Below are 72,089 nucleotides of genomic sequence, written 5' to 3'. Positions count from 1 at the left end.
GAATATTAAATAATTCCACGTACAAAAATTCATCGAATAATAAGTTGCGAGAAAAGAAATAATGAAGTAGAGGTGTAAAATCTTGGCAAGAAAACTCTATTGATAGTGAGCCCGGACTAGCGACGCGCGAGGGTAGAGCGCTAACCGATGGGCCGTGACTCCTTTTAACAAATAGACTATACTAAGTTTTGTCCACTTTTGACCGCTGATACTGGACAAACTATAAGAGCTAGGGAAAAATGGCAAGAGACAATTTTGCTCCTTTGATCAAGCTTAGCAACATGTTTCATTTTGAAAAAAATTTGTCTAAAGCCAAATCCCATAGAAGAAGTGCGATGTCCTTTGTTTTATCTAGAATCCAAATATTGCGATTCGGTCTAGCATCTATATTCTGATTTTGAATAAAAACGTTTTATTTAATTATCATGTATTTGGATTCAATGGATTCTTTTTTTCGGTGAGAAAATGAGAATAGTTAAGTAAAATTTTATTTCTTTTAATTACCTAAAATTTACAAAACTTTGATCCCCCGTAGAAATACTCACCCAAAAAGAGAAACAATAACAAAAAAAAATTATATCTGGAGGGTTCTTGTCTTTGAAAAAAAATAGCCTTTTTTTCAACACTGGGGGAAGACTTGGAGTTTTATCGGTTCGCCCCCCCCCCCTGAAATAAAAACCTTCCTACGCCCCTGCCGGGATCTCCCATTCTTGCGAAAGGTACTTTTTTCTGATGCTGAATTATCCCTCGACGGACAGTGAGGAAAGAATCTAGCATGTTCCTATTCTGGTACGTCTCCTGATTCCCAGTCTCCTAAGATTCCATGACACTTGTAACATCGTACTTCATCGCCCCGTTGAATATAGTAGAATCCGGCCTCTGCTAGGTTTTCTTTAGCAACATGTGGATTTCTCCAGTGACGAAAAGTTTCAAGTCGATACGCTTCGATGTCCATACTGTAAACTGATAGTTTCTATAAGCTATTGCCGACATTCTTAAGCCTGATTGGTTAAGCCTAAATTTCAATAAATTATGTTTTTCTATTTATTTTGGTTAGACTCTAAGACTATTTGGCTAGAATCTAAGTCTATTTACTTCAAATACGCTACATTTTCAATTTAAACAAGGCCTAATTTCCCTCTACAGTAAAATAATAAAGTCAATTACTTTTACGGAAATCCTTAAGCCTTTGCCTGTAAATAGAGTCGAGAGGTCGGCGTACGGAGCGCGAAAATCTACGTGTCTCTTCTCGAGGGGGTCCAGGAACTAAAAGAACGCTGTGTCGTATATATAGAGATCATATAACACTCGAAAATACAAGTAAATCCTGATTTTTCCTTGGTTGAAACAAATTGACGTCACTGGAGATTGTAAAACATAACCAAAAATAGAAGTTACTGCTTAGCGGCTGGCGATAAAAAATTCATCACGTGCTAAATTAGGCAAATTAGAATAGCTGAAAATACATGGCGCTTACTTCGCCCTAATTTACTTCTGATACAACTTTGATAAAAATTAATCCTGTTTCAGGGGCTCCCACTAGAGGAAATCTCAGAGACTATTAACTCGGCAGAATACACTATTTTAGCAAATGCATATAATCCTGGATATTGTAAAGGTTGATTTATACTGAAATGATTATTGTTGGACAGGAAAATAAAAGATTCGTGATAAAAGTTAATTTTTTTTATTCTATAATGGGAAGCGATAGTAGAATTCTACTACTATGTATAGTAGTGCTGTCGTCCCAGTACAATTGGTGTTCCACGAATTGTAGAACTAACTGAGATCCTTCCTCGTCCTCTCTCTCCTCAAGGCTAACAGAACAATACATAAAATTTTAACATTAAGACGTACAGTATAAATAATTCGTGAAATTTAATTTATTACCTTATTCTAAGCTCAAATTTTATGGAATTTGTTCTAATTTTTTACCCCGTTTTTATACCTTTCTCCCACCCCACCAATTCCTACCCCCTATATCCGATCTCCTTCTTTCCCTTGATGAAATCTAAGTTAGAGAGTGTGGAATCTATTCAGTGTGTAAATAAGTGGGTAAAGTCGGTAAATTTTCCCATGGGTTAAATAGTGTTCGTAGATAATTAATTTCGCGAGACTGGGGATTTCCACCATCTTCCTTTTAGCGTACGTCACGATAAGATGCTTTAGGTTCGTGCAAAGTCTAACAAATTTACAGATAAGAGTCCGCATTGCAGTACGTTCTTGCAGAGAACTGGTTGACTTAACGAAATTCTGGAAAAAAGGGGTAAGTGTTGTTCAATAATGTGTCTTATTTTTTACATTTTAAAGTATTTATTAAGAGTGAAAAAAGTTACATAGGAAAAATTGATTACAATTGTTTTTTCGCGTACATTAGTTTATATTATTAAATAAAATGGCCGAGTCAAATTTCAATCTTTTTTTATCATTACAAGGCCCAAAGCTAACTAAATCTCAGTTAATTTATCTAAGGCAATGTTTTTTTCACCAATCTTATTTTGCGTGTACTAAAGATATTTTGCTAATGACAGGTAGAAAACATCTTTCAATGGTTCAAGACGGTAACAGATTTCAATGACTTTAAGAAATAACTTTAAATAGAACGTGCGGGAATAATGCAATAATATATTTCTACCAATGTTTTGTTTTCATGCTAGATTGCGTAAACCACCCCGTTGTCCTAACTATTATACCAATACTTTCTGATTCTATTTTAATTTTTTTGTTTTTGGATGGTTTATTTTATTCGAAAGTAAATGGTTTGGCGCTCGTAGAAGCGCTAGCATGTTTTCGAGAGAGGTCGGGTCATATCTCTAAAAGATACCAGATGGCGTGGGAATATATTGTTTTATCCTCTGGAACTGGATTTTTTCCAGTCAGTCACCATACCTCTCTCTCTAGCTAATGGAATCGCCAAATTCGATGTGATGATTTTTCTAGCATGATTTGCGAAAGATAAAAATATCTTGTGGTCGTTTTTTCCCCAATTTTTGGAAAACGTTTGGTAGTACGTTTTTGTACTCTGTCCTTTAGTTCTATGCAAAATATACATTACGCAATATTCACCGCAAACGTTACTAGTTAGTCCTTGCAATCGTCTTTTACTAAATGTCCACGTCTAACACATTGAATTTAAATATTTTCTGATTGGTGGTAAAAATGGGGGAAGCCCCATTGAATCAAAGTAGAATCCTCGTTTTCGGCCATCGACGTAGAGGCAAATCCAATGAGAACCTGTTTCACCCCTTTTATTAAAATTAATGATAAGCGATTGTGGGTATTTTGCGACGGGTTTTAAATTATCGGAAGAAAAAACGCCTAAAAAGTTCGGTGTTTTATACAGTGCCTGAGATAAGTCAACGTTTGTCGTAGTCATTTTAATAGTCTCGAATAATGTTCCTATTTTTATCTATCTGTAAACAAAATTGAAATTCGGCGTACACGATAACGACCGTAGAGTCTTTTAAAGGGGTACCAAATCCTAAATCTAAACGTAGTTGCCCTCTCTTTACGGGGTTCCAAAACGTGACGTCACTGGCCGAATTATCACCGGTTAAATCAAAAGCATATAAGGCAAAGCCTAGAGGATAGTGAGCTAACGCGATGTGATTTCCCTCGTCTTTGTAGTGTATCCCGGTTCCCGAGAATAGCGAATGATAAGCTAGCGTAAATTGTTTACTATTAAAATTTGGGGTCAACGCTTTCGAAGGGATTTGTTCGTTATCGACGTATAGAGCCAAATAATTTAGGTCGAAATTTTCAAAATCATAAGGATTAGACTTAACAGAACCCTTATACGCTTTGTTGGTGGCTAAACCAATAATGACTCTGTTGGGCATTGGACCTAAGAATATATTGTCAAAACTATCGTTCTGAATCAACTAGCCAATGTTTTAGCTTTAATTTCGGTACGAGTAAAGGGATATTTGGAATTACTACGTAATAATCCTTGCTGATGGGCTAATAAAATTTTAGGCATAATTTTAACTTTACGTACAATTAAAGCAGCGTCTATAAATTTGACTTTATACGCGTTGACAGTGTCGCTAAAAAGGGTAAAATTATCGCTATTTCTAGATAGTGAAACCTTAAGTTGTACGCCATTAATTAAATATTTGTCAAAATTAAAAATGTCACAAAAATGTTCCCGTAAAGTTCAATTTCTTTCGAATTCGCGGCGAGGGCTTGACACTTCGTGAATCCGGTGTTCGTTAGGAGGTCCATACTTCCGGCCGTGTCATTGTGCCATCCAGATGTCGCTAGGTGAGTGTTTTTCGCATCGTTCCCAAAGTTGAGCAAGGTTTCGATATAGGCCCGATAGGGGTAATTCGCGGCCGATGGTGAAACCGCCGTATCATTGAGTTTCACTTCGCATTGTTTGAATAGCGAATGCAAAGAATTGTTCACGAGCGAAACGTTAGACCCGGCATCCAAGTTGTCACCGTTGGTCTTGACGATTTTGACTTTACAATATATCATTGTCATTGCCAAATCTGTGTAAGAGTCTCCCGTACCCGGTACCACGAATTCGATGATAGAACTGCTGTCGATAGATGAAATTGGCTTACACCATACCGTTTGACCTTTTTCAACGCTGAGTTGAGTTGGTAGTTCCTTGAAAATATTTAATTCGCTTTTAAGTACTTCCATTTTTAGAGAGCAAAAATATCGCGAACCGTACGCGTGAACTTGCGGCATTTAACTGAACTCTTTTTCTTAGATTGGGGCTTCTTGAATGCTTTCTTAGTAGTTTTTCTTCTCTTGCGACGACCCGAACCTTCTTGCCCAGCCATTTCGTCCACAGTTTCTGTCATTCGTTTATGGGCTGACGTTTTTAAGTCCTGACCTTGCAAGACGTCTCCGAGTACTTTCTTTCCTGTAGGAAGAGCCCTTTTCCCCACGTATTTGGCAGACTGTTTTAGGAATGGGAATACAAACCTAGCTAGCCCTGAAAAAAAGCTACCAATTCCGTGTCCTTTTTGTCCCGCAAACCCAGAGAAATAAGGTAAATCTACTCCTCCCCCCGCCTGATTTAAATAATATTGCATGTAGGGATAATTTCTATCAACGTACATATAAGCCATTTTTGACGGAGCTCGTCGTAAATGTACTTTACAAGTGACTGTACCAAACTGATATGGCACGAATTCACCTAAACTAGTTCTTATATTAATGTCAATACTGTCAAAATAATTTCTACTCAGTTAAAGGTAATGCGGAGAATCGAAAGTTTTTGAAACGGTAGTTCCGTGAGAAGGATTTTGGTCTACAACAATTGTCCGTAAAAGTGGTGCTAACGTATCCCCCACCATTTCATTTCCTACCAAATTGGAATACACGAACATAAGATCGGGGACGAATAAGTTTAATTGCATAGGGGTATCTGATCTGATTGCTAGCGTAGGTGAAATATTAGTAACATTATCTCTAAATCCTAAAATGTTTTTCAACGCCGACGTTAACTCGAGTTTGCAATAATGTTTACTATAGGAAGTGTATTGTACGTCTCCACTTTCTAAACTATATTCAAATTTTCCTTATGAATCATTATCGCTTTCCTTTAAATCAAGGTTCAAACTTTTAATACTTTCATTAAGTACAGCCAAAAGTTCATGAGGATTTTTGTAGTAGCCCTGAGATATCTCGCGGAAGTCGTACGTATATTTGTAATCTACTACGTGGGTTGGAGGGTTGAATAGTAATTCCTTAATTTCTATTCCGCATCCCATTGGTTCGCTTACGTTATAAAAAGATGAAGGAAAATAATTTCTACCAGGGCAATTTCCCAATCTCCGCGTAAACTATGGGTTTGGCCAACGTTGTAGAATACGAGGCTAGAGTATTTTCAGGGTTGTTTTTATTCTTATCTCTAGTATTACTAGGAAGAGTTATGTAAATCCCAGACGTCATCTTGATTAACCCAACTATTAAACGATGGAGCATATCCTAACCAACTAACGTAGAATTGTTTGACTTCGTTTTAAGTCCTCCTCCGTAAAACCTTATTTAACTTGTACGAACGAGGTGCGCTGACCTTTTGAAGCTCTCTCGAATAGAATGTTCCTTTTATATCGATTTCTGATAGGTTTTTTATTTTATAAACGGGAGGATGTCTTTTAACTAATAACTATAGCTACGACTTTAAATATTTCTTCGGTATACTTAGCTTCGAACCCTTTTTGAAATATAATTTTAGTAGTATTTACTCTAACCAAATCCCCTACTTGGAATTGAGGTTTCATTTTCAATTTCTCGGCACAATATTTAGAGTAAACATTATTGTACACGCGTAAAACGTTAGTTTCCGAAACGTCATTAGGGACCAATTTAATTGCGCTATGGTAAGAGGAATTGTACGCTTCGACCAAATCCGGTAAGACTTCCAAATATCTATTTGTGGAGTGATGGTTAAAATATCTATACATTTTTGTTTTTAACGTTCTATTAAACCTTTCTACGATAGAGGCTTTAATCTCGTCATTTTCGGTACTTAAAAATTTTACTTTATTCTTTTTGAAATATCCTTGTACTTCTTTATTCCTAAATTCCGTGCCCCAGTCCGATTGAAATTTATCCTGAATTCCGTCTTTAAAAACAATTTTTATATTTTCCAAAACCTCTTTCCCGGATTTAGTTTTAAGAGGTATCCCCCACGCTTTTCTACTAAAACGCTTTTCTACTAAAACAGTCTATAATTGTTAAAATGTATTTGAATCCGTCATTATCAGCCTCTAACGAGCGCATATCGTTAATATCCGCCTGGTGTTGTTCCCTTATATTACTAATTACTATTTTATTACGTTTAAACTTTTTATATTTCGGCCTATGCATCGTAAAAGCGTCGATTCCTCTTTACCATTTCCCTACTAAGGCCGTGAGACTTTACGGACTGGAAAAACCTTTCAGTGCCTCCGAAAGACGCTGGATGCTACGGGTCAAAATATAATTTTTCTAAAATAGCTTCTCCCATACTTTCGACTCTCAAGCGCGACTCCTTGTTTGTTTATACGAGTGAGAAGAAGAAGAGTCCCCGTCAGACGTGGAGTGATCTCGGTCGAGGCTACGAGTGGAGCGGGGCTTATCTGTTATACACGCGCGCCCTCTTTCAGGAGGAGGATACTCTCGCTTCACATTTGACTTAACGGGAAAACGTCTGGTTTGTTGTCGGGCGCTCGGAGCTAGCGGGACGGGAAAGCCTGGGATCGCCGGTGAAGAGTTCAATTGGGTTAAATTGGGAATAAACGCGAAATATCCGATAGGTTTTGGGTAGGTTTTAGGATTTAAATACGCTTTGGTAGTTTCGCTAATATTGGAACCTTTAATTGGTCGACCGTTTATTCTTGGTCTGTATCTGATTTCCATTTTTTTCCTTTACATTGCCGAATCGAATTATAAGTAGCTTTCAGTCCAGAATCTGTTTTGTTTTCATTATATTCTCGATGAGCTATAGCTACTACAAGAGCGCGTGCAAAACAGATTTTATCTTGGTTATTTATTCAGGCTCTTTCCATGAGCGCACCCAGAGCGACCTTTGGTGTCGACGCATCTGAACGGTCATGGAAACGGGTTAGTGCGATAAAAGTGGTCGACCTTCTTGGCACGACAAAAGAGGTGTTCCGGGGAGAAAATATCGCTCCTTTTTGTTTCTTAAAAACAGTCATCGCATCGTTCTCACTAGATTTTGGGTGTTTCTCTCCTTATTCCTTCTATGCTCGGTGTGCCTCTTAGCCAATTTCCCAATTGAAAAACCACTGGTAAATCTAGTGCTTCTAATTTCTATCTGAACATATCAATCCGTTATCTTTTTCTCACATGATCAGGTACAATCTGAATTATATATCCAAACTGCTTCAATAATTTCACAATCAAATTTACATTTATATGAACGTATAAATTTGTGGCGTAAGCGTAAGTCAAATTAGTTTGGGTGAAAGTCGAGTTTGGGTGAAAGTCGAGTGTGACTTAATCCACCGCATTGGGCTAGAAAGAAGATATTAGGATAAATGCTCCCAAGTGCCAGTTAGTAGCACTACAAATGGAGCGATCTACTCATCAGTGGGGGTTCGATTCGACAATGGAAACTGGCGGCGATATCGCGTCGCGTAATTTTCATGACCGCTCAGATGCGTCGACACCGAAAGGTCGCTCTGGGTGCGCTCATGGAAAGAGCCTAATTGTTATGGTACATTTTTTATAAAAAGAAAACTCGTTTTCATGGGCGATTCCAAAATCTACTCTTCTTACACCACCCTCGGGTAGCCTGACTCTGTTAAAAGTAACCGTAACGATTCCCTCAAAAAAACTACGGTCGTTCTCGGATCTATAGCTTTTTTCATTGATATACGTCATCAACCAATGCAAATCTAATAAAAACTGACGTGAATTTGAAAGCCAGGGTTACTGACGTTCACGAATGAAACAGAAACCATATCGGAAGACAAACAGTTTTCCAATATTGTTTCCATCAACGTATAAATACCGTTTTTTATATTATTTTCTAGTCTGACATTTAAAGTCCGTCCCAATAGTCCGAAATTTGGGAAATTTTGGACATTACTATTTACTATTTTTACAGAACCTGGTAAGTTGGGAAAGGATGGCGGCGGAATTAAAACGTCAGCTAACCCACCCCCAATTTTATGGGGAAGAGGCGAAGCGGGGACTGCCAAATTTACGTTTTCGGGGTTCGCGTTTTCCTCCGCGTTACTATTTTCCGTAGCCTGAAACAGTGGAGGTGAATACTGCGAAGCTCGCGAGGGGCTTGTGACTGCTATGTGTGTTCATTATTATGCGGCGGGAAAATATTACGAGGGGTCTACTACAAGCCGTACGGGCAGCTAACAACGCTTAAGCTTCCTCGAACATTTCGGCTGCCCTTGCGGCAGCGGCGGCAAGTTCCTCCGCGTCCCGTCGGGCAACTTCAACGTTCTCAGCTAGCCGTTTTATGTTGACCGTATTGGGCGAAGACATGATACAATTATCTTCCGAAGAGAAAGAGTGGCACGTGTCATCTGAAACTAGAAACGGCGACGGAATATGCATAGGCGTATACGACGGCGAATTACGTACTTCGTCAGGTGGAATAGATCTAGATCTTAAAAGGGGTTAATGTAAATTCACGAAAGGGGGCGTACTGATTTGACGGGTTAGCTGATAATCAGACAAATAGTCCATTGCCAATTCCATATATATTAAACGTTCAACCTGCTATCTGTTAAATCTATTACTTCAATTTCTGTAGAATCGGATAAATTTACAATGGGTACTTTCGGGGTCTCGTTATCAGTTATATCAACCATTTCAGGGGAGTCCATGAAAATCATTTCAGGGGTGTCATCTAAAATAATTTCTGCGTACTGTAAACCTTTCATTTTAATGCCAATTTTCTTTGAAAATGAAATCTAATACCAAAAATTATGAAAAAATAATCATAATAAACTTACGTAGAGAGAGATAGCACTTCAATTTTTTTTTACTAGACGCACAAAGAACAACAATAGAGTGACGTTCCCCAGTTCAAGCAACCCCTTATATAGGGCCGAGGGGAAGATAGTAAGCTTATCTCTTTTACTCAAAGAACTTGTATATTTATCGAGAATCTATTCGATTATATTAGGGATAGGCGAAATTTTATACTTATTTACGAAAATATTCCATTAACTTCATTTCAAATATGGACTCTGAATAACAAACATCGGCGATATTCGCCGTCCTGAAACAACCTTCTAACATTATAGCTGTAGTGATTATTTTAATTACAATTTTCTTATTTGAGTTCATTTTGTGGTATTTTGAAAACGTTTCTACCGCAAAATGGTAATTTTTCACTGTAGTTCACAAAATGGTATTAATAGTATACTAATTTAAGTAAATTTCTATTAATTGTATTATTTTCCAGGATATGATTGCATCAAAAGCTCTCGAGAGGAATCTACAATAGGTTTTTTCAAAATATTCAAATGGGTTAAACCTTTCAAGGGTTTATTTTTGTACCTTGATCAATTTAACTCGTACCATAAAATAAAATCTTATTTTGGCTGTTTTAAATCACCCTCGGAAGTACTACAAGATTATAATAACTTACTCGTAGATAATCAATTAACCTGTAAACTTAGCTACTTTAATTTGTTTTCATTGTGTAATGTACAGATAACCTACTAATATGTAAACAAAGTTCTAAAATAAAAAATTCAATTAAAATAACTTGTTCTTTATTGCTTATTATAGACATTAGAAGCGCTTAAGAAATTAAAGGTAACAAGGGGTGAGAGACAATCTACTGATTACGGACTGGGGATTGAGAGCTAACAATTATGGTTAACAAGAGAAAAGCGGAGGGGTTAAAATCCATCCTCCAGAAATCTGCTCGAGGAAAAACAAATTCTGGAGATTATGGTTAACGAGAGGGGGAGCAGAGAGAGATAATCTAGAGATTCTGTAGAATGGGGAAATCAGAGATTCTGGGGATTGCTTTCTGAAGGACGAGATTATATTCTGGAGAATGGGGAGAGGGAGGGGGAAAGCAGAGAGAGATTCTGGGGATTGCTTTCTGAAGGACGAGATTATATTCTGGAGAATGGGGAGAGGGAAGGGGGAAAGCAGAGAGAGATTCTGGGGATTGCTTTCTGAAGGACGAGATTATATTCTGGAAAATGGGGAGAGGGAAGGGGGAATTAAAATTATTAATTAAAATTATTCGTCTAGAAAAATAATATGAACTCCATAATAGCCAACCGTGGTTAATGCTTTTACTAATGTAATGGAATTAAAATGTGAAATATAAAAATCTTTCTCCGTATAAAGCTCGCTTTCAGATCAATAAACATGTTTCAGAAACGACGTTAGAGCATTTTTTTATCAACGGTTGGTCCAAGTTATTTCTTCACCAAATAATCAGGTCAATTAGATAATGGGAAATTTAAAATCGAGCAAGCTAGTTTGAAAGCGATAGAGTCCGAGAAAGAACAGATGGTGAGAATTGAAAAATGAATGGCTCTCAGCCAGATGAAGTGGAAATCAAAGTATGCAATTTCTTCAAAACATTAGCCGACATAACCGCGGAGGAGATGAATCATTTTAAGTTTTAATAGTGTGTAATAATGCAGGAAGTGTTCTGCATTCAATAGTTTGATATTTAAAAGTTCATTTCTTGGACGAGAAGCAATTTGTGAAGTTTATAAGTGTTTAAAGAATTTGAATTGATATTGCGTTATGTTTTTGTTACACTATCAAACATCCGCTATAACTGAAATTTCTGAATTTTACATTTATAATCAATATTTTCTATGCATTCTATAAATATTCGGTAAATAACCATATTTAGACGTAAAAAACACTACTTTATTATTTGTTGATCATTTTTGTAAAATCTGGATGGGGTCTCGAAAGAACATCAGATGGAAAACGGGCTCGTCCTAATGATTAACCTGATCTTGACCCGCACTAGAAAACAATCTGTCGGGCTGTTTTCAAACCTGTCCCTGATCTGCGAATTTGAAAGCCATTTTGGAACGCTTGCAGAGCTTCGAATTCAATTCCAAAACGGTCGTCAGGTAAATGGTGACTAAGCAACAAATGTTGAAATTATATAACTATACACCTACACTGTTGTTAGCTTAATTGATGAAGGGCGTGGTTGTATTGTGTAAACAGGCTCCTTTTGACATAAAGCCTTGCATCGAAACTATTTCACTCTCCTCACTTAATCTTTTATAGCCGTTGATTAAATTAAAATATCTGGATTTCTTTAATTTCTTTCCAGGTTAGTTTATTTCTCGGAAGAGTGATTTTTGGCGTCGTAGCCAACCAACCCATTTAAAAATACGTCTTTTATTCGAAGTAGTTTCAAACCGCTCGTTGAGTGCACAGCGGCCATGGAACCTTAAGCATAGTGTTCACTGGCCATAACGGGCTACAGTTAAAAATAATTGTTTTGAAATGGTTTATTAATGGTCCTTTGATATGCGGAATCTTATAAGAGTTGGATTACTGTACCTTTAAAGTTTAAAACGACATTTCAAGCGACCCACGGTTTTTAAAAATAAAACTCTTATTTTAATTATTGCTTGAAATATATTGAAAGAAAGTTTTGGTTTTAAATTAATATTTTCATTAATTTTCTTAAGCCAATAAAGGATTCCTGCTATTACACAACGTGGTTCAGTGGTGTAAAACAGAAGTGTGTTAAAAAAGTTGACTAAAAATAAATTTTACCACTGAAATTTCTCCAAATACTTTCGCTTCGCTTAAAGCTATTTTTTCAAATACGAGCAACTTTGGTTTGTACCGATGCCTGTCGGTTATAATAGCTTATGCTAAAGAAGAATTTTAATATCCGTTATTAATAAAGGATTTAGAGTTTTTAATAAATGTTAATTTTTAACTTATAATAAATGATAACAAAGATTAATATATGTTCTTGTAAAGAAATTTTGGAGATTGCCAATTTATTCCAACGTCAAAACTCAACGAACGCAATTGATTTCTAGAATTTCACTTTAGATTGCATTATATAAATTAATTATTAATTTTTCTGATAATAGAAGATGTCTGACTAATGTTATAAATAGTACATTGATAATTCCCAAAAGGAGGGACACAGTTGAATGTTAAAATATCTCGCTAAACGTTTGTCTGCGGCAAGCTATCACCGCCTATTGCCAACTTGGAGCGATGATTAAACCTAAATCGGTATTATCGTTGAATGTGGTCAGTGGCTGGTGAGCTCGAAGGGAAATCCAGTGTGAGGCTGTTTTTCAAACATTGTCCACTTAAATATATCGTTTTATGCCCACCTGAGCACGAGTTAATATGTTTTAGAAATTTGTAACCAATAATAACTATCATAAATAATTATCAATGAAGTCCCTATTAATTTTCAAGTATTTTCAATTTCGTATCCATGGTCAAAATTATTTTTTGAAAGCCAACCGTTTTTAGTTTTAAATATTATTATACGAAAGGGAATTGGTTTAGGACATTACAATGACTGGTTTTCTCCTTAGAGCTACCAAGTATTTCATAAACCGCATATAATTATTTAAGGAATAAAGGATTTGGATGTTATAACTACGTTGGCCCAGAATGCCCCCCCCCCAAAAATTGAAACCTTGGCGACGCCACTGATTATTCGTAATTTATTTGAAATGGTTCGAAATTAATTTTCTCTGTTCTCCTTTGTTACTTTTCGCCCTTTGTTTACTGTTGAAAGTATTTTTCGCTGAATGCCTTCACGCGCCTAAAATTTGGAAAAATCTTTATTGGAATTATCGTTGAAATTAAGCCTGTTAAAATTGACAGGTTTTAGAAATTGGGCTCCTCTTGTTAACCAATAAAATAATAATTCTTTAAAGTGAACGTATATCTCCAACGTTTAAATTTGGTTAACGGACCTCAGTTAAATTAAAGTTATCTGAGACATTTCACGACGGAAAAAATTGCAGTTTCGCGTTCACCGAAAATGCTATGTTCTTACTCAGAGGAAATATTAGAATTTGTGGGTTTGGAAAAATAACGAGGTTCGTGTCTAAACGAAAAAAGGAACTGAAAACTTTACTTGCGTGATTGTAGATGTTCAAACGAAAATATATACGATGGTGTCGCTATCTATAATGTATGCTTCTTTAAACAATACAAAATATAATATGTTTTCGTTATTTTCCGAAATTTACTAGATAAACCAGGCAAAACCTCAACAACGACCACATATGGTTGTATTTCAATAGGACTTGCGACCGTGACTAATCTTCGACTTTAAATTGAATTTATTTCGTTTTGGCTGCTTTTTCTGAGAGCTAGCCATGAGAACAATTTTATATATATATATATATAAATATATATATATATATATATATATATATATAATATATATATATATATATATATATATATATATATATATATATATACATATTTTCTTTCATTTTCATGAGACGTAAGCCTCTTTGGGTAGTACCACCTTGTTTTTTTCATGACGTATTATTTCAATGACAAATTGTCCGTTTTTGACCAAACCAATTTCATTAGATGTTTTCGATTACGCTTTACAACTTGTTGATTAAAAAATTCCGTCTATCACCTATCGTTCAAAAAATAAAAATTTCAAAATGGTGAAACATTTCACGATTTTTCTGAAAATTCCAAACTATAGTTTTTGAGAAAAACGCCTGGGCCGATCAAACTAAGACACCCTGTATATAAATATTATCGATAAAATATTTACACAATCAGTGAATTATCTTTATTTTACCGAATATATTTAAAAAATGTTTGAATAAGGTGAAATATAATTACAATTATACGTCAAGAAATATTATATTAAGTCCATAATAGCCAAGCGTGGTTAATGGTTTTGCTAATGTACTTCAAAGAATATAAATGAGAAATACAAAAATCTTTCACCGTATAAAGCTCGCTTTCAGTAAGAGCGTTTTATTTTATCATCAGTAACTTAAAGTTATTTCGTCGCCGAATTATTTGATCATTTAGATAATGACAAATAAAAAACGAGCGAGCTAGTTGGAAAGCGGTTTAGTCGAAGAAAGAATTGGAAAATGAATGCCTCTCAGCCAGATGAGGTGGAGATCAAAGTATGAAATTTCTTTCAAACATCAGCCGACAGAACTGCGGATCAGATGAATCCGATTAAGATTCAGTTATGTATAAGATATAATTAAGTGTTTTGCACTTGATTTTTTTATCTTAAAAGGTATCTTCTATTTTCCAAAAGGAATTGGTTAATTTATTGGACGTCTTTAGCGCATCTAAATGTATGATGCGTTATGTTTTTCTAACTCTATCGAATATCAGGTAATTGAAATTTCTGAATTTTCGATTTTTAATAAATATTTTCAAAACATTCGTAGCAAGATAGGCTTTAACCATATGACTGTCCCCGTTAATAACCTTATTTTAACGTAACAAACATCACTTCATTAATTGTTTAAACAAATAAAGTAAAATTTGGAGTAAGGTCTCAAAGGAGCTTGAGATGGCCAGACTGGTAACACTATTTAACCTAATCTTGACCCGCATTGGAAACCCTCTGTCTGGCTCGTTGAAAATCGCTCTCTTAGCTACGATTTTAATAGCAAATTTAAGTCTCTTTGAAATATTCGAAATTTATTTGAAAACGTTCTCGGCACTCTAAAAACGGTCATCTTCTAAATAGTGCCTTAGCAACAAATCTTAATTAAGTGATTGAAATAGGATTCAAGACCGAGGCCAGAGCGAATTTCCACCCCTCTTATTCTGTACTTAATTTTTTTGACGAGTGACTACTGTTTGAGATCTCTGACAACTTAACTGACATCTCTGAAAGCTTGAGTGACCACCTGGACAATTCCATGTATTGTAGCTTGCCTCTTTTTTTGATGCTCATTGTATATATTCTATTCAAAAACCGTCAGAGCCGTCGGTCAAGCTGTCGACGCTGTCACTCAATTTTGCGGGGGTCTAAATTCGCGCACGAGAAAATGGAATCTCTGTTCTCGGCCATTAAGTGAGAAATTATATACGTAGTATCGAGAGTAATTTGAGTAAAGTGTCGTTGGCATGATTAAGGGTGTGGTATACCCTTATTGTATTTAATAAACAGCTTCTTTTGGACGTTAAGCCTCGTGGCGAAAAGAAACTCACTTTCCTCGTGTACCCTTTTGTAACCGCCTAAACACGTAGATTTGCTCGTAGCTGGATTATCGAAGATCTTCATTGTTAGAAGGACTCGTTAGTTCTTAAATTTTCTGATTATTTTATTATCAAAAAGAGTGTCTTTCGGCTTTGGCTCCAACCAACATTTATTTAAACAAGTCTATCATTCGACGTAGTAAAATATTTTTTTAATTCAAAACAGCTGGTTTAAATTAAAACACACAACAATTTTACTAAGTAGATCTTTAAAAATAGGATGAAAATAAATTCTTTTTCGAAACCCAGCTGAAGCAAATAAATCTAGAAGGCCATAATAAAGAATCCGAGTTGATTAATAATTCTGATGATCCACATTCAATGATCTATAAGTCGCTCATTGACTTGGCCCTTGAATACCTTATATGTAAAGCATTAGATTGTCAATAATAAAAAAACTTGAACTTGAACTCCTTGGCGGAACCACTCTACGGCCTCTCATTGGCTGAAGGTTCAAAACGACCTGGCGACAAGCTCGGCCGTAGACGGCAGCATTCTAGTTACCTATGAGATTTCTATGGCCCAATCACTCCATGGATAAAATTAAAATGAACCTAGAAATATTAAAAAATATAATTAACGAAGTTAAGAATTTTTATGTTACATACGTTGGAAACAATAGCGAATTAAACAATAGCTTAAGCAAGTTTCAAATAGGCCAGCATAATAAATGATATATTTCTCTAACCAACTGTAACAAAGCTGCCACCTTGGTGGAATATATGCCATAAATCTATGCCATGACTAAGTGTAAGAAGAAGGAAAGTAAGGGCGAGACGCTGATCACGGGTTCGGGTTTGGTTTCGGGATCGGGATCCGGGATTTAAGGTTTAAAGTGGGGGTAAAATCGTCGAAAAGTCAATTTATTTATGATATTTCTCGCGACGATTTCCTTTTTCGTATATCAACATATTGTGTTCAGGCCAACTTGTTTATATATCTCCGCTTATCTCGAGTGACACTTGAACGTATATCTTATCGCGTTTTATCGTACGGAATAAGTTGAAATGATGTAAAAAGTGATAACCTTGGCGGAGGAGAGCACGCGTGCGCGGATTACCCGGGAGGCGCGGTCTGGGGCATGGTTTTCGCAGCGCGGTTAATGCAAATTCAAATGAATACATAGATTTAAGTGTAATTCGCGGTTAATTTATATTTAAAACGTGGATTTGAGTGTTTTGACGTCATGGAATATTCGTTGTTAAAGTAACGTAGAATGGAAATATTTTTAAACTTCATTTTAATATCATTGTAGTACTTAAATATGCTTGGCACTTGAACCTATATCACGAGTATGTCTTAAAACGAATATACATCTAAACTCTACTTTTAATGCAACAAAATACAATTCCGATATTCAAATATATAAAAATTCTTAATTAATATACTAACAAGGAGAGTACCCGAAGTGTTTATTGCCGATTTTGTTCAAAGTCGGCTGTAATGTAGACCTATATGAGATATGAAATTTACCAAAAGGAGACGTTGCACTACCCATTCGTTTTGCCATGGCAACCGAAAATGTTTTTGACCACATAGAACAAAAATAAGAATTATTCCTTATTTTATCCAAAAAATGTTACAATTTTAACCCAAAAATGTTCCAATTTACCCGAAGTTGATGAAATTTACCTAAATATGGTCCAAATTATCCATTTCGTGATTTTTTAAAAATTTTCATAGGTAGGATCCTGTAAAACCGAAAAAATCCCATGCTTTTTTAAATGTAGATTTTTTGTTTTAATTGGTCAAAAACATTTTCAATTGCCATAGCAAAACGAATGGGTAGTGCAACGTTTCCATTTGTGAAATTTCATATCTCATATAGGTCTACATTACGCCCGACTTTGAAAAAAATCGGAAATAAACACCTCGGGTACTCTCCTTGTAAGTTACGTTCAAAAGAACCTTTTGTAACATTTCCAATATGTAAATATAGTTAAAAAATACGATAAAAACAACTTACCTATATTTTAAATACGGTTAAATACAATTCTTAAACACAAATAGAGTCGGATAGATACTATAATATATTTCAGATATGCCAATACAAAGAAAAATACTAAAGAAACATCTTAAATCTACTTTTAATGCAACAAAATACAATTCCGATATTCAAATATTTAAAAATACTTAATTAATGTACTAAGTTACGTTTAAAAGAACCTTTTGTAACAATTCCAATGTGTAAAAATAGGTATAATATACGATAAAAACAACTTACCTATATTTTAAATACGGTAAAATACAATTAAGATACTATAATATATTTCAGATATTCAAATACATAGAAAATAGTACAAACACATCTAAATTCTACATTTAATGCAACAATAAACAATTCCGATATTCAAATATTTAAAATATGAGTAACAATTCCAATATGTAAATATAGGTATAAAAATACGATAAAAACCACTTAACTATATTTTAATTACGGTAAATTAAAAATACTTAATGTACTAAGTTACCTTTAAAGAACCTTTGTAACAATTCCAATATGTAAATATAGGTATAAGGATAGAAAAAATAGTTAAAGTAAGTGGTTTTACTGATAAACTCTAAAGGAATTTAACTTTAAACGGTATCTTAGATTATTGTTTTTATTTTTATTCAAGTTCAAAACGTAGTAAGAGTTCTTCAAAGTACTATAAAATGATTTTATTTACAAACTAAATTCATATTTTCTTCAAACTTTCAATTCGTTATAATTTGAATTTAAATGAAAACATCATGGATTATAGGTGCGTAATCTACTATTAGACCGAACGGATTAAAAATACTTAAAGTAAGTGGTTTTACTGATAAACTCTAAAGTAATTTAACTTTAAAGGGTATCTTAGATTATTGTTTTTAATTTTATTCAAGTTCAAAACGTATAAAGAGTCCTTCAAAGTACTATAAAAGGATTTTATTTACGTACTAAAATCATATTTTCTTCAAACTTAGAAGTTAGTTTGTATGAAATACTTACTAATATCTGAACAATGGACTTTAGAAATACCATTCAATTCATTAAACTTTCGGAAAACGCTTTTAAACCAACACGGGTGTCGGAGGAGTCGGCAGGTCTAGATTTACGTAGCGCGTAGAGTGGACGGAAAAACTAAGAATAAAAATTATTTAATTTTTAACTCTTAATGAAATCAAATTATTAGGTGCAGTATGTATTTTACGCCGATTTTGTTAATGAAAATAAAAAAACTCTCCTACCTTTAATTGATAAATTTTTAAGAATTTTTATGAAATTGAAACTCTAGTCTTCAACATTTTTAATAGTGCTTCTTTACATTTTGGCTTGAATCAAAATGTAGTATCTGTCATTAACAAAACTAAAATTTTTAACTACAAAGTGAAAAGTTCTAAAAAATCAAAAAAAAACTGGTATGTAACTGAATGATTACTTATGGCATATATTTACAATAGTAATTTATACGATAAATATGCCCTGTAGGGCAGGGGAAAGAGCCAGATATTAATTAAAAATGCTTTTATCAAAGCAGTTTAAAGGTAATTTATGGGAGGGGGAGGGAGTGAGTTGGGACCTAGAAAGGTACGGATATTTCTTTAGATTTTAAGAGATATTTTTAGCAATTACTTTCAAAAGCCAAATATATTTTATTATATTTCATCAATTTTCCTCTCCTTTTCACAAATTGATATTCATATTTATCAGATGGAAATGTATATATTTTAAAACCCTTTCCTTAAATTTGAGCCTTGAAACTGTAACAGGAAACTGATAAAATATTAAATTACAAAGGATTACTAACTCTTGTAAGTTGACCATTTAATTTGTGGCAACTCACCAAAGAAAATACAGTATTAAATCAGTATAAATGTTTTGTAATCTACCTAATCAAGAATATTATCAACTACATAGCCCCTAATTTGATGATTAATTTAGTATTGATCTCCACCCATTGAGATATGAGAGAGACTGCAACTATATAAGGTGTTATGTTTTCCAGTAATATCCAGAAAAAGATCAGAACTGATCAAGATTTTTATCCTAATAATAATAAAAATAATAACCAGCTAAGCTAATACCCAAGTCACAAAACACAGGCTAGCATCTTGTTAGTCATGATTCAAACTCTAGTTTAATGTGAAAATATTATAAATTTAATATATATAGTTTTCAGTATAATAGTAAACTGGAGTTAATTTATTGGGTAGCATAGTACAACAAGTTTTAAGCAATATCATATCAAGCCCTAAAAATAACAATAAAAACCAAGTGCCACTTCATTTTAAAATATTATAAAATGCAAACTAACAGACATAATTTATAAATTAAATGGAAGTAAAACTCACTTACATATTAATTAAATACAAATAAAAAAGCATGATAATTACTTTACAATAATTATGTACTTATTTATTTATTCAAACTAGTGACGGCACCATAGCAGACGACTGTTTTAAAACAAAGGGCCAGATATAAGGTTATTAAAGTAAAAATCTGCTTGCTATGAGTATGAAGGTTTCGTTATTTGGAATACGTGTATTTTGCTGTGTCTCTTTTCGCTATTTTCTTATGGAAAAAGGAAGTGATTTCCAATGTAGTTCCCCCCCCCCCTCCTCAACGAATAAAAAACCCTGGAAGTACACGCGTACTCCTTTGCATTTTAATATTTTATCAGTTTCCTGTTACAGTTTCAAGGCTCAAATTTAAGGAAAGGGTTTTAAAATATATACATTTCCATCTGATAAATATGAATATCAATTTGGGAAAAGGAGAGGAAAATTGATGAAATGTAATAAAATATATTTGGTTTTTGAAAGTAATTGCAAAAAATATCTCTTAAAATCTAAAGAAATATCTGTACCTTTCTAGGTCCCAACTCACCCCCTCCCATAAATTACCTTTAAACTGCTTTGATAAAAGCATTTTTAATTAATATATAATATTAACTCCATCGATCATGCTTCAAAGAAAAAATGACCAGAAGAAAAATATAACGCAATCAAGCAACAAATTCCTTAAAAAATTTAGAAACCAAACAATAGAAAATGTAATTATAGGAAGAAGTGCGACACCTTACCATTAACAAACAGGAATTTTCGACGTTATTATTATGAAACCAGATAAGCTAAATAACACGACGTACACACAGTAAATGTTCCTCCAAAACTGGACGTTTTCGTGGAAAAAAATAACCTCAAAAAACAAAAGATAACAAGTTGGCAAGCCAAAATATACCTCTCCTCGGAAGAATTGTCCCTAGTGGTATTAATTTCTCGAGATAACCCGTAAAGATATATCTCCGCAATTTAGAGTTATTTTTTAAAAATGTTATCCCAGTTCTATGACGCCCGGTATAAAATTTTAATTATAATAAAAATAATTGAGACGAAATGACCAATTTTAATTTATTCAGAATATCATAAGTTAAGTAGTTACAACAGTGAGTTAGACGTACCATAACAATGTACAATTGAATTAAACCCTTTTTACAGAACATGTTTAATTTGTTTATCAGTTAAATATAAAACGAAGCAAATTTTAATGAAAGAAATATCTACAGAGGGTATTATAACGACCGTTCGCTTTTTGGTTTATAATTTTAATGGAATCGGGCCGATTTTAATTAAACCATAGTTTATCGAAATTTTGTTAAAAGAACATTCCCTAAGGACGCGCGATAAATTTACGAGAATAATTTCCCGTCGCCGTTATATCGAAAATGTATTTGAATCGGGATTGCCAGAACTGTAATGTTGTGTGCGAGTGATTAGAAAATAAAATGGCAACCAGAATTATGCAAAATTATAAATGTTTATTTTTATTCAGAACAGTCTATGGAACGTTCTAGATTTAACTTTCATCAATAACCCAACAATATATATCCCTTCTACGTAATTGTACAGAACTGGTACTCAAGTGTCTAAGACTAGAATTGTCTTAGTTCATCGTGATTGAAAAATAAACCAAAACACACTTACACTTAAGTAAATTTTTTTAATTAAAGAGTAATTTTAACTAAATTCAAACTACCTAACTAAAAACTTTGTCTTAATTAACAGCTGAGAGCTGTTCGCTACTAATTACTTCCAATCAACTTAATTACCCTCACAGGTTGAATTGATAATTTCAAGGGTATAATTATGTTATTCCAATTCAAAAAATAATAACAATCAATTTTATCTTACAGTTGACTTGAGTTAGTTCACAATTACTTTAACACTTTCAGTCTTAAACACGCTCTCTTCATACACTGAAGTCCATTCACTCACGTTCCAAACGCGAAACACAATTTATCTATTTTCTTGACCGAAGACCAAACATACTAATTAAAACCGCAAAGTTACCTCATAACTTTTGACCGACACCAGGACCCCGTCCTGTAGTAGTTCGTCTGATAGCCAAGAACTAAGAAAGACTAAATCTTCTATATTGACGGCAACGGCCTTATATACTGTTATTTTGTGTTTTTTTTTACCCGTCGAGATTTGACTAAAGTTCGAAAAATTTAAGAGATTATATTTTTTACCCGGTTTGATTGATAGTTCTCCACACGGTGGCGCTATATTATTACTTTGATATAGTTTCCGCGGGTGTTTTGAATAATTATCCTTTTTCTAAGCGATATTAAAAGGTAACAATGAACAACTTTTTGTGTTTTAACGAAATTTTGTTAAGAATTTAACAAAAATTTAAAACAAAACAAAAAACCGTACCAAAGAATAAACAAACAAAGTTCAATTAACAATATATACAGATATTGTATTAATCCGTTTAGTAAAAAAACCCGCCTTATCATAATTGTTCCTTTACTTCAATATTTTCCCTAAGGAAGTCAATGGCTCGGCGGTGAACTATCCGCATTGTTACAATGCGACCCGAGTTCAATTCCTGATCGCGATCAAATTTCACATTAAAATACTAAAATATTTAATTAAATATAAGATTAATATAATTTATAAATATTTAACTAAATATAAGATTAATATAATTTATAAATATTTAACTAAATATAAGATTAATATAATTTATAAATATTTAATTAAATATAAGATTAATATAATTTATAAATATTTAATTAAATATAAGATTAATATAATTTATAAATATTTAACTAAATATAAGATTAATATAATTTATAAATATTTAATTAAATATAAGATTAATATAATTTATAAATATTTTATGAAATATAAGATTAAAATAATTTATAAATATTTAATTAAATATAATATTAATATAATTTATAAATATTTAATTAAATATATGATTAATTTAATTTATAAATATTTAAAATGATGTTTAATAAATTATAGTACCTAACGTTAAAACTTCGTAAAGGACATTCGTCAAAGCGGTTTTCTAAAAACACTTTCGCCAAAGCTTTTTTAGAAATAAACACTGTAGCTTAATAAGCGTCGGTGGCTAAGTGGTTAGATTAAATCTCTTGCACGCAGCAGACCCGGGTTCGATTCCCGGCTAGCGCAAAGGAATCGCAAGTTAACAATAAGACGAATACCGTGAAAAAATGGTGGAAACCCTACCATTGGACGTTGAGAGGTTGCCATAACACTCAGCACTCGGTCCGTCCCAAAAGTCAATAAGAAGAAGATGAAGAGAAAACGCCCGTAAAGTCTCAACAAACTCAACACCCACAACCGGCATAACACAAACTCAACATTCACACCCTACACATAAACATTACAACAATCAAGTTGAGTTAAAACCGTCGCTACGGTGAGCGTTAACGAAAAAAACCATCCAAACCAAACCCAAGCGCAATTTAATCCTTTAACGCTCACCGTCACACGGCGGTTTTGCCAACCTTTCGAGAAACTGCGTGATTACACTTTGCACGCACACATAGACAGACACAGTGATTGTATAACCCCTCCTAGGGGCTTTGTCCCCTCGGAGAGGTAAAAATATGTTTAAAAAGAGTCAGTGATAAAAATAAATGATAAGAAATAATTAATTTGGTGTACATTCAAGATATGATTTTTTTTTAAAAACTATTGAACGTAAAGGTTTGAAAATTTTACTATTTAGGTATAAATTATTATTAAAATGCATTTATCAAATTTACATTAAAAATGTCATTAAATTTTGTTTGGTTTTAAATTTAAGTTATTAAATAGGAGACGTACAAGCATATGTTTGAAAAATAAGTAAACATTCCACTAGAATTGCGCAGCTGAGGGAAATTGTTTTGGTCATTTCACATAAAACCTCATCCATGGTACTGTGTCCTCAAATACCAGCTTCCGGATCGTATCTACACTCGTGACGGGAAATGTTCAAACTAAGGGATAACCAACTAAAAGCCATATCATAAAGAAAAAAACCATGTGGTTCGTGTTGAAAATACGAGTGACGTAAAAGAACACAACGTTCTCCAGCGATTTATCAATTAAATAACCAATTGAACATTTTAACGTAAAAAAGCTGAAACCTTGTTTCTGGCGCCAGTCCATCGTTTTTCTTTTCTGTTCCGTTGTGACTTCCGGTTGACGATCAGCGCATAGCGAACTCGATGGTAAGAGACGCCACAGAAAGAAGAACGCCAATGAACCACGCTTTGAGAATGTGCCGCAGAAAGTGGAGGGTCGTCACTTTGGGAGGGTTTCGAGAGTTATCCTGGTGGGGCAATGTACGAAGAAAAAAATTGTAAAACACCTCGTATGGCCGTCTCTGTCTTGTCTCCACATATCGCGTCACTCTGAAACCAAAACTTTCGTGTTCAATGCACCGGCCCCAAGTAGGGGGGGGGGGAGCGTCGCAATATTGGTTTATTCAAAAGTGAAAAAATTCTTTCTTGCCGATTTTTAATTCAGCGTATTTTAATTTATAGATCGGTTTGCGAATTTTATAAAGTATATAAAGATTAAAAGGGTGAAATAAAACGTCATTTGGGTTAATAATAGCCAATGATATATTTGAGTAGGTTATGTTTTCGCAAACGCCACTAGATAATACTCACCGATAATCGACAGCCTCCTTGAGCCACACCGGAAAACTTCGAGAGAGAGCCACGTAATCTGAAAAAGGCTCGTAAAGCCTTCGGCCTCTGTATATATTCTGGCACGATTTGATCTGAAAATTTTCAAGCCAAGAAATCCAATTTATATAAGAGACGAAAATGACCGCTTGACTGTACATCACGTCCCCGTCTTCAAGATATTTAAATTTTAAATTGAATTCAGGCATTTTTGGGTTTTTGTAAACTTCCTGTCGAAACATTGAGAAAATGGATAATGTTGTTGTTCGATCTTGATAGTGAATATATTACCATAAATTCGGAAAAAAAGTAGATATGTTTAATGTCGGTTCTAGTGTGTAGTTGAGGGAAGTCGTCGATGTAATCTATTTTGGCCGTGGCTAGCTCACCCTTCATGTTGCAAAGGTAGAAGCGGTTCAGGAGAAGCCCTGCTACCAACAACCAGCCGCTAAGGAGGAACCTGAGTGACGGGTGTCGCCCATTAAAGCCTAATTCAACCGCTGTTAACAGACATTAAAAATTATTTATTTCCATAAAATCATAATTGAGAAAAATGTTTGTTATTTACGGTTCAAAACGAGATGCGAGAAGTAGAAGAAGCAGCTGTCCCAGATCCTCTTCGCGATGGTCTCGCGTCCTCCTCTTCGGCGGGAAGTTCTTCTTGCATCGAATGCCACGGCGGTCACCAGGGAGATGGTCAAGAAGGACACCAAAATTAATGTTGAAGTTTTAGTGTCCAGGGCTTCCTGGGGCATCAGCACTCGGTCGTTCTCTCCCTGTCCGTCCAAACAGCTGTAGATGTAGCTGCCATCCGAATAATAGGGTTGAGTGAAATGCGCTAGTTTAACTTTGTGTTCAAACTCTGTATTGTAGTAAGAAGCCTTCGTAGCGGATATGTTCTGTGTTAAGAAGTGCTTATCAGTAGAAGCTGATAATTTATCTTACTCCATTAAAATTAATATGCAACCTTCGAAAGTGTGAAATTTATTAATAAGCAGTTAATTAATTAAATAAGGAGATTTTAAAAATGATGTTGGTTTTTCCCACTTTTAATTTTCTATCTTTAAGTTTATATTCAGCGCAAAAAATGCTATAAATCAAAGCTGCAGATTCTATTTTAAATAATTATTTAATTAAATATGGATGTCGTATACTCGGTTTTAATTTTAGCTATTTGAAAATTGTAAAGCGCAGTTGACTTTATTCTTATGAATTCTGATAAAAAGGAGCAGATAACCAACAAACATTAGCTCTACAAATTCGAAAACACCGAAAATAAATAATTGTTGATAATGTCGAGATTTCCTCATATTTCTTGGGATTTTTCGGTTTCCAGAAGTAAATAAAATATTTCCGTTTATTTCTAGATTAATAGAAATATCGAAAATTTTCTTTTTATTTCTTCAAATTTCCAATATTTGTCCTGGATTTCAAATATTTCCTAAATTTCTTGTGGATTTCTAGATTTCCAGAAACAATTATTGCCATTTATCACTGTTTGTGCACCTGATTTCTTTAGTGGCTACCCCCTCGACTCAACCTCATCCTTTTGAAGGTTGTAACTGAGCATCGTAATCGGGGTCATGATACATAACGTGTTTAAGTAAGTTCTGACCTTTCTAAGATGGTTTGATTCCAACGATCTCTCAACTGGAATTAATTTTAATCTGAAAAGAGAACTGGAATGCTAATTTCTTCTGTTCTAGTCATTTTTGGTCAAATGTTTGTGACTCAATTCGAAATATTTTTCCAAGTTGAATCTTGGTGCTAGCTATGAATTTATCTGAATTAAGGACAGGGTTGTCAAGAACCAGCCAGACTAGTTTTAACCAGCTGGTTTTCACCGAGGTTTTGACCAGTTAAAACCATACTGGCATTTAACTTTTTGGAAAAGCTACTTTTATTCCACCTTGGTTAACGTTAAAACGTTATTAAGAATTTACGATAAAGCATAATACTAATTTTTACACTTAGTCATGGCAAAAATGTATTACATATTATCTACCAAGATGGCAGCGTTCTTACAATTGGTTCGAGAAATATATCATATATTTTGCGCGCTTATTTGAAACTTGTACAATCAATAAGCTTAAGTTATTGTTTAATTCGCCATTGTTTACAACGGCTGTAACATAAAAATTCTTTTCAAGGCTCAGCTTATTTTTATCCATGGAGCGGTTGCTCATGTATTTTACGAAGCTCGCACGGGACGTCGGAGGAGCAATTGTCTCCATATTTGGCCGTACCCTAAAATCCTCTATGTGTGTAAGGATGTGACGACTCCGTAGGCCTAAGGGTCCCACTCCGCACGCTTTGTTCGTGCCGGAGTCGTTCACAACTGTCATCACTTAATCTTTCCGTCACCCCGAGAAAATTTGTTATTTCTTTAACTTTTCTGAAAATGGTTTATCAGTGGATTTAAAAATGTCTCGAGCATGTTGAAAGCGTTTCTTAAATGTTGAAGGTAATTTATGGTGTTACCCATTAGCATTAAATTTCCTAAATTAGCATTAGATGCATCCTAATCTCGTTAAGAGAATGACCCCTTCACCAATTGGGCAATGAAAGGTAAGCTCCTTGCTGAGAATTGGTAAAGTGAAAAGTGACTGCAGAGCCAATTAAGAACTCTATTATTTTCTTGGGACTCAACTTTGACTCTGATCTCGATGCTACTTGTTCCTTAGTTGAATAATCCCCGTTGCGCTCAGTTTCCGGCTTGACTAAGCTTTGGACTAACACTTCAAAGTATACTCCTGGAGTTAGTCGAATCCAACTGTTCGTTTGTCCGAGCTGTTGTAAATATTATGGGAGTTTTTATATAGAAAGCTGTTTATGTGGTGTTATTTTTATGATGTTTAAGTGCATAATAACTGGTTGTTTCGCACTATAAATATCTTGTTAATCAATTGAAATTTAACTTTAGTGATAGTTATAATATACGATTTCGTAGAGCAGCAGCTACGCTATCTCCAATAGTGAACGATAGGCGTTTCACTCGCGAAGAAATTAATTGAAACGACCAAATAGCTAAGTTGGCCATGGTGCGAGTAAACCCTTTATTGCTATTAGCAGGTTGCGTGAAAAGGTTAGCTTACAGAATATTTAACATCGAAGAAAACTAACATTGAGATTGGTTTTGATTTGATTAATGATGTGGCTCATAAGAATTATAAATAAACCAAGATTCTTTATTATGAACTTCTAGATTTATTTTGCTGCAGATTGGTGACAAAAAAACATTTTACATCTTGTTTTAAAAGATCTATTCAGTTAAAGTGTCAGGTGGCCCTGGTTTACATTTAAAGACTAGGCGAACTATTTTTTATCGTACGGAAAACTAGAAATCGAAATTATATTCATTTAGAATAATCGCGAGAGGCTATGGGCACCTGTTAAAAGAAACAACGTGTTCAATAAAATTATAGCTGATTGAAGTCTATAAGATAAGGCTGAAAGGGTCAGAAAAATGATTTTCCTTTCATTTGTAAAATGTCCTACCGCGGAGATGAAAGTTGCTTGTATTATATATTTATCTTTGCTTTTTTGTTTTAAGGTGAAAAAATTAAGATTCATTTTTTATCGCGTTTTAACGAAATCAAATATGAATGTGTGAAAAGACTATATCCTTAATAATCGACGGTTGTTCAAATCCTTAATACTCAAATCAAACTTAAACTTTAAGTGCTCAAAGTTTCTCAAAAGCTGCTGTCACCGACAAGAGTCGACAGAAACTCGAGTAACTCGCATTTAAAGCACTCACCCGAAGCCAATCGAAAGTACTCTTTACATGCACTCAGTGGCGGAGCTTGGGTTAGTAGCGCCCCCACGCCGCGTAAGATTTTGCGCCCCTTTCTATATATATATATATATATATATGTATATGTATATAAATAGTACAATGTACCAACAAGTCATAACACAATGTAGTCGAATTATATAGAGTAGTACAGTGGGTATTTCGTTTGTATTAACAAGCAGTCCTATCAAATATAATTTATATTTCGGTTTAACACATCTTGTCGTGAGATTGAAAAGTAACAGTCATAAGAACTTATAAATCGAGACCATTTTGTGGGTAGGGGTTCATTTTCGAGCTTCAACAATAAATATTAAATTTCATGGTTTTAACAAACAATTTTTAAAAGTTACAAAATTTTTAAAAATTTAAAATTCTAAAAGAAAATTACATATAAACAGAAAAGAACATTTCAAGTCCTAAAATTTTTTGGCTAAAAATATCGTTATCAGAACCATATTCATTGTATTTCTTTATAATTCTGCTTATTGATGCGCTACAATTAGTCGTATTATAAAATGCGCATTATTTCTATTAAGTCACTTAGGGCAGTGGAGTGGTATGGCTCCTAGAATAAAGGGGCAATCTATCTTATTGCTTAACAACCTATTTAGTAATTTAATATCTGCCTTAAGAAGGCTTTCAGCAATGGTGTCTAGGCAATTTTTCACTAAAAAATCTTTGTAGTTTTGGGTTCGTACTAAAGCTATAGATGGAAGCATTTCTTTTGTATATTGTCAAAGTTCTCTAAGCAGCCAACAGAAACGTTACTATAAATACAAGAACCATATAAAATTGAAGATTTAATCAAGGATTTGTACAGAGCAATTAAACACTGAGCAGAATTTAGCATCTGGGATATTTTATAAGAACAACCGAGAAGCTTATGACACTTAATAATTGTTTGTTATACGTGGCAATTGTACATTAATTTACTGTCAAAATAAAAACCCAAATCTTTGACTTTTGCCTCGCGTTTTAAAACAGTACCCATAGTAATATCCTGGCGAATATCACATTATATGTTACTTTTAAATTTAAACAACCCGTCTCCTTATTAAGCTCTCCAACATAGAAATGTAACATAGAGTTAAAACGTGTCCATCGTGTATCCTGCTTTATGAGCTAATTCAAAGTAGTAAAACTTAAAGTAAAGTAGAGTAAATCTCGTAACGCGACTAGATAATCTAAAGTCTCCAGCGTGTACCCTGCGTTATGAACTAATTCATCGAAGAGTGAGTTAAAATGAAGTAGCGTAAAACTCGTAACGCGTACCCTGCGTACCCTATATCGCCGCCCCTGCATGATGTACTTCGAGTAATATTTATAAAACACTACTGTTTGCACCACTGAACAACTCAATACGCTGTGTCATCTTACGTACAAAATCCCCAGAATTCATTATGGGCTTCAGAAAATAATTTAAAATATTTCTTTTAAATATAAAGCATTGTTTCAAATTGCATGCGGATTTAATTTCGTATCAGCGAAGAATATATTTTATGCAGTTATTGGAATAAGAGTCTATTTATTTCAGTCATGTTTCGCTTAATATGTTAAATACCGTTTTAAATCTTTAACGTACATCTCTCAAGATTTTAATGGATTTCACATACTTTTAGACCTTCAAAAAGCCATTGGAAAACCATAAGTTTAGGGTCACATTGCCCCTGTGCACTCACTAAAACGGGCTGTTCTAAACCACATCGGGTATTAAATTAAATGTTGGTTGGCGCCAAAGCCGAAAGAAACTCTTTTTGATAATAAAACAACCAGAAAATTAAAGGAATAACGAGTCCTTCTAACAATGAAGATCTTATTTAATCCACTGCAGCTACTAGCAAATCCACGTGTTTAGACGGTTATAAAAGAGTGAACGAGGCTTTGCGACAAAAAGTGGCTATTTATAAAATTCAACAATTGAATACCACGCCCTTCATCACACTTTACTCTAGGGTATACGCATATTTCTGTGACTTTTTTCAATCATTAAATGAAGATTGGTTGCCCAGTCACTATTGAGAAGACGACCGTTTATAGAGCGCCGAGAACGTTTTCGAATAAAATCTGAAATATTTTAAAAACTTAAAATTGCTATTTAAATCGTAGCTCAGGGAGAGATTTTGAACGGGCCAGACCGAGGGTTTTCTAATGCGGGTCAAGATCAGGTTCATCATTAGCAAGAGCCCAGCGAATGCTCGCCATCTGGATTTCTTTTGAGACCCCACCTAGATTTCCAATAACTGGGTTATCAATTAATGGAAAGTCGTGTTTTCCGTTAAAATAAGGTAACGATTGGTTTAAAAATATTCAAAAATTTCAATTACCTGATGTTCGATAGAGTTAGAAAAACATAACGCAATATAAAATTAGACACTTCAAACACGTTGAAACAATCGTCGAATGCATTCTTGTACCAGTAATCCACCTATAAAGATGACAAAATCATATGCAAAACACTAAATTATTTCTAATACATAACTGATTCATCTGATCCGCGGTTGTGTCGGCTGATGTTTCAAACAATTTACATACTATGATTTCCACTTGATCTGACTGAGACGCGTTCATTTTGCGATTCTGAATCTCCGTTCGTTGTCCGACTTTAAGACTTTCAAACTGGCTCGCTAAACTTTACATTTTCCATAATCTAATCGACCTACGAATTCGGCGAAGAAATAACTTGGAGCAACCGACTAGAAAACAGACCACTTTTACGTAGTTTCTGAAGCATGTTTATTGATCTTAAAGTGAGGTTTATAAAGTGAAAGAATTTTCAATTTCTCATTTTTATTACTTTAAATGCGTATAAGTAAAATCATTAACCACCCTTGGCTTGTACGAGCTTAATTTAGTATTTCTTGACGTAAAATTATAATTATACTTCACGGTATTCTCGTGTTATATGGTTAAATATTTTTATTTTATAAATATACTTTGTTTACGTAAAATAACATTTTATCTTTTTAACCAACGAATAGTCACAGTTGCAAGTGCTATTGAAGTACAACTATGTGGTCTTTGTGAATGTTTTTCCTAGTTTATCCAGAAATTTATAGAAGGGTCTACTATTATTCATGAAGATATAAAAAGATTTATTGATAATAAAGGTCGTTTAACCTTCAAAATCACAATTAAGCCTGTTAACAGTATTAAGACGTTAGGATGTGTTCGCTTTGGAATAACTATTACTCTAATAGTTAACAAGAGGAGCCTAATCTTGAAGATGCATCTTTTTGAACACGTTTAATTTTTATTCTTGATGGTAAGGAACCATTTGAAAAACTCTTTCGCGAAATACCTTGTTAAAGAGGAGCGATCGAAGCTTCATTGGAGTCGATTCCATTGCATATTTGTCAATGACTCTATTATCGATGATCACTAATCGTTTGCTATTTTCGTAAATTGCTCAGCAAGGCATAGAATACCCAGTTGTAGGCTAAGAACAATAAGACTTATAGTACAGTTATCGCTAGAATACCTCAGGTCGTTTCCGGTCATTCGTCCTCGTGAAATTGGAATTTGACCACTTTACGGCTGGATTTTAAATGCACGCTTTGCGTCGTCTTCTAGCGCCATCTAGAGTCCGAAAATTAATTATTATTTTTAAATTTCATTATTGTGGTAACGAGCAACTCTAAAAGACAGAACATTCCCACATTAGTTAATATAAAGTAGCAGGCTCAATTTATTAATTTTGAAAACGAACGCGTTAAAACCTTCAAGTATCAGAAGTGCCTTTATTTGATATGACTTGAAAAGTAAATACAAATTGCGACATATTAAGCAGGTAAAATATTCCCGCAAGTAATATTCTTAACACCAAGTTTCCACCATAGAATAATCTAGTATGATAGCTAGTATTATAAATAAAGATCTTGAGCCACAGGTTTTCAATGCGACTCCTTCGTCACGAAATAACGTCACAAACACCTACGCGAGGTACATCGCCGGACTTAATTACGCGTTATTCAACTAGCCCAGGCCTGGTTTTGCACATCCACACTAACATTCCATAATTCAATAAGTTGGTTGCGCGCTATATTTGGGAAAATTACACTCAGTTGGTGGTAATGATTTAAAGTCCTTAAAGCGCTTTCTACGTGGATTCGTAAACTGACTTTTTCTTTCATGGCATTTTCCATTACTTTTTAAAGCTGGGCATAATTTCCCAAAAATTGGTGACGTTTTACTCAGAGCTTTCCAAATTTGACTTCGTGAATCTCATCAGACGTCATATCATTTTATTTTGGCCATTTTTAACTTCTAAAATGTATTAAGGTGGGCATAGAACGATATTTTTAGGTGAACAATGTTTGAAAAACAGTCTCACACTGGATTTCCCTTCGAGCTCACCAGCCACTAACTATAATCCATCAAAATCAACAGAATAATTGAGCCACGGCAAACTGAAATAATTTATGTCATTGCTTTAATATCTTTAAACATTCCAGCGCGATTTGCGCTGATAATACTTCCGCTCTTCCAAAAACCTCACAGCAGAAGCTAATTAGACCGCGTCACTGTCAATCACGCTAATCACCCTTTTAGGCGTTTTAAGATTAAAATTAATTAATTCCGGACTTCTGAAATCTTCCTGTCGAAACATTAGGGCCCTAAATGGGTTAGAGTGTGCAATAACTCGTGGCTTTATCATGGAGTCGGGGTCTGGCTCTTACAACCCATAAGGGCGGTGGCGCACTGGGAGATGTTAGCTCTGATCAAATGGTCTTATCTCCACATTCAGATTCCGTCAGCTTTGGGCTGGAATATGAGCTTCGGCTCAGGCTAACGGAGAGGGTCCGAGCAAACTGTCGGGTGATTGGGTAGCCTGCTGTGGGGCGGTGGTCCTGTTTCCCGGCCTTTTGGAGCACACCGGGATCTCCGTTGCCTGCTGTGCCGGATTATGTGAACCACTGTTTGCCCTACGTTCCCCTTAAGGAGCTCTCTCCAAAGGTTTTGACTCTTTACCTACGTAGGTAGGGTGTAACCTGGAGTTGCTATAGCAACCATTCTTAATCTTAATGCTTTGTGCGAAGTGGGAATTGGTCCACCCATTGCTGCACCTTCTGCTGGGTTGAGTGGCTTGCGTCTAAGGTGCTGAATTTCTCACAGGTACGGGTTTGGGGATGCTGGCGTAGGGAGCTATGATGATAGGCCCCGGGTGGTATGTCTCCTGTTGCTAGGTGCACTTGGTTATAAATTCTGACACACACTGTCGAAACATTGGAAAAAGTGGATTATGTTGCTGCTCCGACCGTTATAGGAAATATATTACCATGGAATCATGAAACGTGTTAAGTGTCGGTCCCAGCAAATAGCTGTGAAATGTTGTCGATGTAATAGGGGTGGCGGAGTGGTTAGCATGGTTTGATCTTAGCTTGTGGCTCTGGGTGAAAACTCAGAGCAACTCCTTCTGCGATGAGTTTGCAAGTTCTCTTCCCTTTGGTTTCAGGGCTTTCCCGCGGGCACTTTACATTCATCTTTCCTTAAAAACTAGTAGAGGATAACGGTTATATTTAAGGTAGGGCGCTGTTGGCTCGCGTGACATGATGGGCTTTCCACCACACTGCTACGCATTGTAACCCTTCCACCTGAATTAATAACTTTAAAAGTCGCTCGATGGCTTTGGCCAACAGGCGGTGCCTTGGGTATTAGCCTAGGTGATTATTATCTGTTTTAGTCATGAATAGCTCTTTTTTAATGTTGCAAAGGTAATTCTAAGCGGATCAAGAGGAAACCAGCCCCCAAAACCAAGCCATTGAGAAAGAATCTGGTTGTTGGTTGTTGACTATTATAGCGTAAGTTAACAGGGATTAAAAAAAGGATTTATCTAAAATGTTATTTGAAGAAAATACTTATTTACGGTTCGAAACGAGATGCGAAAAAAGGAGAAATATCTGTCCCAGATCCTCTTCGCGATGGTCTCGTTTCACCCTCCTTGCCACGAGGGATATGCTAATAAGAAGAATGGTTGTAATGTTAGTGTCCAGGGCTTCCTGGGGCATCAGCAGTTGGTCATTATCTCCCGGTGCGATTAAATTGCTGGAGATGTGGCTATCCGTATTATAGGGTTGAGTGAATTGCCCTGGTTTTATTTCTAGTCCAAATTCTTCATTGAAATACATAGCCATCTTAACTTACGTTGATGTTCTGTGCAAAAAAATTATTATCAATTCAAGCTAGATAATGAATGTCACTTCATTTAAATTTTTGATGAATTGTTCAATTGCATTTTTTGAAATAGGAAAATTCTATTCGTGAAACTTATTTATACGCAGGAAATTAAACCTAATTCAAAATCCCCAAATTTAATTTGTTATCTTTATTGCGCTTCAAGTTTATAAATATTTTAATTCTTTGGTAGATTCATGTAGAAATATTCAATTAAAATTCATTTTAACAAATACCCATGGGTCAAAGAATCACGACTTTGGTTTATTTTAAATATTTATATTTATAAAAGAATGCTTGTGTTTCCTCCGTTTCAATTTTAATCTTAACGTTTGTGTTCGCGAAAAACAATTGCTATAAATAACAAGTTGGCAAGCCAAAATATACCTCTCCTCGGAAGAATTGTCCCTTGTGGTATTAATTTCTCGAGACGACCGCAATTCAGAGTTATTTACTTAAAACGTAATCCCGGTTCAATCCCGCCCGGTATAAAATATTAATTTTAACTAAAATAATTGAGACGAAACCACGGAGTTTAATTCATTTATAATAATATAAACAAGTTCACCAAAATAAAAAAAATCTCCGTATCATAACGGTTCCTTTACTTCAATATTTTGCCTGTGGTGTGTTTTGTTTTCAGGGAAAAGAGTAGCTCGGCGGTAAAACATCTGCTTAGTAACACAACAACCTGGGTTAGATTCTTCGTCATGATCGTATTTTACAATTAAATTATTAATTCATTAATTAGTTATAAAATTATAAATGTGATATAAACAACATAAATTCATTCGTTAAAAAACAGCTATCGGTGGTTTTGTGGTAGAGCGCTCGACTGCCAAGCCGTATGGCCTGGGTTCGAAACCTGGGTGGCGCATTTGTTTTTAATCAATAGAGAAAACGCTAAATTAGAATTTTTTCGATGCAATAATTTCAATTTCAATTCTATTTCAATAAAACCAAAATTTCGTACTCTATTAAATACGTTTCCGATAAAGCTGAAGGTCTAATTTTCAATGAACCGTAACAAGTGTCGGTGGTTCTGTGGTAGAACGTCCACCTGTCAAGCAGGAGGTCTCGGGTTCAAATCCCGCCGGATGCGATCGCAAATTGATACGAAGTCGGGTACCGTAAACTACTGGTGGAAACTCTGCCATTGGAAGTTGAGAGGTTGCCATAACACTCAGCACTCGGTCCGTCCCAAAACACAATAAGAATAAGTTAGAGAATACGCACCAATAACAAACGTAGCGACGGTGGGCGTTAACGAAAAAAAATCTCAACGCAAACGCAAATTTGTCCGATAACGCTTACCGTCACACGGTAGTTTTGCCAACCTTTAAACTGCTAAAACCGTTGTTCGACTGCAGTGATTACCCTTTTCCCCGAAAATGCGAACGCGTTCGCAGTCCACACACACACCCACAGACGGACACGCTGGATGTATAACCCCTCCTAGGGGACTTTGTCCCCTCGGAGAGGTAAAAAGCTGCAGGTTTTATTTCAAATAATGATTATATTAAATATGAATGTCGTATACTTAGTTTCAATTTTAGAATGTTGAAAGTTGTAAAGCGCAGTTGACGTTATTTTTACGACTTGTGATAAAAACAAGCAGATAACCAAAAGGCAATATATTTAGCTCTTCAAATTCGGATAACTCCGAAAATCGTTTTGAAGGTTGTAACAGAGCCTCGTTATCGGGGGTCGTGATATCTCACGGGTGAGAACTTTAATTTTTAGTTTTCTAAGAAGGGCTGAAATCGGTGATTCACGCAGTAGATTAAATTTTAATCTGAAAAGAGAAATGGACTGATTAATTCTACTGTATCAGTCATTTTATGTCAAATTTTTGTGACGCAAGGGGGAAATAGTAATTTGGGTTAAGGTCAGGGTTGGGAAGAACCCAAAAGACGGGTTTAACCACATAGTTTTAACTAGGGTTTGGACTGTTTAAATACAATCTGACTTTTAATATTAACAAAAGGCCGCTTTTTTGTCCACCTTGGTTAAAGTTAAAACGTTATTTATAATTTATGATATTTAAAAAAATGAATTTTAACTCTCACCAGTCAGCTACTCATAAATTTAGAACATATAGTCCACTAAGGTGGAATCTTCCTAATAATAAGTTATTGAAATATATCCATAGAGTGATTGACGCCTCTTATATTCATCGTGATTTTATTAATGATCTTAAGTTGTTGTTTCGGTGTTGGTCCATTTGATCGAAAAATATGTGATCGACAGTCGATCATTATACGTTTCAATTGATTGAAATTCCATTTGATCGAATCCCATTTATCATTTGTTTCATAAGATCGAACCTTCAAATGATCGAATACTATTTGATCGAATTCAAAAGTATTTATAGTACCAGTTGGTATTTTTTTATTTTACCGAATGTCAATATGAAGTGCAGAAGGAATAATGATGGAATAATTCATTGCTTAAGTGCAGAAGGAATAATGATGGAATAATTCATTGCTGAAGTGCCGAAGGAATAATGATGGAATAATTCATTGCTTAAGTGCAGAAGGCATAATGATGGAATAATTCATTGCTTAAGTGCAGAAGGAATAATTATGGAATAATTCATTGCTTTAACTGTATTAAGCCACAAAGATGAGGAGATTTTTACTTTATACACTATATGATGGATTTTTTTTATGACATCGACGATAACGGCCCGTTGTTTTTGATATATATAAATAGGGTCAGGTTAGGTAAGGTTAGGTAAGGTTAGGTTGATGTACGCGCGCCGTAGGCGCGTCTGCAACGTTGTATACGAAGGGTCTGACCACGTTCACGGCCCTTCTATTGCTAAAAATTAGGTATAGAGTTCGATTTTTTTAATAGGTCTTTCTATTAATTATGTCCGAGATAATATTTTGTTTTCTACGTCACTGCGCTCAGGTTTTTTCCTGTATATTATTTTTTTATTTTTGTTGTTAAATTGTAAACAAATTAATTAATATATTAAATTTGAATATGCATATTTCTGTAGTTTGTTTTAGTTTGTTATTATGGAGAAGTACTATGGTTATTTTTCTTTAGTAGAGTTTAAAGAAATAATTATTATTCATAGAGTCTACTGTATCTCATTCTGACTAGATGTTGCCTTTGTTACAGCGAGAACGCGAAATTAAATATAAAACTGAATTTATCTAAAAAAGGGGTGAAACAACCGGGAAGGGTTCGTACAATTAGTAGCCGCGATTAATTTCTACAATAAACGATCGAAAATAGTTGGTTACAATGGGCGGAGACAGGCACCAAATTAAATAACATTCTACTCTCCTTCACAATAAAAATGCAACTGACTCTTTATTTGATTTCAAAATAAAATCGTTCGCGGTTTACATGGCGCGCGTTATTTTTTCCTTGCAGCTCGCGTCCCATATTTTATGTGAATTCGCGCGCTCAATTTCGAATATACAAACGCGTAAAGGGTAATTATTTGAATTAGTAAAATAACAAAAATTATATATGTTGAAATGAGATGTGATTTAACATTCTCCCCGCGATTGAACTATTTTTTTTGTTCAATAATTTTAAAAAGGTCCATGTTAAAGTTCTAAATGGTAGAGAAGCTGGATCGGTCTGCGTAGCTTAGTTCTGTCCGGTAATCTCACAATGCAAGATCTGATATGTCCGTCGCGACCTTTAAAAGTCTCGTCTATGATGCCTAGTTTCCAGCTGAGGCGTGGCATTTTCTCTTCTCCGATGAGCACGACGTCTCCGGCTTGAAGAGGGGTTGTAGATTGGTTTGCGGTTCGATGGTGAGCGGACCTGAGTTGTAGGAGATACTCAGACCTCCAACGTTTCCAGAAACTCTCGATGAGGGTTTGGCGGTACTTCAACCGGCGAGTGAGTTTCACTTGGTTGACGGGAAGATTTATGAGCTTGGGGTAGGTTCTAGACGGTAAACTGGCTGTTCGGTCCCCGATGAGAAGGTGATTGGACGCGAGTTGATCGCCGCTTCTGCTTCCGCGAGTATAGTGGAAATTTCTTCGAAAGAGAGTTTGGCGGTTCCGATTGTTTTGCGAAGAGCGTTTTTAACGGAGCCCACTAGTCGCTCCCAAAAGCCACCCCACCAGGCGGCGCGATCCGCGATGTAAGTCCAAGAGATTTGGAGGTTTCCAAAATAACGCCTGACTTCTGGGCTATCTACGTTTTGCAAAAGTTCACTGAGGTCGGTTTTGGCGCGTTTGAAAGTTTTTGCGTTGTCGGAATAGATGCGTTTGACCATACCGCGACGACTTATAAATCTCCGAAGTGCAAGGAGAAATTTGTCTGTCGACTGGTCTGAGACCAGCTCAAGATGAACTGCTCTCGTGACAGCACACGTGAATAAAGCAACGTAACTTTTGCTTCCGTCTCTCGCGTAGAGAGGTCCTGCAAAATCCAATCCGCAGCTTTCGAAAACTGGGGTTTGGGTTGTCCGGAACTCTGGGAGGGGTGCCATCACCGCGTCCGAAGGTTTGGCACGAAAATATTTGCAAACGTTGCAACCTTTCAAAACCGATTTTACGAAATTACGTGACTTGATGATCCAAAATTTATCGCGTAACGAAACGGTGGTAATAACGACTCCAGCGTGCATTACCCTCTCGTGCGCGTTTCGAACTAGAAGGTCGGTGTAAGGATGATTTGGCGCAAGAATCCAAGGATGTCTTTCTGAGTGTGAGAGTCCGCTTCCTCTCAGTCGTCCTCCTAAGCGCAGAAGTCCGTCCGAGTCGAGGTGTGGGTGAAGAGTCAGGATTTTAGAATTCTTGTCGATACTCGAGTTTTTGGCGAGGCGTTCGATTTCTTGCGGGAACTGTTCTTTTTGGGTAGTGCGAACCCAGTAGATTTCAGCGAGGCTTATTTCTTCGGCGGAAAGCTCCCCTGTAATGCGTTGATCTTTAAAGCGAAGGTTGTGTAGGTAGCGGCGAATCCAGCCAGTATGGCGATAGAGATTTTTTAAGGAGTTGAATGTGCGAATGTTAATCGGCGATTCGTCATTCGTTGCGGAAATGGTTAGCGTGAGCACCCTGTTGCGTAGCTCCTCTTCCACCTCTTCGAAGGTTTCTTCACTAGACGAGGCGTCTTTAAGGTTAGCGGTTTCTTTAAGCCAACTTGGGCCGTGCCACCAGAATTGGTCTTGGGCTAAATTTAACACATGGCATCCGCGTGTCGGAAGATCGGCGGGATTTTCGGTACCTTTGCAGTGGTTCCAAAACATAGGATTGGAAATAGATTGGATTTCTCTTACTCGGTTCGCGATGAAGGGTTTCCAACGATCAGCTGTTCCTTTGATCCATCCTAGGGTTACATTTGAATCGCTCCACATGAAAATTTTCTTTGGTTTTAGCTCCAGTTTCGCCAGCAGGTGTTTTACGAGTCTGGCAGCTAAGAGCGCTCCCATCAGCTCGAGTCTGGGTAGAGTTAGCTTTTTGAGCGGAGCCACTCTCGATTTAGAGGTAATGAGATTGGTTGCAATGTTTCCTCCTTTGCTTCGGAACCGGATATACGCTACAGCGGCATAGGCTTTTTGGCTGGCGTCTGAAAAGCAGTGGACTTCGAGGCTTTCCTCGTCCAGTTTGTTGGTTCCTTGAAAGTAAAACCGAGGAATGACGACCTTTCTCAGATCTCGTAGTTCACAGCACCATGATTCGAATATTTCGGCTAAATCCGCTGGAAGTGGCTCGTCCCAAGGTAAGCCATTTTCCCAAAGTCGCTGGAAAAGTAGCTTGGCTCGAATGGTGAAAGGTGAAAGAAATCCCAAGGGGTCGAAAATCTTCGCGACAGATTTTAGGACCCATCTCTTGGTACTTTCTCGGCTCTGAACGAATTGTAGTAAATCCTTGATCTCAAAAGTCAGAATGTCTCTCGAACTGTCCCATGTGAGACCAAGAACTTTAGTTGTGGCGAAGTCTGTTTGGGTAATTGTGGGCTTCCCATCTTGATTTTTGGTGGCCAATACGTGTCTCAGCCGGGGCGAGTTACTTTGCCATTTGGCGAGCGTCATGCCTGCGTTTCGCATGATTTCGTTCACTTCGGAGATTATCTCCAGTGCTTCTTCGTCTGAATCGGCGCCGGAGATTAAATCGTCGACGTAAAACGAGTCGTTGATCAGTTTGCTCACTCTGGGTTTGACCTCTTGATACTTCTTGGAATGAAGGCGGATCGTAGCGGCCAGTAGAAAAGGGCTGGAAGTGGCGCCGAATGGAACACGTGTCATCCGGTAGGTTTGGAGTGTGTGACTTCCGTAGGGCTTATCAACGTCTAACCAGAGGAATCTCAAAGCGTCCCGATCTTCCTCGTGGATTCCGATTTGCAAAAACGCTTTGGTAATATCACCGGTGAAAGCGATTTTCCTTTCTCGAAAACGAAGCAATATATCAAATAGCTCGGGGTTAAGTTTAGGACCTGTTTCCAGGCAGGAGTTGAGGCTTGACACTCCGGTTGCGTGTGAAGACGCGTCATAAACGATACGAGTTCGCGTAGACGTGCTGGATTCTCGTATCACGGCGCGATGCGGTAAATAGTAGAGTACTTTTCCAGTTTTCCGAGCAGGATCAACCTTTTCGACGATGCCCGTGGTGACTTGATCTTTGATGATGTCATTGTATTCGTTGAAAATAGCCGGATCTTTGCGAAGTTTGAAAACCAGGTTTGATGTGCGTTTGGCTACGACAGCGTAGTTGTCCCCCAAATTAAAATTGCTCGTCTTGAACGGTAAACCGACGGTGTAGCGACCGCCTTCAAACACAGTTGTTTGCGCGAATTTATCTAAAATTCGGTTACCAGATTCGGTGTCTTGATCATTGTCGTACACTCCGATAGATTCCAAATTCCAGAAGCTGCGTAGTTGGGTTGAGAGGTCTTCATCGTCTTGAAAAACGCGTGAACCGGTGTGTATTAGTGAGACGGCGAGTGTACCAACGTTACGTGATGTCGTTGTAACGGGGCCTTGAAGTGTCCATCCGAAGATTGTTTCCACGGCGGTAAGGGTCAGACTGAAGCGTTCAGTTTTTCCACTCAAAGTAACGGCCCATAGATAATCGGCGCCGATGAGTATGTCAACTGCTCTCGAATCTCGATTTGCGATTTCGAATTCGGGACAATCGGCCATTGGAAGTTTCCGTTTCTCGAATTCCTTGGCGAGGTCGGCGCCCGGTACAGCGAATACCGAACCGCAGATTTCGGGGGTTTCGTAGGCGTCGATGACTACGTTCTTTTCGGGTTTATGGCGACTTCTAAGTTCGACGCGAACCCTTCGTCTTAGCATTCGTTCCGGTTTTGAATTTCCGAAATTATTGGTTTCTAGGACCTCTTCGTATAACACTTGTAGACCAAGTTCTCGTGATAACTTTTCTTTGATAAACGTCACGTGACTCCCGTTGTCGAGGAGACACCGGACTGGTTTTTTTTGTCGGCCCACGGGACGTTGGGCCACCGCTAAGGCGGTCTGGAGGTAAACGGCCCCCGTTTGGCTCCTCGGGACTCCGGCTGCCATTTGAGCGACTCCGTTCGAGTTTTCCACAGCCCCTTTGTCGTTTCGGTTTCCAAGTTGATCGCAAATGCTGGTGTGATGTCGGTTGTTACAAATTTTACAGGTACGATATTTTGAAGTACAATCACGCGCTTGATGGCGATCTCTCAAACAGATGAAGCAACGTTTTTTTCGAATAAGTAGGGCTTTTTTCTCGTCTACCGTAAGTTGTCTGCACTGCGTGGTAGTGTGGTCATTCTTCTCGCAATATAGGCAAGACCTAGCGTCGGCATTAACGGCGAGTGCGGCGGCTCCATAAGGCGGTTTAGATCCGCGATTATTGTGACGAGAATCCCGCGATTGCGACTGTCTCTCCGATGTTCCGCGATCTTGATCGGCGTCTCTGCGGTCCGAGTTCGTAGCCCTTCCTAAGACGGAAGCACGTTCTCGGCTAGCGATTTCTTTTTGAAGAAAAAACATTAAATCTGTAATTTTCAATTCTTGTACCGCGGCATATTCTCGGCTGAAAGCTAGCGTGATGTCTTCCGGGAGGCGTTGCGTGATGATTGGACAAAGGAGACTTCCATAGTTTTGGTCAATTACGTTTAAGCCTTCTAAATTTCTGATTTGCGTCATACAGGAATCGTGCAATCTTCTGAGGCCTACTACGTCGCTTGATTTTCTCACGGCGGGAAGGCAGAGTAGGTTGTTCATATGTTCACTAATTATGATTTCTTTACGTCCAAATCTTGTAGTTAGCGTACTGATGGCGGAGTCGTAATTAGCGTCTGACATCGGTAATCCGTCTATGGCCTTTAGTGCGGCGCCGTCTATGTATGATAACAAATAACTGTACTTATCGGTTTTGCTGAGGTTAGGATTATCGTGAATAGCTGTTGCGAAGCGTGCCCAAAAATTCTGCCATTCACTGATTTTTCCGGTAAAGCGGTGGATTTCCAATTTTGGTAACCTTACGCTCGGTGCTACGCCGGTGACCGATTGCGATGGTGGGATGGGTCCCGAGTTAGGGACTCCCGTCTGTGTGTGAACAGGCTGGCTTAAATTGTTAAGCGTGGAAGAGTTCCCAAGTGGCCTAGAATTTGCGACTAAACCTTGTGACATTGAAATCGCCGTGGATGAAGCGAGATTTGCCGCTAGCGATGCGGCTTGCGTAGCGAGCTCGAAAGCTTTCTTCCCTCGAAATATAGAGACAATAAGATCGTCGATATAATCTTGAGCGATTTGCTGATCATCCTCTAATTCTTTTTCCGTGGTGAAAAGGGGTTCAATAGATTCGTTTAAACTGACCAGTAGATTTTCCTTGGCTTGAAGGATTTTTACGTAGCCCTCGATGGCGGCGAAGTCTGGCGAAGGTTTCATCAGCTCCAATTCCAAGTTATTCTTCGTCCGTGTAGCGGATTTTTTCGTAGCGGTTCTCTTAGACTTTAAGCGAGTAAATTCATCCATTGTGAAGTTTTATGGGTTCTTACTCGTAAATCGTAGAGCTCGTTCAATGTAGTAAAAAAAAAGCGTTACCAACTCTCCCGGGTTTCGGCACCACAATGTTACAGCGAGAACGCGAAATTAAATATAAAACTGAATTTATCTAAAAAAGGGGTGAAACAACCGGGAAGGGTTCGTACAATTAGTAGCCGCGATTAATTTCTACAATAAACGATCGAAAATAGTTGGTTACAATGGGCGGAGACAGGCACCAAATTAAATAACATTCTACTCTCCTTCACAATAAAAATGCAACTGACTCTTTATTTGATTTCAAAATAAAATCGTTCGTGGTTTACATGGCGCGCGTTATTTTTTCCTTGCAGCTCGCGTCCCATATTTTATGTGAATTCGCGCGCTCAATTTCGAATATACAAACGCGTAAAGGGTAATTATTTGAATTAGTAAAATAACAAAAATTATATATGTTGAAATGAGATGTGATTTAACAGCCTTTTCGATTTACTCCCAAAAACTAGTAGTTTTACCCTACAGTAGCTTTCGATCAAATTTCGTTCGATCAAATGCCATTCGATCAAATGCAATTCGATCAAATGGAAATTCGATCAAATGGGACCCGTTCGATCATTTGGGAATCGATCAAATAGACTCAAACAGTTGTTTCACCCGTTATTCTTTACAGAAATTGTCAACTTCGAAGAAAATCTGATATCAGCGATTGATTTTTTGAAAGCTACCACACAGCAAACGCGTGACATTAGAATTGGTTTCGATGTTAGTTTATCGAAAGCGGATCATCTGGAGTCCGATCTTTTAACCTTCCTTGTGATTCGTAAGAATGAAAAATTGTCCGTAAAAATTGAAATTATCCTTATACTCGAAATTTAGTATTCTACTCTTATCCTTGAGTAAAATTAATCTTCGTAAGGAGTGAAATTACTCCTTAAGATAAAGTGAGTGTTAAACGTTTCTTAAGAGGCGTACAAAGAATTATTCGTATTTGGCTCATTTTTTAAGATGGCAGCCTTGATAAATATTGAAATTTTATATTTAGTGGTTAATGCGAATGTTAAAAAAACACCAAAAACAATTTTTAGTGAAAATCTATCGTGTTCGTTGAATTTCACCCAAAGGTGTTTGACAATAACATATACATAATGTTTTTACATGTTTTAAGTTTAAAATAAACATTTAATTTTTTTATCGCGTTCTATCTAAGCAATTAATGTGTTAAAACCTCTTTATCCTATATAAGCGACGGATGTTAAAATCCTTATTTTGCCAAAGCGGCTATCACCGACAGCCAGCGGCAGAAACTGGAGTTACTCGTATTTTAAAAAATAGCCTTAAACCGAGTGAAATAACTTTTTATAGATACTTCGAGTAATTTCAGAGGTGAGATTTGTCTTAAGTGAAAGTTTCTAGCACACCACTGAACCACTAAAAACGTTGGGTAATCTCACATACAAAATCTTCGGAATCCGTTATTAACTTCTGAAATTATTTTTAAAATTTCATTTATATCCAAACTTTCTTTCACTAAGAATATATTTGAAGCAATAGTTAAATTGAGAAAGTTATATTTTTAACAATCGTGGGTCGATTGATATGTGAAATGTTATTTTAAACTTTCAACGTACAGTAAACCAACTCTTATAATATTCCTCATATCAAAGGACCATTAATAATCCATTTAAAAACCATTATTTTTAACCGTAGCCCGTTATGGCCAGTGAACACTAGGCTTACGGTTCCATAGACGCTGCGCACTCATTAAAACAGGCGGTATTAAACTACGTAGAATGTTTAATACGTTTTATTAAATATTTTGTTGGACGCCGACGCCAAAAATCACTCTTCCAAGAAATAAATTAACCTCGTATGAAATTAAAGAAATCCAGACTCTTTAATTTAATCAATGAAGATATTTAGATGGCTATAAAAGATTAAAAAGTTGGTTTCGATGCTAGGCTTAAAGTCAAAAGGAGCTGATTACAAAGTAAAACCACGCCTTTCATCAATTCAGCTAACAACACTTTCAACAGTGTACTAGTATAGGTATATATTTTCAACATTTGTTGCTTAGTCACTACTTACCTGTTTCGGAATTGTATTCGAAGCTCTACAAGAATTGCAAAATGACTCCGGTCAAGGTTTTTAAATAGATTGTTTTTCAGCGTGGGTCAAGATTGGGTTCATCGTTAAGGCAAGCCCGTTTGCCATCTGATTATTTGACGTTTTTTCGAGACCCCACCCGGATTTAACATAGATGATCAAAATTTAATAAATAAGTATTTTTTCCGTCGAAATATTGTTATTTACCGAGACTGTGTCATATAGTAACAAGTCGGCCCAGGCCGTAATATTAGTTCCACATCAGTGAAGTCGAGTGGGCAAACCCATACACCCTTAGTAGACACAGGTAGGCAAACTAATACAAAAAAATGTGATTTCCTATCATTTGATATATAATTTACCAACCTATGTTAAAGAGTGGCCACCGCCCACCCTCAGGATACCCGGGTGGGCAGACCAATACAAAAGCTGTTGAGGCCATATGATTTCCTAGCGTTTGATATATAATTTACCATCCTATGTTAAAGAGTGGCCACCGCCCACCCTCAGGATACCCGGGTGGGCAGACCAATACAAAAGCTGTTGAGGCCATATGATTTCCTAGCGTTTGATATATAATTTACCATCCTATGTTAAAGAGTGGCCACCGCCCACCCTCAGGATACCCGTTTGGGCAAACCAATACAAAAGCTGTTCAGGCCATGTGATTTTATATTATCTCGGGGATTAAATTAGTATTTTCTTAGAGCAGATATTTAATATGTATTATTAGCAACTGCATAAGTCATATTATTGCAAGAATATATTTATGTACTAAGAATATGGCAAGACGGAGATTGTATCCCCATGGTCGCATACTTTTCAGCTTAAAGGCCTGTTGCCAAAGCCCTAGCCAAAGTGCTAGCCCATTGATTTTAACATGTGCGATTCTAGCAAAGCAGACTTTTGCAACACGTCCAAGTTCAACTGCTTTGGATTTTTTGGTCTCACTCTTTCAAGTAGACGCGAGCGTAGACGATTCCAATCTTTTACTTTTATTGTTCTATTAGACCAACTTGTTTTTCCCGGTAACTCTCCCTTTACGGGGGTTGCTCGGAGGGGGCGGAAATTAACGGCACTGCACGCGCGTCAAAGAGTTCTATCGAATGAGACCAAATCTCTGGACTAACTATACAAACTATACAAGTTCGCCAAGAAGGCGATAATATTATTTTGTGCCACACATAAACGACTTCGATAAGAAAGTGCCACACTTATTTAATACTTCTGATTATACACGGTTTCGATAAAAAAGTGCCACACTTATTTGTTACTTCTGAACATACACGGTTTCGATAAGGGAGGGTCTAAATTGTGCCCCCTGTTTACCTGGCAGACCTGAAACTGGCCATCGGGAAACGTTGTGTAGCCCCACATTGTAATTCAAACTTCCCGCCACGCCCGTGTCACCCTTCGTGGAATTCCACTGGGTTGGGGGCGGGGAGAGGCGAATTTTGAGGTTAACTTGACCCTAAAGCGCCGTAAATATACGTAAAATAACCCGGAAAAAGGAACGGGAATTGCGACAACTTAACTTGACAAATCCCCCCGCGTTGCAAAGAAAGACTAGAAGTTCCGAGTAAAATTTGTACAGAGCGGTGTGGCTTGGTTGGTTATGGCGTCGGTATTAGAGATAACGTGGCCAGTGGCTATCTGGGTTCGATTCCCGGCGCCGCCAATAAAATAATTTATATAATTTATTTTTCGCCGCTCCATCTACAGTGTCGTTGCTTTTCCACGACAAACAAACACTTAACGACAATCCATCCATAGCAATAGTCCCACTTCGATATATATATATTTCGATGTGGAACTAAAAACCAAAAATGTTTTGTTAATATTAATTATAAATGTAAAATTAAGAAATATAATTTAGCTGATGATTAATAGAGTAAGAAAAACATAACGCAAGATTTTTGAAATCATTTTAAAAAATTCACGAATTGCTCCTCGTCATGTAATGAATCTTTAATAATGAAATTACCGAATGCCAAACACTTAATGCGCAGTTCTCATTAGCGCATATGCAATGGTGCGGTGTTTCATTTGCACGAGTTTCACTTGCGCAGTTTCCCATTTGTGCGGTCTTATCATTTAAGCGGCTCCTCGTGCCTCATATTAAACCTTTTTTGCTCGGAAAAGGGTATTTCGTGTCGTTTGTTTTTGTCAGTGGAACTGGCAGTTAATATTTTATGTTCGGAACCAATAATTTTCATGTTTTACTACGGTTAAATATTGCTCGTTGATTTCTTCTCTAAGGTATATATGTTTAATTGAACAACAAATCTTATTTTATGGGCCTTTCGGCTAGGATGAAAATGTAGTAGCTATTACGCTATGCAAAAATTTATCGGTTCGTAGAAAAATGAAGCTTTGTAACAGTTGCATTAAACCTTATTAATCTGAATATGGTAGAGGTTAAGCTTACATTCACTAGGAACGGTGTTGAATAACTGAGTGAAAAATTGGTAGAAGTAGTTATCCTTCTTAGAAGTTCCTTTTTCTATATTAAATATTCAGTCTTGTTTTATACAAGCCTTAACTCTTTTCTGATCAGATAAAATCTATTAGCCTTATCTGAATATATTAAATAATCTGATTTTTAATTTAAAATCCGACAATCTAACCGCTATCTGGAATCCCTTCACTTATCCGATCAGATCAAATCTCTAGACTAAATTAATATATGAAGTGATTGGTTTTTACACACAATCCTAAGAATACGTGTGCTTATAGAGACTTTACGCGAATTTTTCTCTGGTATTTTCCAAGGCCGTTCTAATATCACCCAAAGTAACAAATAAGTGTGACACTTATCGGAGGCCGTTTTATACGACCAATAGTAACAAATAAGTGTGTCCCTTATCGGAGGACGTTCTAATACGACCAAAAGTAACAAATAAGTGTGACACTTATATTTCCGCCTGAAAGTCGGCATAACGTTCCTTAATTTAAGTCCGATTTTCAAGAAAGTTATGTTTTTGAGTAGCTGTGGTTTACATATAACCTAGAGTTGCAAATACGTTCCTTAATTTTAATTTAAGTAAGGTTTTTTGGTCATCGTATACGGAGCCCCGCAATTTCCAACATTGTAAATCCGCGTTTTTATAGAGGTCAGGGAGCACTAAACCGCTGGAGAGGCCCTGTTGGGTAGAATTGCTGTGAAACCGGCGATAGGAAGTTACCTCTTGCATCCCCAAATTATCTTCCCCCGTTTTCCTGGTATAGGGACGGAAATCCTAAATGCGCATGCTTGTAACGTCATCATTGTAGTTCCGTTAAAAAGGTAAAGGGTTAATCCATTTTGACACTTAGTACTCCCTGTAAAGGTCTACGAGCCTGTTACCCTCTAGCGTTTTTCAAGGCCGTTCAGAGTGCGCCGCGCTTTAAAAGTATGACCAGAAGTGAAAATTAAGTATGACACTGCTCGACCTAGTCTTCGGCGTATGACTAGAAGTAATAAGTGTGACACTCAACGTAACAAATAAGTGTGATCAGAAGTAACAAATAAGTATGAAACTGATCGAACTAGTCTTTTTCGTATAACCAGAAGAAATAAGTGTGACACTCAACGGCTGACTAGTAGTAACAAATAAATGTGATCGGAAGTAAAAAATAAGAGTGACACTGATCGAGGGAATCTTCGATGCTTTCAAAGTATGACTAGAAGTAACAAATAATAGTAATATGTACACTGTAAGAAATAGGGGTGTTCCAAAGGTGTTACAAAGGTGTGTACACCTTTGTAACACCTTTGGAACACCTTTGGAACACGCTAAATGGTGTTAAAAGGACCTCAATATTTGCACGATTTTTCAAGTTGTTTTAAAGGTGTTATAATAGTGTGAACTAACACTAACCAATTAAATTATAAAAGTGTTAATTAACACTTACAAATATAATAGTGTTAATTAACACTAACCCCTACAGTGTTAGTTAACACTACCCACAATAGTGTTAATTAATACTAACCAATATAATAGTGTAAGTTAACACTCTCAACGATAGTGTTAATTAACACACCAATATAATAGTGTTAGTTCACACTAACTAATTACATAGTGTTAATTAACACTAACAACGATAGTGTTAATTAACACACCAATATAATAGTGCTAATTAACACTCACAACGATAGTGTTAATTAACACTCACAACGATAGTGTTAATTAACACATCAATATAATAGTGCTAATTAACACTCACAACGATAGTGTTAATTAACACACCAATATAATAGTGCTAATTAACACTCACAACGATAGTGTTAATTAACACACCAATATAATAGTGTTAATTAACACACTAATATAATAGTGTTAGTTCACACTAACTAATTACATAGTGTTAATTATCACTAGTCAATATAATAGTGCTAATTAACACTAGTCAACATAATAGTGCCAATTAACACACACCAATATAATATTGTTAATTAACACTAACCAATATAATAGTACTAATTAACACTAACCAATATTTTTTAAATTAGTAAAATATATCGTTTAAGTATATTTAATGTTGACGTGTGCGTGATAATGTTGTTTTAAGTGTTAGCTTTGTTACGCATCAGTAGCGTAGCCAGGAGTTCATTTCGGATGGTGCAAACAATGAAAACAAATAAAACCAAAAATAATAACATTGCACATACAATCATACGTTTCGGGGGGCACAATCTCCCTGTGCCCCCTGGCTACGCGTCTGTTACGAACTACAATTAACTTTTTTATCCGATTTAATCACGATTCTACTTTTTAATTTCTGACTCGATTTAATCGTGATTAAATGATTTAGTCCTTTTAATCGTAGCTTAATTGAACTTAATCATGGATGCAATTTTAATCATTACGAATATTTTATATCGAGGTTTAAAATCACTTTTTAGTCATTATTTCGATACTTGATAATGGTCGCTTCGTAATCGACTTCAAGTTCGAATAACCGAATAAAAAATGTCGATACTCGATGATGGTCGATTACTCGCACCGTCTTATCTTTCATACTCCCCTCGAAGGGTGATATTATAAGACTTCAGATATTATTAATACAAGAAAACCACAATAAAAACAAATAATAGTTGAAATACACACTTTATTTCGAAAATATAACTTTCCCGGACATTCTAATAAAAACCACACCTTGAGTTTACATAAAAGTTATTCCTGATTTCATATTTATCAAAAAGTTGATGATGTAATTCTTTGCCGGCTTGAAACAAGGCCCATAGGTTTGATTCCGATTCAATTTTGTAAGAATGGAGTTTTGTGTCAAATAAAATGGTTTTTTAAATTAATCCGCAGATAACAATTTGTCCTTTTATAAAAAAAAATATTCTTTATCTCTACAAATCACGGACGTTGCGCGTTGTTATCTATTAAAAGTAATCCTCCCTTAAAATAAGAAACATTTGCATAAACCGCGGAAGTTACATCGTATAGATTTTCATCATGAGGAAACTTCAGTAACAAAATATCTTGTAAAGCATTGGGAAATGTAGTCAGTTTTACAAATTTACCATTACTGACTTTTTGGATGCCATTTACTTTAGTTGATAAAGAATTAAAACATTCAAACATTTGATGACGTTGTGATAACGTTTTCGTTATGTTTATGAAATTTTTGCATATCTCTGCTATGTCCTTGAAAAACGTGTGTTTAGCCTCAAACCTCATACATGATATAGGAAACAAAGGACCAAACATCCGAATATATCTAGGATAATGAATTAAGTAATGAAACTTTGGTGTGAGGCTGTCAGAACCATAGTTATCTGCAACCTGTCCAAGAAACTCTTCAATTAAAATTTCTAAATTATCAATTTGTGAGAATGGAATTTTTTCTGCAAATACGATATCGCAAATTTTACGGGCTTTTAAATAAATTTTCCAGTCGGTACTGTTTTCGGTTATGTAACTATGAAATAAAACAGGTAAAAGCCGGAAAAGGCAAAATATTTCTGTAGCTGATCCTTTTAAATTTCCATTCCCACATATCGCATTTCGTAATTGGATTTGAGGCTTATTTTTTTCCGTTTTGCCGTATGGAAAAGTTACTAAAATATTGTTTACGTCTTCGATGGTTATAATTTTTTCATCTATCAAACGGCATAAAATGTTTTTAGAATAAACGGTAGTACCCCTTCAAGTAAGTCATGCATAACATCTGGGATCAGTTGTTGTGTTAAATCAAAGTAAGAGATATTCATTAGAGGGCTTTCATTTTTTACACCATACAAAAAAGATTCATTTGGATTTTTTTTACAAATAATAAATGGTATTTATGCCTTTTTAAAGTTCTCACAACAACATCTTTTTCGGATTTCTTAATACTAATTTCCGACTTATCTGTCATGCAAAACCTACAAATTCGGCTAGAGCCGAAATAAGGAACAAAACCGCCTACTTTGTGCTGACTTAGATTGTCACCACTTATTAATGAAGCGTACCCTTTTACGTATTCACCTAAGCTTTCCACAAATACTCCTTCTTTTGCCAAAATTTCCAATTCAAATACCAATGGTTTAAGAAATTCCATCCAACCATAATTATCTATATCAATAGATTTAGCTAACGCAATTAAATGTACATTTTCAAATTTTGAGCGATATTTATACTTTCTATTTAAAATGACAAAATAACACCCTAAAACTTTATGAACTCCACGTTTTGAGCCTAGTGGATTAGCTACTTCAAACTCATCAAAATAAATTTGCAGATGAAAACTTTTTGAGGAATTTTCTACAATTGAAGGCAACTCCAAATTTCGAAGATTTCTTTCTTCTATCTGTTTGCAAAATGAAGCGTTAAGAATATGCGATACAAATTGTTCATCTGAGTCATTTGTGAAACTTTCATGGTAATAAAATTCGTTAGGTTCTTGGTAAAGATTTGCGAGGGTACGCAAGAGGGGAACATAATGGAAATGGCGCTAATTTGGCAAATTGGTAGATCGTGCAATTTTAACTTCTGTAGGCTCAACCATTCCCATTTCAGTGACACACACACTTTTAATCTTATGAATAGAATTCAAGCTATCAAATATAACACTCAAGTTCTCGATGTCATTATAAATCACTATTTTCCGCGCGTTTCTGTCGTTATAATCGTTAGGGTCGAACATTTTCTGTGCTTGTGCAGTTAATAATTCCTTGCATAAGTTTAGCAAATCGTTCGTTAAGTCATTTATAACTGAATGCGCCAACCGGTGTGTTCGCTGTACTTTAATATAATTAAGAGGATTGCATTTTTTAAATCAAAGGGCAGACCTGATTTTTCATTTTGATTTATTTCATCGTAGTCCATTAGTTTATCCAACAGTTCTTCTTGACGCAGATTATTATGACGGTTTTACATTATCAACGCTAGAAGAGCATTCCAGAAGCGCTAATGGATGTGTTTTTTTAAAATGGCGTCTGTAATTCAATACCTTTTTGAAAATCTTTCCGCATAAATCAATTCCGCACTTCAACTGAAAATTCGGTTGACTTTCATGTTTAAATTCTATATGTTTTAATAATAGCGAGTTAATAATAGACTATCTTCCATTTAAATTAGCGGATTGTATTAATTTTAAAACATTTAAAAGGCATTAAAATTTTTAACATCCCAGACTGGTGTATCACGTTTTGTAACTTAGACATATATTTACAAAACCACACAAGGAGGTCTCGATCAAGAAGATGTTTGACAAAATTTCTATATGAGTTAAAATTGTCGACGTCACCTAGATGAGCCTCCGTTGATTTGCAATACGATCTAATCTGGTTGACATCACAATTTCACATATCAATGCAAAAGCCGTAATTTTTTTCATAAAAAACCATGCGATCGAGGCAGCCTTATAGATCCCTCGTATGGTTCCCTTTTTACGAACCTTGAAAACCACACTGCGTTTTTCTGCAGGGCTGTCAGGAACTCTTCAGAGTGTGACGCCCAAATATAGCCAAATTTCCAAACCATCAAAAATAAACGCGAATTTCCAACTATCCCACAATTTCGTAAAAACAAATCTAGAAAGTAGCCCAATTGTTTGGCAAACATCGGTAAATATTTCTGAAACAGCCTAAAAGGAAGCATACAAATATAACCTTTAGCAATGTTTAGACAATATTCTGTTACAATTGGCAATACACGTTGAACACAGATCAAAATCGTTTATCTCCGAAAATATTGATTACAAATATACTAAATCAACATTGTAAAGATTTTCCAATAAACAGTAAATATAAGTCGCAAGCTGACTTGGCTCTGTGGTGGTGCATAGAGCATTAGCCTAGCTAATTAGTATTAGTATTAGTTTTTCCTGGTTGTTTATCTTTTTCAAAATATCGGTCCGTCGTATACTAAAAAGAGAAGCCCAAAAAAACCGCCCAACAGCCCAACGATAATATTATCGTGAGTTTTGATAGAAGCCCAATTGGGCTGGAAAATCGCCTAACTGGCAGCTCTGGTCTTTTTTTATCGCCGTTTATACTTCATACTTTCGACCCAAAGACTATATATGGGAAATTTAGTCTTTGTTCGGGTCATTTATAGCTTGAGTGCAAACTTTTTTGACGCTTTGTTCACCCCCTCCCTTCAAACTATGTGTTCAAAGGTCGCCTAAAATTCCTCGAATACGACAAACCTTTCCTTCCTTGTTTAGAATTAGACCAAAACTCGCGGGTTTCCCGAAACGGAGGTTACGTCGTAAAGCAAAAATTGAAAAGACTTTTGTAAAGAGGGGGGGGGTGTAAATCAGCTTTATGGATAGAAAGAAAGGAATTGTAGGCCGGGAGTAGTGGCTCACTCCTGTAATCCCAGGCGTCCGGGAGGCAGAGTTTGTGGAAGGCCGTGTGAGGACGACCACTAATCACCCAACGGGTGGTTGTCATACTTCCGCCACGGGTGTCCCAACCCTATCCCCAAGTATCCCCCCGTTGGCGTGGCCGTAACACATATCTCGCACCTGATTAATCAAATGGACTGAATTGTCCCACCCGTTACAATCGCTCATAACGAGCTTCTAAAAAAAAAAGGAATTGTAGAAAAAGTATTCTTTACGGGTTACAGGCTACAGTAAACGAGACATTATTGGAGTCGGACGCCGTCAATAAATTTTTTCTCAGTCTCGGATTGATGGCCTATACGCTAGGCATACTTTTGGAATATTATGGCAGGAAATATCGAGGTTTTGCTTTGCAAAGGTGATGATAAAAATAAAGTTTCTTTAAGTGGAAAAACACTCAAGTGGTTAAAAGACTTTTTAAAAAGAAACAACGATGCTTTTCCAAAATACGTTCATGAAAATACTTAGTTTCAGGTCACTTTCAATGTTTTGTTTGAATTTATTATACATTGGGGTCAGACATTTACCATTTCTGTGAACGAAATTTACGGATTTTAAAGATAATTAAATGGCGATTGTTTAACTTCATTTATGATTTTGGTAACTCTCCGATTCCGATTCCAATTTCAGTTGCTAGTTGGCCTAAAAATATATAAATGTTAATTTTGAAACTACAGTGGTGTAGTCCTAAAAAAGAGCCGGGGTTCTACCAGGGCCGGCTCAAGCATTTTTTTTCAACCGGGCAAGGGGGATTTTTGGCGCCCCTCTCATTTAGAGGCTAAATTAAACTACCCCCCCCCCCCGTAAAAACATTACCGTGTCCAGGTTATAAATTTACCGTTTTCATAACAATAAATAATCTCTTTCTAAATACTTTGTATAAACATATTTAATACCTTCTTTATGGTACATGGTCATTTTACATGGAGTTTGAAACACTAGGTAAGGTGGCAAGACTAGTATACCTTAAGTACTTTACTTATAATGTCCATGCTGAATAGTATCATGGTTAATATATAGGTTGTCCTAATTTGATCGGCCCAGGCGTTTTTCTCAAAAACTTAAGTTGCTAGAAAAGTGAAATTATAAGAAAGGACCCTTTTCTTTTGGAATTTTCAAAAAAATCGTAAAAGTTTCACCGTTTTAAATTTTTTATTTTTTGAACGATTATTATTATTATTATTAAGAGGGGGCGGGGAGGCATGAATGCTACTCGGCACTGTCAACTATCTTGGTAAATTCATCCCCAACATGTCTGAGATCCTGCAACCGCTGAACTCATTATGTAGAACCAAGAACGCATGGCAATGGGGAACGGCCCAGGAGAACGCATTCGCACATATCAAGAAAATACTGAGTAACAAACCAGTACTTGCAGCCTACGACCCAGCGAACCCGATGATCATAGCAGCCGACGCATCGTCCTTCGGTATTGGCGCCGAGCTGAAGCAAAGACAAGTTGATGGACAACTGCGACCAGATTCTTTCGGGTCCAAGACGCTCTCCGATGCTGAAAAACGCTACGCGCAAATTGAGAAGGAGGCGCTAGCTTAAGCGTGGGCGTGTGAACGTTTCAAAGACTATGTCACCGGCATACCGATTGAACTCGAAACGGACCACAAGCCTCTCGTTTCAATCCTCCAGAGTAAGCATCTTGATGATCTATCACCTCGACTACAAAGGTGGTATGACTATCGGGTGACATATGTTCCAGGCAAAGAGCTCATTGTTGTAGACACTCTTTCGCGCAGTCCACTACCAGACGTGGGAAGTGTAGAACTCGAGAAAGAAATCGCAGCCCATGTAAATATAATCATGGCAAGTCTTCCTGTCACTGACGTCAGACTTTCTGAAATAGCGGAAGCTCAAGCTGAAGACACGACATGCCAGATGTTGCGCATGTACATCAGGGATGGCTGGCCACCAAAGAAGCGGGTAAAAATATCATGCTCACCTTTTTATACCCATCAGAACGAACTTACGGTACAAGATGGCCTGCTAATGTTCGGAGCACGGATCGTCATACCAATCGGTCTTCAAAGAGACACACTATCGAAGATCCACGAGGGGCACCAAGGTATATCGAAGTGCAGAGAGCGTGCCAAATCAGCTGTCTTGTGGCCGGGAATATCACGAGTGATTGAGGAAACAGTGAAACGTTGTATCCCCTGTATCAAAGAATCAAGCAATCCACGTGAGCCTCTGTTACCTTCACAATTTCCGCAGAGACCCTGGCAGGTGGTTGCGATAGACCTCTTCTATCTGGAGAAACGATGGTACCTGCTGGCAACGGATTACTATTCGCGGTACTTCGAAATACGACCACTTACCGACATGAAGTCAGATGCTGTCATTCAACATCTCAAGTCAATATTCGCTGTGCATGGAATCCCAGAGACCATATACGGAGCAACAACGGACCCCAGTTTGAGCGTGTCCAATCATCAGCATTCGCCTCCTTTGCCAAAGATTATGGGTTCCAAGTTATAACGTCTAGTCCCCGCTATACGCGCAGCAACGGATTCGTAGAAGCAGCGGTCAAGGTCGTCAAGCAAACACTAAAGAAATCAGACTATCCGTACCGAGCGTTACTAGCATACGGAACAACTCCTCTTTCTAATGGCTTCAGTCCAGCAGAGCTGCTGATGGGCAGGAAACTACGCTCAACAGTACCAATTGCGCCCAGCCAACTAGAACCGTTCACGCCATCACGAGAACTCGTCATCGAAAGAGAGGATAGTCAGAAGGCCAAATCTAAATGAAACTACGACCAGCGTCACAGTGTGAAAGAACTCCGACCATTGTCCGCAGGAGAGGTAGTCTGGATAGTCGACCTACGACGCCAAGGAACAATCCTTCGAACAGCGAACGAGCCAGGTCATATCACGTGTCAACGTCAACAGGCACGGTCAGACGGAACCGTTTTCATCTAATACGAACACCACCGGAGCCAGACGACAGAGTAGTCCCATACGACCCAGTCACGCAACTCAGCTAAACGCAAGCAAAACCACATCCGTTGTCCGCTTCCGGCACCCCGCAAGAAGTCCGAGCCGAGTAACATCCAGCAACGCAGTCCCGCAGAACGAGGCCACAACCATCTCATGCTCGACCAGTACAGCATCTGCAGAATCTCAGAACAATCCGACAACAGCGAAGGTGTATTCAAGATGTGGGCGTGAGATCAAAAGAATTGAAAGATACAACGCTGGTACTTAAACGGAAGGGTGTTGTATAAGTGTAAACATAGTTCATAATTGTAGATATGTTTTAATTAATAGATTCGACCTTTAATCATTCTAGTGATAAATGTATAGTTTTTTATCAGGGTATAAATACCTATACGCATGATTGTAACGCATTCATTAGTTTCCTTACGACTCAATAAATGTTATCGTTGACTTAAGACGTGGCTGTTTCTTAGCATTAATCGCATATCACAACACATAGGACAGTATAGTATTGAACGATATGTGGTAGACGAAAATTTTCAATCAACAAGTTGTAGAGCGTACTCGAACACCATTAATGAAATTGGTTTGGTCAAAAACGGACAATTTTTCATTGAAATAATACGTCATGAAAAAAAACAAGTTGGTACTACCCAAAAAGGTTTACGACTCATGAAAAAGAAAGAGAACCCAATCTAATTTGAAATGATCGTATGTTGGTAAAGATAAAAATAGGGACTGCTTTTTCAGCCAAATCATTTTAAATATTTTTTTAGATAAAATACAATTTACATAGTAGATCAATTCTAGAATTCACGCGTCTTATTTGGGGCAAGAATGTTGAAAGAAGTCCACGAAACCGTCTAATTTATGCCAACTGAATTTTCCACGTGTTTTTTATTTTGCACTACTCTGTCGCTTAAAGTGTGGTTCCTTTTTATTATTTAAAGAGACAGCTTCGTTTTTAAATCATTATCTGAACGTACTCCAGTAAAATAAACAGATGCCTCGTTAGACCTGTGAACAGTGGTCCAGGATGGTCGAATTATACTACGGAGATGGTCAACGAAATGTACTTGAATTGAGTCGATTATTTCAAATGTTGTATCCTGACAGTGTGTCAGAATTTATAGCCCGGTGTACCTAGTAACAAAGACCATACCACCGGAGGCCTATCATCATAGTGCCCTACGCCAGTGACCCCTCAGCCCGGACAGGTGGCAAATCCAGCATGGGTAGCAGAACCCTACTACTGATGGTCGCACCTTTGACGCAAGCCACTCAACCCAGCAGAAGGTGCAGCAATGGGTGGACCAATTCCCACTTCGCACACAACAGCGGGAGTAAGAGTGGATGCTGTAGCAACTCGAGCCGACACCCTACCTACTAAGGTAAGGAGTCCAACCCTTTGGAGAGAACTCCTAAAGGGGAACTACGGGCACACAGAAGCCCAAGTAACCCGGCACAGCTGGCACCGGAGATCCTGGTGTGAATCAAAAAGGTGGGGAAACAGGACCGCCGTGCCCTCATACGGAGGCCCACTGCCCCACAGCAGGCTACCCAATCCGCCGAGGCAGCCAGTTTGCACGGACCCTCTCCGTTAGCCTGAGCCTAAGCTCAGTATCCAGCCCAAACCTGACCTAAGTCGGAGGTGCACATAGGAACATTTGACCTGGAGCTAGCCACCACCCTTATGGGTTACAAGAGCCGGACCCCGACTCCCCGGTAAAGCCACCAGTTATTGCACACTCCGACCCATTTAAGGCCGTGGTATCCTGACAGTCGTCCAAATCACCACAATGTGCTCCGTGCTGTCCGTCACTTTGAAAACGAAAGCAACGTGAATCGCGGATTCCGCGGACCTGGCCATTACAACATCAAAATGGAAGACACAGTCATCGCCTACCCTCGAGTAAGCATAAGAATGGTCTTCTCTGATTTGGACTTGTCAAAGTACTACGTTTGGAGTGTCCTTGACCGTAATAACCATCACCCAGTTCGTGCCACGTGCCACGCTCCACCGAGCATTTTACGATGGGGATCAGCGACTTTGGCTGAATTTCTGTAACTGGTTTTGTACTATGGCCGACGGAAACGAAGATTTCCTCCGTTCGATTCTTGCGTCGGACAGTGCTCCTTTGGGTCACCCTAACGGAGATGGTCCGTGCAAACTGGCTACCTCGGTGGAGTAGCCTGCTGTGGGGTGGCGGGCCTCCCTATGAGGGCACGGTGGTCCTGTTTCCCAGCCTTTTGAAGCACTTCGGGATCTACGGTGCCAGCTGTGCCGGGTTATGTGGACCGCTGTGTTCCCGTCGTTCCCATGTAGGAGCTCTCTCCAAAGGGTATGACCTACGTAGGTAGGTTGACAGCTGGAGTTGTTGCTATAGCATCCACTCTTAATCCCAACACTGTGTGCGAAGTGAGAATTGGTCAACCCATTGCCGCACCTTTATCTGGTGCGACCATCATTAGTAGGGTACTACTACCCATGCTGGATTTGTCACCTGTCCGGGCTTTGGGACCCTGGCGTAGGGCACTATGATGATAGGCCTCCGGTGGGATGGCCCCTGTTGTTAGGTTCACCGGGCTAAAAATTCTGGCACACTTCTATTCTTGTAGTATCGCCCAACCACTTTTTCTTCTTATTATTATATATCCTGGTTTATAATGAAAATACCAGAAAAATGCTTCATCCGTCTGAATTGTAAAATAAATTAGTTGCAAAAAAATGTTCATCGACGATGTTGGACATTTTGGTTGGGAAAACGATTTGTATTTCTAATTAGCTAAAGATTTTTCAAATTATGTTACGCTTTCATTAAAAAATTTATAAACAAATCCAATTCTTGGTAAACCAAAAAGGCGCACAACTCAATTTCGGCGCCCCTCTCGAACCGGCGCGCTTGAGCCGCCCCTGTTTCTGATCACCACCTTTAAGGCTACTAGGGCTATTTCGAGACATGATCTCACAATTCCCCGAATATATAAATCTGTTGGTAAAAAAATGTATTGGCTATATAGGCCCGAAGATTTTCAATTACCTGAAACTACAATCTAGTCATAACTCTTCGTTAATTGTATTTAAGAAACTTATAAAAAAAAGGATTTTATTAGATGTTGATGATATTTACTTAAATTTATATACGTGATCTTTTTATATCTTTTTATGTTGATTTTGCACTTGTTTATTTTTGGTTTGCTTATGTTTTTTTTTGTGTTGATTTAAAATTCTTCAACTCATATTACCTGTATATATTGCCCACCCAATACAAGCTATTCTTAATGGGTGGGTTGTACAACCATGTACATTAATGATAAATTATTAAATATTATTATTTGCAAAGTCGGAAAGGCAGTAATTAATAGTGGGGAAAACAGTAAAGAGTAGTCGGAAAGGCAGTAATTAATAGTGAGGAAAATAGTACTTAATAGTTGGCAAAACAGTAAAGAGTAGTCGGAAAGGCAGTAAGGAGTAGTCCGAAATATAGTAATTAATAGTGGGGGATATAGTACATAATAGTTGGGAAAATAGTACTTAATAGTTGGGAAAACAGTAAAGAGATATTTGCAAAGTCGGAAAAGCAGTAATTAATAGTGGGGAAAACAGTAAAGAGTAGTCGGAAAGGCAGTAATTAATAGTGAGGAAAATAGTACTTAATAGTTGGCAAAACAGTAAAGAGTAGTCGGAAAGGCAGTAAGGAGTAGTCCGAAATATAGTAATTAATAGTGGGGAAAATAGTACATAATAGTTGGGAAAATAGTACTTAATAGTTGGGAAAACAGTAAAGAGTAGTCGGAAGGCAATAATTAATAGTCGGGAAAATAGTACTTAATAGTTGGCAAAACAGTTAAGAGTAGTCGGAAAGGCAGTAAGGAGTAGTCGGAAATATAGTAATTAATAATGGTGAAAATAGTACTTAATAGTTATCAAAACAGTAAAGAGTAGTCGGAAAGGCAGTAAGGAGTAGTCCGAAATATAGTAATTAATAGTGGGGAAAATAGTACTTAATAGTTGGGAAAATAGTACTTAATAGTTGGGAAAACAGTAAGGAGTAGTCAGAAAAAAAGTAATCATTGGTTAATGAACAGCCGAAAAAGCTGTAAGAAGTAGTAGTTAAAACAGTGGCTAAACTGTAAAAACAAACGGCAGTACTCTTGTCCAATTAGCAGCGCGCTATTACTGTTTTTTTTTCAACAGTATCGTACTGGCCTCTGCTGCTGCCAGTATGTTACTGTTTTTTAACAGCATTTTTTATCTGTGTACGTATGTCCAGAGTCTTTGTCGGGGTCGGTCTGGCAGCACTTTACTACCGTCCTATACGGTGTATCACCTCAACCTCACTCTGAATTTATACTGCCGAACCTAACGTTTCTTACATTTCTTACGCTACGTTTCACGTCTGAAACGTGTCTCGGGTGACCGAGAGAGATACATTTTGGGGATTGGCTCCTCCAGTCCTTCCCCTAAAAAACCTATACCATGCCTCTACGAATCTAATTTTTCTAGATAGATGGTCTCTGCTCCGCACCTTTAGTTGCCGTCTTGACCACTCGGTGGGGCCTCCGCCGAAAGATTTCGAGATTTTTCACTATCGCGTTTGCTTTCGATACAAGCTCTGACGTCACGAAACCCAGACTAAGGTACCCGACCGAGACCCATAATTCGGCTACTTAGAGATCCACATCCACTTATGGTACAAATAATATGTAGGCTAGCAATATCTTATTTTAAAGAATTTCGCGATCCCTTGGTCGGCACAATACTAAAGATCTCCTAATTTATTAATATATTCCACTAGGGTGAGCTGTTATAGACCTGTTGAAGTTCAACACATTACATATGAATAAAAATATGTATTCAAATGACATACATGTATTTATCAGTTTTCGTCTTATCATCGTCAAATTCTACACCAACTAGTTTAACTGAGTATTTATTTTTACAGTTATCGGCCCCTTCACATTTGCAATAAGACGTATACGATAGGCCAGAAGAATTGAAGTTATATCGTTTTCCTTCGCACATGTTTTTAGAATGGCCAGCGCAAGCAACAACTTTCAGCAACCCTTCAGGGGCTACAGTTGATGTACCAAAATTTGGTACCAGGACCTCCTTTACGAAGTGCCTACCAAATTTGCTAATTTTCTAATTTTGGGAGCTCAAGCTTATCCGCTGCACACCAAGTCAACACTTGAAGGCGAGCCCGTTTAATGTGGTGAAATGTAGCTTCATTATATTTGATAGCACCCCAGATTCATCCCATATCGACCAGATGTCGCAAGTTATACGCTATGTAGATATTGATGATGATAAAGAAGCTGTTATAGAGTCGTTCATTGATTTCTTTCCATTAGATGGGAAAACTGCTGAAGAAATGACGAAACAGATTTGCACGAAACTGCTCGCAGATGGCCTCGATGTCCAGAATTGTTATGGTCAAGGGTGTGACAATGCCGCAACAATGGCAGGACATATTAGTAGTGTACCAAAGCGTATAACACAAATAAATCCTAGAGCCTTTTTCATCCCATGCAACAATCATTCTCTGAATTTAGCTGGCATACATGCCGCTAGTACATCGGCAAATTCTATAACCTTCTTCGGTACACTTGAAAGGATAAACACTTTTTTCAAAATCAACTCATAGATGGGACGTACTGACCTCTCGTATTCCTGTTCGAGTCAAAAGAGTAGCAGAAACTCGGTGGAGCTCCAGACACGATGCAGTTCATGCGCTTTCTAATTACATTGACGATATTATCGACACATCAGAAGGTCTTAGAGATGGTTCTAAGGAAACGACGGATACCAGATACGACGCCGGGTGCATCATTGCGAGTATTTTGAATTACACTTTCTTTGCAAACTTGTACTTATGGAGCCCTATATTAAATGAAATCAATACTGCTCAATTTTACTTGCAAAAGCCAGGCCAAGCCTTGGATATGTGTTATCAAAAAAGGACAGTTTGGCGAATTTTTTTGTCGGAAACCGTGACACTTTGACGAAAGACGCCAAGGAAAACGCTCAATCAAGTTGCCGCGTCAATAACATATCGTGGGAGAGACGAATTCGCCGAAGGAAACAAATGCCTGGGGAAAATGCGAGAGATACAGGTCTTACGTGGCTTGAAGAAATTGAGCGAGAACAACTGGAAGCAATTGCCAAACTTCATTCCGACATCGAAAGACGGACACAACAGTTAAAAGAAAACAACAAACGATTTGGATTTTGGCGAGTTTCTGTTCCGCTTAGTATCGACGAAGTTCAGTATATTCGCGATCACATAGCGAATGTGTCCTCTATTTACCTAGAGATCAACGCAACCGAAATGCTGGAAGAAATAAAGCGATTACGAAAACAGCTTCGAACTTTTCAGAGGGCTAAACCAGAACTGGAAAATGAAATTAGAGGGTGGGGCGTTTTGGAACATTTAAATTTTATTGTTACGTGGCGCTTAGTTGAAAGTTTTACCAACATAGTTGTCGTCCTTAGAATATTTTTAACATTTGGAATTTCTGTAGTCAGTTGCGAACGGAGTTTTTCAAAGCTCAAACTAATTAAATCATATTTACGTTCTACAATGGGTCAAACTTGATTATCAAACTTAGCCATACTATCGATAGAAAAAGAGGAATTGATTTTGATAAAGTTATTGACCGCTTTGCCGCTGAAAAATCTCGCAAACTTAAAATATTGTCGAAATACATTTTTATTTTATTTGAAGGTCTTGAGTCTTTATTTTAGATGAATTTAATTTCTTGTTGGACGTCACACAAGTCCAAAGGGCAGCGCTCGCGGCGAAAGAATACGGCAACTTAAATTGACAGTAAAAAAATTAAAAATTCTATGGCACACGGACCTTGATTAACGTAGGCTACGCTAAAAAGATGTAGACATGGCTATTTTGGACCATAAAATTCAATACACTTAGCAACATCTTCAAAAAACATTTCTAAAACAGGTAATTCTACCTTCCCTTGCGATAACATTAAAATATTATAAAATCGCCCCCAAAAATTAAGAATATTATCCTATATCTGACCAAATTTAAACTGCCCTATATGTTCCTCAAGAACTGATAACAGACTAAAACCAAGTGTTGATAAAAATATGTTTATCAGTGCATAATCGAGGCAATATAATTCAAATCCCTGAAAATTAAAATTTCACAGTTTAAATCCAATAGTGTCCTTAATTTTAAATATTCCATTACCTTTAAATTTCTTAATAGCTTATTACACTTAACAGAGCATCTGGAAATACAATGAAAAATGCCATAAGCATGAGCAATATTTAAAGACCGAGGGTTAAACAAAAGAAAGCTTCAGTCTAAGCGTTACGATTTTGTCGAAAAAAATAACTTTTAATAGTAAAACAAATGTAAGCTTCAGTCTAAGCGTTACGATTTTGTCTAAAAAAATACCTTTTAATAGATTAACAAATGGAAGCTTCAGTCTAAGCGTTAAGATTTTGTCTAAAAAAAAAATTTTAATAGAATAACAAATGTAAGCTTCAGTCTAAGCGTTACGATTTTGTCTAAAAAAATACCTTTTAATAGAATAACAAATGTAAGCTTCAGTCTAAGCGTTACGATTTTGTCTAAAAAAATACCTTTTAATAGATTAACAAATGGAAGCTTCAGTCTAAGCGTTAAGATTTTGTCGAAAAAAATAACTTTTAATAGTAAAACAAATGTAAGCTTCAGTCTAAGCGTTACGATTTTGTCTAAAAAAATACCTTTTAATAGATTAACAAATGGAAGCTGCAGTCTAAGCGTTAAGATTTTGTCTAAAAAAAACTTTTAATAGAATAACAAATGTAAGCTTCAGTCTAAGCGTTACGATTTTGTCTAAAAAAATACCTTTTAATAGATTAACAAATGGAAGCTTCAGTCTAAGCGTTAAGATTTTGTCTAAAAATACCTTTTAATAGAATAACAAATGTAAGCTTCAGAAGCGTTACGATTTTGTCTTAAAAAATACCTTTTAATAGAATAACAAATGTAAGCTTCAGTCTCAGCGTGACGATTTTGTCTAAAAATACCTTTTTAAAGATTATTAAATGTAAGTTTCAGTCTAAGCGTTAAGATTTTGTCTAAAAATACCTTTTAATAGAATAAAAAATGTAAGCTTCAGAAGCGTTACGATTTTGTCTTAAAAAATACCTTTTAATAGAATAACAAATGGAAGCTTCAGTCTATGCGTTACGATTTGGTCTAGAAAAATACCTTTTAATAGAATAACAAATGTAAGCTTCAGTCTAAGCGTTACGATTTTATCTAAAAAAAATACCTTTTAATAGAATAACAAATGGAAGCTTCAGTCTATGCGTTACGATTTGGTCTAGAAAAATACCTTTTAATAGAATAACAAATGTAAGCTTCAGTCTAAGCGTTACGATTTTATCTAAAAAAAATACCTTTTAATAGAATTACAAATGTAAGCTTCAGTCTATGCGTTACGATTTGGTCTAGAAAAATACCGTTTAATAGAATTACAAATGTAAGCTTCAGTCTAAGCTAGAGCTCGGCGAAACATATAAATTAACCGCTAAATTTTTGATTAACCATAAAAATTACGATAAACTGTTTATCCATGGATATTATCCACGGATATATAACAATTTAACATGTAAAATAATCCGGTTTTTTTTTCGGATAATTTTCGTTTTTGGTTTAAAATAAATAAAGTTATTATTACTTATCCAAACGCCCAGCTCTAGTCTAAGCGAGGTGAAAGTGCTAACCACTCCGCCACCCCAATTACATAGACCACATTTCACAACTATTCGCTAGGACCGACACTTAACACGTTTCATGATTCCATGGCAATATATTTCCTATAACGGTCAGAGCAGCAACATAATCCACTTTTTCTAATGTTTCGACAGTGTGTCAGAATTTATAGCCCGGTGTACCTAGCAACCGGGACCCTACCACCCGAGTCCTATCAACATAGCTCCCTACGCCAGCATCCCCAAACCCGTACCGGTGAGAAATTCAGCACCTTAGACACATGCCACTCAACCCAGCAGAAGATCCAGCAATGGGTGGACCAATTCCCACTTCGCACACAGCAGTGGGATTTAGAGTGGTTGCTGTAGCGACTTCAGTCGACACCCTACGCGACGGGCAAACAGTTGTTCACATAATCCGGCACAGCTGGCACCGGAGATCCCGTTGTGCTCCAAAAGGCCGGGAAACAGGACCACGGCACCTCAAACGGAGACCCACCGCCCCACAGCAGGCTACCCAATCCGCCGAGGCGGACAGTTTCCTCGGACCCTCTCCGTTAGCCTGAGCCGAAGCTCATATTCCAGCTCAAAGCTGACTGAATCCGGAGGTGGAGATAAGACTATTTGATCAGAGCTAACATCTCCCAGTGCGCCACCGCCCTTATGAGTTGTAAGAACCAGACCCCGACTCCACGGTAAAGCCGCGAGTTATTGCACACTCTAACCCATTTAGGGCCCTAATGTTTCGTCAGGAAGATTTCAGAAGTCCGGAAGTGATAGAATTTAATTTTAATCTTAAAACGCCTAAAAGGGAGATTAGCGTTATTGACAGTCAAGCCGTCTAATTAGCTTCTGCTGTGAGGTTTTCGGAAGGGTGGAAATATTATCAACGCAAACCACGCAGGAATATTTAAAGACATGGTTTATTTTAGTTTACCGACGTGGCTCAATTAATCTGTTGATTATGGTTGAATATGGTCAGTGGCGGGTGAGCTCGAAGGGAAATTCATTGTGAGGCTTTTTTCAAACATTGTTCACCTAAAAATATCGTTTTATGCCCACCTTAATACATTTTAGAAAGTTTATATTTCAAATAAGAAGTTAAAAATGGCCAAAATGAAATTAAATGACGTCTGATGAGATTCACGAAGTCAATTTTGGAAAGCTCTGAGAAAAACGTCACCAATTTTTGGGAAATTATGCCCAGCTTTAAAAAGAAAAGGAAAACTCCACGAAAGAAAAAGTCAGTTTACGAATCGACGTAGAAAGCGCTTTAAGGACTTTAAATCATTACCACAGACTGAGTTCAATTTTCCCATCAAGCGCAACCAACTTATTGAATTATGAATTGTGGGTCTGAATAACGTTTAATAGCCCTTTTCGTAATTTTATGCACGCCTGCACAGTATGGCTTGGGGGCCAAGTTATCAGACGATGGTTTGTTATTGTGCGGGAATTTAATGCGGTTTGGTAACGCTGCGTGACCATTTAACTTTAATCGTGTATATTTATGTTATATCAACATAGGTTTCACTTAAATAAATGTAAATATATCGTTATCGTGATATTTTGAACTGTTTTCTAAAAGGAAACTAACAGAAGTTCCCAGAAGAAGTGATCATAACTAAGCCTTGGAGATATGCCATCTCGCTGTGTAGTGGGTTGCAAAAGTCACTGCATATGGTGATAGTAATATTAAATTTCATCGAATTCCAGTGAGCACATCCTAACGTCTTAATACTGTTAACAGGCTTGTGATTTTGAAGGTATAACGACTTTTATTATCAATAAATCTTATTATATCTTCTTGAATAATAGTAGACCCTTCTATAAATTTCTGGTTAAACTAGGAAAAACATTCACAAAGACCACATAGTTGTACTTCAATAGGACTTGCAACCATGACTATTCTTTGGTTAAAAAGATTAATTTAGTTCTTCTTGGTTGCCATTTTTTTAGGTTTAGCCACGCGAACAATTTTATGTGTATATGTTATTCTACGTAAACAAAGTATATTTATAAAATTAAAATATTATAACACAACACGGGAATACCGTGAAGTATAATTATAATTTAACGTCAAGAAATATTAAATTAAACTCATACAAGCTAAGGGTGGTTAATAATTTTACTTACGCACTTAAGGTAATAAAAATGAGAAATAGGTAATTCTTTCACTTTATAGACCTCACTTTAAGATCAATAAACATGCTTCAGAAACTACGTAAAAGCGGTCTGTTTTCTAGTCGCCTGCTCCAAGTTATTACTTCGCCGAATTGGTAGGTCGATAAGATTATGGAAAATATAAAGGCAAGCGAGCCAATTTGAAAGCGTTAAAGACGGAGAACGAACAGAGATTCGAAATCGCAAAATGAATGCCTCTCAGTCAGATCAAGTGGAAATCATAGTATGAAATTTTTTTTAAACAAACTGAATGAACCGCGGATCAGATGAATCAGTTATGTATAAGAAATAATTGAGTGTTTGGCATTTGATTATTTCATCTTTATAGGTGGATTACCGGTACAAGAGTGAATTTCTAGATTTTATAAACGTGTTTGACGCGTCTGATTCTATAATGCGCTATGCTTTTCGAACTCTATCGAACATCAGGTAACTGAAATTTCTTAATTTTCCATTAACACTGAATATTTTCAAACCAATCGTTACCTTAATTTAATTTTCATTAATTGTTAAACCAGTTATTGTAAAATATAGGTTGGGTCTCAAAAGAACTTCAGATGGCACGCAGACTCTGGGCTTTTTCCAAAGATGAACCTGATCTTGACTCGCATTAGAAAAACCTCTGTCTGGATCGTTCAAAATATCTCCCTGAGCTATGATTTAAATAGCAATTTTAAGCTTTTAAATTTTCGGAATTTATTCGAAAACTTTCTCGGCACTCTAAAAACGGTCGTTATCTAAATATTTAGTGACTTCGCAACAAACTTCATTTAATGATTGAAAAAGGTCACCGTGAGAAACTATATGAGTACAGCCTAGAGTAAAGTGTCGTTGGCCTGATGAAGGGCGTGGTACACAATTGTTGAATTTTATAAACAGCCACTTTTGGACGTTAAGCCTCGTGTCGAATTGAAACTCACTTTCCTCAATTCCTCTTTTAAAATCATTTAAACACGTGGATTGGATCGGAGCTGGATTATCTAAGATCTTCATTGTTAGAAGGACTTCGGCGCCAACCAACATTTTATTTAAAGGAATGTAACAGTTGTCGTAGTTTAGAACAGTCCGTTTTAGTGAGTGCACTGGGGCAATGGGACCTTAAACCTAGGGTTCGGAAAATTATGTTTTTCCAATGGCTTTTTAACGGTCTAAAATTAAGTGAAATACGTTAAAAGTTTGAGAACTGTACGTTAAAGATTTAAAACGGTATTTAACATTTTAAGCGAAACATGACTGAATTAAATAGACTCTCTTATTCCAATAACTGCTTAAAATACAGGGTGTTTTTTTTTTGCTCGAAAAAGTTATTTTTTTAAAAAGCTATGTTTTCTAGAAAGTGGATATTTGTACTGTACATTAAACGTGCCGGGGGACACTTTCTACCAAAATGGCATCTAAATCGAAAAAAAATCACGTTTTTCGGAAATTGAAATTTTAACCGCTAGGTGCTATAAGATAATTGTAAATGAGAAAATTGTAGAGTGTCACCGAAAACGTACAAATAGCGTTAGCGCAAAAAAACCGTCTTTTTATCTGAAAAAAATATGACTTCAAAAAGTGACAAGTTGGGCAAGCTAAATTAACTTTTTTTGAATTCCATTGGGAGAGTAGGGTAACTTTATGAAAGTCAGAATTTTTTTAATCTGGTGTTTAATGCAATAAACACCGTTGAAAAATCGAGGAGATGATGGCGAAGAAATTAAATTAATTAATTAAATTATTAATGGCGATTTAAATTACGTAAGATCTGGCGACCTTGCTGGCCAATGTGCCGAACCGTTTCCCACTATTCATCGTTTTGAAATACAGTATTTCACATTTCCGGGGTCATGAGGCGTTGCACTCTTTTTGAAACCACAATCTGGCTCATTTAGCTATTGACCTTTCCAATTAGTTTTTTAATCTAATAGGCCTGTGTTTGCATGTAGTCGTTTTCGAAACCTATTTTAACCCTGATAGGCGAGAAGATAAATAGACCACAGGTTTAAAGGTCAGTAAAAACCTTAAATTTATTTAGTATTTAAATAACTGTAATACAAACTGTGTAACATTATTTTCGTAATCAATCTTAACAATCATGCCTCAAAATTCCAGAACTGATCGTACGGCACTAGTGGCCATTTACTACGCGGAAGGTGGAATGCATCTACGACGAGTGAGTGAGATCTTTGAGAAACGACATCCAGATTGAAGACCATCCATAACTACTGTAAGGCGAGCTATAAATGACTTTCACCAGTATGGTAACGTACAACCTCGATTTCGTGGGCCTGGTCAGCAGGATTTGGACTTTGAAAACACCGTTTTAGCCTATTTTGCTGCATACCCACATACATGTAATAGTTGTGCCACGGCGAGTAAGGATTTGGCTTGCAGTAAGACTCGCATTTGGGAAATTTTACACAGGCATAAGTACCATCATGGAAGAAAGACATGGAAGGTCAACTCCACCGATTATTTGTCAAGTGACTGGTAGCACTGCGAGACATAAGTGCTTCGTAAACTGCCTAAAGGGCACCAGTGTTAAATGCGTAAAGTAAAATTTGTCTGCTTAGAATCGACTGATTTTAAGAGAATTTTCATTAAATTCAGTATAAAAACAATATTTTATATTGAATATCATGCAATAATTTATTTATATATTAAATTTTGACAAATAAAAAGATAAAAAATTAGATAAAAAAATTCAAAATAAACTTTTAATATCTTATTTAAAAAATTACTAGAAAACTAGGCAATAATTGTTAGTAAGTTTTGATATTTTGCTTGCTGCAGAATCTCTTTTAGCTTTCAGAGATGTTTTATTTTCAATTAGTTGCTTTGCTCTCTTTTTTTTCTCATTCGAAGGTAAAGTTTTAAAGTGTTGTCTTTAGTTGTTGGACATATTTCAGGGAAAGGAATTTCTCTTAAACCAAGTAGAAGTTTTTTGGCTAGTTCTTGCTCCACTTTATTTTTGCAAAATTCTCGTAATACAAAGATTCCATTCTTTCAACTGTCTCGTAAAACTCTAGAGTTACCAATGTTAGTTTACGAACATCGCTACCCTCTTCTGTGCGGTGAGATTTTAATACCATGAGAGTTTCCCTCAACGATGTCATAATTTTCGGGTCTTTGATGATTTTATTACAAATGTCACACTTGTGAAATGGGATAACTTTTTTGGCCAAATAGCCAGTGATATAGGTCACAACATTGGCATGTTTCCCATCCTCAGGAATATCAATGGCACTCACTGATAACTCATCAGGTCCAAAAACTGACGAAATGTTATCTTCTGTAAATGAACGCGCAAATTTTCTATTCAATAAGTCGCACAAAAAATCACCAACATCCGCACTTCCACTGCAATTAGCGGAATGAGTTACTTGAAATAGAGATGAGGCCATCACTTTTCGTAACTGCAAACGAAAATGGTTAGGAGTAGGGTTCTCGCAAAATCGACCCAGTCTTCTAAATTTCCTAAAGATATTCTCCAAAACATCTTGGCTCAATCTTGATGTTAAAATATAATCTACTCCTTCATTAAAAAGATCTTCTGCTAGTGTGGTAACACATGTTAGCGTTAATTTCCACCCTTGAAGCACAGGTGGTTGTCCTTCACAGTGGAATTTTAGTGTATCGAACCATTTCATTTTTTCTTTAAGATAGTCCAGGTGTTTAGTGGTTTTGGTGATGGCTGAACGGTATTCTTTTACATCAAATTTTCTACTGG

At 36.7% G+C, this 72,089-nt stretch overlaps 1 protein-coding gene across 1 annotated transcript; it reads right to left on the bottom strand.

Moving 5' to 3' along the window:
* Positions 1-38,518: 38,518 nt before the first annotated feature.
* LOC149962069 (uncharacterized) lies at positions 38,519-43,567 on the bottom strand. Its single transcript, XM_090164389.1, has one exon. It carries the CDS (start codon positions 43,565-43,567, stop codon positions 38,519-38,521), a length of 5,049 nt encoding a protein of 1,682 aa, XP_090020515.1.
* Positions 43,568-72,089: the final 28,522 nt, after the last annotated feature.

This window comes from Leiobunum rupestre, chromosome 1 (genome assembly GCF_980474605.1).
Source record: "Leiobunum rupestre chromosome 1, qqLeiRupe1.1.hap1, whole genome shotgun sequence".
In the NCBI taxonomy this organism is placed as follows: domain Eukaryota; kingdom Metazoa; phylum Arthropoda; class Arachnida; order Opiliones; family Sclerosomatidae; genus Leiobunum; species Leiobunum rupestre.
This window is presented reverse-complemented; position numbering and strand designations above follow the sequence as displayed.

What these genes read in the sequence shown, in the direction of transcription:
- LOC149962069 (XM_090164389.1), bottom strand. Translation starts at nt 43,567, where the DNA reads ATGGATGAATTTACTCGCTTAAAGTCTAAGAGAACCGCTACGAAAAAA.